Below are 71593 nucleotides of genomic sequence, written 5' to 3'. Positions count from 1 at the left end.
ATACAACAACCAAATGAACACACAACAAACATGGAACTCAGGAAAACATGAAACTATACTAAACAACCCAAACCAAAACAGACGATGACAGTACCACCACAAAGGAACGGATCCCAGACGTTCCCCAAACAAAAACCAAAAAGTCACCAACCCAGGGTGGGCGGAAGGGGGCCTGCAGGAGGGTACAGAGTCCACCCCTCAGGTCAGTCTGGTGGCCATCCAGGCCACCCGAGGTGAGGTGCTTGGCTGAGCCGTTCAGGAGGTCTTTACCAAGCACCAGGGTCTTTACAGGGCCATGCAGGCGGACGGACCCAATGGTAATGCAGGGGGCCAGGCAACAGGACCGGGAGGCGGCTGCTGGACGAGCGCTGCCGGAGCCGGGACGGGTGGCGGCCGCTGGACGAGCGCCGCTGGAGCCGGGATGGGTGGCGGCCGCTGGACGAGCGTCGCCGGAGCCGGGACGGGTGGCAGTACAGGAGTCTGGCGCGGCTACCGAGGAGCCGGAGCCGGAAGGGGAGCCTGGCGTGGCTGTCGAGGAGCCAGAGCCGGAAGGGGAGCCTGGCGCAGCTGCCGAGGAGCCGGAAGGGGAGCCTGGCGCAGCTGCCGAGGAGCCGGAACGGGATCCTGCCGCAGCTGCCGAGGAGCAGGAACGGGATCCTGCCGCAGCTGCCAAGGAGCAGGAATGGGATCCTGCCGCAGCTGTCGAGGAGCAGGAACGGGATCCTGCCGCAGCTGTCGAGGAGCAGGAACGGGAGCCTGCCGCAGCTCGCAGCTGCCTAGGAGCAGGAACAGGGCCTGCAGTCGCTTCCTCAGTCTGCCGCCATTGAGGTTTGGCAGTAGAGGGTACGGGAGGGGCAGAGTGCACAGGGACTGTGGAAGGTGAACTAGGAAAAATGGCTGGTACTGAACATGGTGGCAGGTTTGAATAGACGTGACTTAATTGGAGCCGTGGAACAACGTGTGGGAACGGGTGAAAAATCAAGTGACTTGGGAACAGGGGAAAAAAACTAGGGCAAAATTTGACCTTTACTTGGGCGCCTCCGTTGGCCACCACACGGCTGTCCCGGGTAGATGGCCAAACGGGTGTCCAAGAAAAGGTCTGAGGGAAAGGATTTGGACTCACTGGGGTTGGAAAAGGGAAGATGTGACGAAAACTGACGAGGACGGGATAAACTAGGGAAGGAACCATAAAAATCAGGGTCAGAATCAGACAGGAGGTCAACTAAATCAGGGCAATCTTCACAATCAGAAAAATCAGAATCTAAAAAAATGGGTGTAAAATAGTAGGGCATGGTGAATAACTCGGACAAGTGGGGGGCACAGATGAAAAGGACAGAAAAGACTGAACGATAGGGCTTACTGGAGGAGGGTAGGTATGGTTGGCAGGCTGAGGACTGTGGGAGGCAGTTTGGTGGTGTCCAGGATGACACCATGTTCTTCCCGCTGGGTCCTGTTCTGGTCAGTTCATTCTGTCACGTTAGGGGTTTGGTCGAAGGCGAGGAACGCAAGGCAAGAACATGGAGGACCCAAGTGCAGGGAAGCAGGGAGGCAAGGCAGGAGTGCGGGAGTCTCAAAAAAATATTTAATCTTCAAAAACGGCCAACAAGGAACGTGGATAAGGCAAAACTAAACAAAGTCCCACACCCAAACCAAAGTAACAAAGAAACACTTAAATACCAAAAACTGGAAACAAACTATCACTGGTGAGTAGGACGTAGAACAGATAGGGACAATGACACCTGACAATGACATACTGCAAAGACAACGACAACAACAATGAACCAACAAGAAGTGAAAGAAACCAGGGAACTAAATACAAACAGATTGATGAGACAACGAGGAACACCTGGACAAGACACGAGTGGCTGGAGAGACCTGATTGGTCGCCACAAGGTAGACGAGAATAGGTGGACACAACAACCAAATGAGCACACGACAAACATCGAACACAGGCAAACATGGAACTAAACCAAACAACCCAAACCAAAACACAGACCATGACAGTATGTTTAGAGAAAATGAGTGATTTGCTTTCTCAATATTAAAAAATTTATAAACAATGGATTAAAAACTTTGCTCCAGTCCTCTATGTGGAGTTTGCATGTTTTCCCGTGTTTGCGTGCTTTTTTTCCGGGTAGTCTGGTTTCCTCTCAGAGTTCACTGGACACTCTAAATGTGACTGTGAGTGTTATTGTTTCTTTGTCTTAATGCGTTCTGCGATAGGTTGGTGACCAGTCCAGGCGGCACCCCGCCTCTCACTTAATGTCAGTTGGGATAGTCGTCGGGATAGTCTCCAGCTCACGCGCCACCCTAACAACGACAAGCTCTCCAAAAAAATGGATAGCTGTATGGATGCCCAGATATAGAACACTACACATAATCTTACAGGATTCAGTACTGTAAAAAATACACCATTTTGGTTAAGTATTTATATCTCCATAATGAAGTGCATGAGATCATTCGAATGCAGTACTTGAACAGTAATAAAACTAGCATCCGAACTGAAGCAACACTACCTTGCTTCCCCATTTGCCTGACAAATCGTATGTGACTGTTCAGAGTAGAGAAAGACTATGAACCGTTTTGTGCTGCAGGGCTGCAGCATGCCTGCACAACTCACTGATAACAAAGACAAATACAAAGATTACCAGCTTGTTATTCAACTATTTCTACATTGTTTATTCAGTAAACATTCTCTATAGTTTTTTTAGTCAGAGGAGAGATTGCCAATATTTCGTTTGTTACAGCAACAGCCTTCTTGGTGATTGTGCGTGTTTGAAATACATATTGTACGCCTTTTGGATGGTGAATATTGTGCAGTTTGGCATGGAAGGTGGAGACGACCAAATGTAAAGCGTTCAAGTAATTAAAATGTACTTTGAATTTGACAAGACAGAACACGACACAATAGCATCAGCAGAGCACAGACCTTTGTCAAGGTGCAATTGTTACTCTCGGAGTATAACACAAAAGTTGTTTGTTTGTTTGTCCCTCCATATGTAGGCAGTTCACGTACCAGTTCACTGAAGTTGACGAAAGACAAGATACACTGGGACCTTATTATTTTTGCAGCTGTGTGGGAGGAAGGTACAGTTTGAGGTTACTCAAACGACAAAAAGAAACAATAAATTCTTCAAACAAAATTCAAATCGCGAGATATTTGAGTTCTGGGTAGCAGGCCGGTGAATGATGGAAGATCAGACAGACAAGATTCATTACGTTCTGGATTTGCTCCAAATTTAACAGGATCCTTAAATTGATGTACACGGGTACCAAGGTCGACCATAATTTCTTTCATGCAGCTGGTCACAATTCGATTTTGTCGTCTTTCAAAACAACATAACACATTTTTATGAATATGTGGAATAATTCATTCCACAATCCATGTACATTATAGGAAGCTACCATTTCAAGTTAACCTTAGCAATTGTCATTCAAGGACGAGCAGAAGCCAGTCAATAGCAATCTATATTATAGAACACTCTTTAAACACAACCTTTATTATAATGACAAATGAGAAGGATACTTCATGGCATACCTCAAGCATCAATTGTTTTAATATTAACTGTCACACAAGTTTTAATTTAACTTATCACAAGTGACAGGCATAGCCTATGGCAGTCAGTGCAGGCTATTACAATAAGCTAGTACAGTTGTCTACATCTTCCTGTCAAACAGCAAAAACAAATGAGCTAAAATATCCAACACCAGTCACAGAAGATTTAAATCCTTGTCCTTTGTTTACAACAAAAAAACTGCTTAATACTGGTTGAGACTCCTACCAAGCAATGTAAAAAAAAAAAGAAGTAGGAAAAATTAAAAATAAAACTAGTAATAGTGCTGAACAGAATCCACACACGACAAATGGCATCAAAGTCACACTTGGTTATATTGCACAAAAGTACTTAGTAGTCTTCCTTCTCTAGAACTTCCAGTAGATATTCTTCTTCTCTTCTCACGCTTCACCCTCACCGCCATTGTCCTTTTCAGATAAAGTGTGGCAAAAATACAAAGGAGAAGACAAAGCACACAGAGTTGATGTTGGCTGGAATGAGGTCTATTATGATGCACTAGTTAACAAACAAATCAACTAACAATTTAATAAAAACTGGCCCTTGTGCCTTTGCACTTCCTTGAGGTAAATACAGTGTTATGACACCACTACTTCAATAGAAGATGACTATATTACTCTTGGCAAATAGTTGCATATCAGTTAAGTCTATGATTCCTTGTGATGAATAAAAGACGACCTTTTTAACAATTAACTGCATCTACATTTGAAAATTCTTTCTTGCAGAAGTCTCACAATAGGGAAATCCCAACGGAGCTGTACGATTCTCAGCTGAGTCTCGAACCAAGTTTAATATTTGATGAAATTAGTTCTGCTCACTGCCTCGGCTCTCTTACTTCTGTCTCGCAAATGCAACCAGATTTTTTTTCTCCTTTTAGAAAATGATTTTGTCTTTCCTTTGTAATGAATCACAATTTAAAGCTATTTGCAATGGAAATAAAAATGTGACAAACATGTTCACAGTTGACACTGTGCAGTGTGATTTAGTATCATAATAAAAAGACTTATTTGGAGCAGTTTACAACAAGAATTGTCTTGCAAAAATTTCAGTACGAACTGAATATTAAACATCTTTTTATAAAGGTGAATTCTTGAAGCAGAACATTGCATTTCAATGGTTTGAACAAGAGATAAACGAAACACTGCAGAACGTAATCGTAAAGCTATGTTACTTCACTATCACAAGGACGAAACTGCTTCATGATCCAGGTAGATCGGCCTCTATGCTTCTCTCCAGATTCTAATCAATTACAAATGTGACACTCCAAACTCAAACTTCTGGATAATCGAGCGGAGTAAAAGCCCGATGTTTACGTGGCGCGGACTGATTTAGTGTCTCTGAATGGCGGACCTACATCCTGCTGCGATTAAGTGCCTTGTTATTGTTCACTGGATGAGAACCATGCCTTGGCTTGGTGCTGCTCAAGAGCGAACAGGAGAATGTGCGATTAACATGTTTAGTTTGGAGGCCTGTGATTGATGCTCCGTGGCATTTAAGAGATTTACCTTGCAAAGATTTACTGAGCTGCAAAGCTCGATGTTAGTCTGGACTCTGTCTGTCTGTCTGTCTGTCTGTCTGTCTGTCTGTCTGTCTGTCTATCTATCTATCTATCTATCTATCTATCTATCTATCTATCTATCTATCTATCTATCTATCTATCTATCTATCTATCTATCTATCTATCTATCTATCTATCTATCTATCCCCTCCAAAAGTATAGAAATAGTTTGGCCAATTACCGCACTATTTTTGCTTTAGACTGAAAATACTTGGATTTGACATCAAGACATTGACAGTTGGACCCTTCAGTCTCCTCTTTAGCGGGTAAAATAAATGGGGTTTAAGTCTGGAGATGGACCTGGGCAGGTTAAAACCCTCCGATTTTATCACCTGATGAACTCCTTAGTTATTTTTGGGCCACCATCATTTCGCAAACACAATGTTTCTTAGACTTCTGAGTTCATATCGTCGTTACCATCATGTGTTACATGAAAAAAGATGAATGAGCCCGGACCAGAAGAAGCCATGTAAGCCAAAGCCATGACATTACCTCCATTAAGTTTCTGAAGTGAGCTTTGTGGGCTCTATTGTCATGACCGGCGCAAATCTGGCGCAGCGGGCAGCGTAAATCTGTGCGGAGACATGTTAGACTGGGTTTTCGTAATTTCGCACATGTGCACAATCCGGCGTATTTAAAAAAAAAAGAAGGGTGGTCTGCACTTTTGTGAGGGTGATCACTGATTCGCAATCAAAGTGGCACCTCTCATTCCCTTGAAACGCAGCACAATGACATTCTCACATGGAGACATCTTTGTGTGGAAGAGGACGCAGAGATCCACATTTGACTGGATCATTGTCACTGCTCTTGGCGGGTGTGGTAACAGATAACATGAGCTGGTACCCTTATTAAAGAACAGAACGAGCTGGTGATAACCGCCAGCAATTTAAATATATTTGCAGATCTCATGTCTATCCCCAACCCTGATCATTCATGTGGCTAGGAGTGATAATTTTCCAAACAATGTTCCATAAATATGTGGAAAGCAGTGAGTGGCTTTATTTATTGCATTCCAATAGCTAGCCAGCAAGCTAATATCAAAATGCTAACTTTTGATTTGGAAGGACTGGAGTGGAGTGGAGTGGAACACCAACTAACACACACATCTCCTTGCCGGTCGACTTTTCACAATCCCCGACTCACTCCACATTATCCCTCCTAACGTTAATATGACCTATTAATTTGTCATACATTGTCTCTATTAACATGTAAAAGAGTTACTCAGTTTACATGGCTTTTTCGTCCAACGTTTGATCGGTCTGATTGTTCATGTGTGAGCCACGGCATTTGGTGCATTCAAGCGTCGCTCGCAAATGCGTTCCATAGCATGTTAAAAAGGATTTTAATAGTTTTAAATGGCTGTGAAATTGTATTTGTGTGTATGAGAGAGGGGTAGCCGGGGAAATATTCAGTGGTGCCTTGTTTTCTTGCTCTTTTACGGAGCCTCTGATTCTGGTGAAATTTGTGTAACTTTTATGTCGAATACACAATAATCTCACTCGTGGATGAGCAGCTCACTCTATTCAAATACATATAACGTTTTCCTTAATAAATTACAACTTTGTTTTTTCTTTTTAACACCGTTACATTAGATTTTATTGATAAAAGGATCCAGACAGGCTTACACACACTCGTGCACACGTTTAAAAAAAAAAAAAGAAATTAACAAAGGGGCACCATGGGCATCGAGGGCAAAAGGGCAGCCCCCCCCCCCCCTCCATGCCCCTGGTTCAATTAATTGCTTGCTACAATGATTGAAAGGGTTTGAACGCCCACTGTTCAGATATTTATGAATGAAATACGTCTTATATCAATCACAGAAGTTTGTTGAGCTCAGAATCTGTCTGCCTGTGCCCCAATCAAATTCACCAAAATTGCGTTAAACAAACAGTCTACCTACTGCGCCGGACTTAGACATGGTTTATACCAGCATTTTGCCACCACATTGTCAGATGCGCCGAGCACGTGTCAAAGGACACACCCTCATTGCGCCGGTACGCCCAGCTTGTCGCACAACGGTCTGCCAAATTGGCAAACACACAGCAAGCTCTGCGCTTGCACGAAAATCAAAATACACCAGTTTTTTTGCAGTACGCCACAGATAAACAGACGAATAAAATAGAGCCGTTAATCTTTGGTATCATGATCAGATCCTTCCTTTCTACAACCCCAATTCCAATGAAGTTTGGACGTTGTGTTAAACATAAATAAAAACAGAATACAATGATTTGCAAATCGTGTTCAACCTATATTTAATTGGATACACTATGAAGACAAGATATTTAATGTTCAAACTGATCAACTTCATTGTTTTTAGCAAATAATCATTAACTTGGAATTTTATGGCTGCAACACGTTCCAAAAAAGCTGGGACAGGGTCATGTTTACCACTGTTACATCACTTTTTCTTTTACAACATTCAATAAACATTTGGGAAATGAGGACACTAATTGTTGAAGCTTTGTAGGTGGAATTCTTTCCCATTCTTGCTTGATGTACAGCTTCAGCTGTTCAACAGTCCGGGGTCTCCGTTGTCGTATTTTACGCTTCATAATGCGCCACACATTTTCAATGGGAGACAGGTCTGGACTGCAGGCAGGCCAGTCTAGTACCTGCACTCTTTTACTAGGAAGCCACGCTGTTGTTTAATGCAGAATGTGGTTTGGCATTGTCTTGCTGACAAAAGCAGGAGCCTCCATGAAAAAGACGTTGCTTGGATGGCAGCATATGTTTCTCCAAAACCTGTAGACCCACAGAACCCTTTTCCACTTCACTTCAGTCCATCTTAAATGAGCTTGGGGCCAGAGAAGCCGGCAGCGTTTCTGGGTGTTGTTGATAAATGACTTTTGCTTTGCATAGTAGAGTTTCAAGTTGCACTTACAGATGTAGCACCGAACTATATTTACTGACATTGGTTTTCTGAAGTGTTCCTGAGCCCATGTGGTGATATCCTTTACACATTGATGTGGGGTTTTAATGCAGTGCTGCCTGAGGGATCGAAGGTCACGGGCATTCAAATTTGGTTTTCGGCCTTGTCGCTTATATGCAGTGATTTCTCCAGATTCTCTGAACCTTTTGATGATATTATGGACCGTAGATGATGAAATCCCTAAATTTCTTGCAATTGTACGTTGACGAACATTGTCCTTAAACTGTTAGACTATTTTCTCATGCACTTGTTCACAAAGAGGTGAACCTCGCCCCAGCTTTGCTTGTGAATGACTGAGCAATTCAGGGAAGCTCCTTTTCTACCCCATCATGGCACCCACCTGTTCCCAATTAGCCTGTTCACCTGTGGGATGTTCCAAACAGGTGTTTGATGAGCATTCATCAACTTTCTCAGTCTTTTTTGCCACCTGTCCCAGCTTTTTTGGAAAGTGTTGCAGCCATAAAATTCTTGTCTTTGTAGTGTATTCAATTAAATATAGGTTGAACGTGATTTATAAATCATTGTATTATGTTTTTATTTATGTTTAACACAACGTCCCAACTTCATTGGAATTGGGGTTGTACAACTATGGCCTTCGGTAAAGGCTAAACCACTGATTCTGTGACCTGTCGTATCAGCATGGCAGAACCCCCCCCAAAATATTCTTATAATCCAGAATTGTACAGACCTTAGGCATTCGACGTTTCACTTTTTACCTATAATTGTTGGGCCAAGAAGACCAGAGGTGCGCTACTGTAAGTGATGCTACAATGATCTCATGTTACTGTTTCAAACCACTTCCTCTGCCCCCATCGAGATTACACGGATGTCATTTGCTGTGCTACTTCAATTATAGTCAATTTTATTTCTTTGTCATATGTCTCTGTGAAAGCAGTAATAAACATTCAAACACAAATCCCAAAGGGAGTTGCAATTCCTATTCCACCAAGACACAAATTTGTGTTTAATATTGTGTTTGTAGTATACTGTGGCTTATATTTGCACTGCACTTGCAGTGGGGAAGAAAATGTAAATAATAACATTAAATTAATAATGATCTGTCAGGGTCAATCAGTTGTCTTTGCTGAGAAGAGATTTTGGTACTTCCAATGTGTATATGCATGTCTGTCATCTTCATATTATGCTAACACAACACAAGGCCCCAGTTTGTGTTGACAAAACCCAAGTGGGGTTAATTTAATAAATCCCTCTGGTAAAAAAAATTATAAAATCCAGCAGCAGAAGGATAATGATGCTATTTTTGATTCAGATCCAAGTCAATAAGACAAATTTGGCTTGTGATGATGTGGAATTTAACATCAGCTTTTGATGGTATTCATCTGATGTTGATTAGGCTACAGAGCTATTTCACAGTTGTTATGAAGCCCTGTGTTTACAAGTGGGTGGCGGTTGGTTTACATTCCAGAGCTTCTGACCAAACAACTGAACGTGTGCACATCTGTCCGCTGAGCCAAAAGTGTCCAAACACCAGTGAAATTTGCTGGAGTCTTACAGTATGTGCCTGCAGGCTCAGTCCAATGTCAGTGGCACTGCACTTCCTGTCTGTGAGATGTCTTGGTTGACATCGAACATCTCTGTACAAGAGCCCTCTTTGGATGCAAACACAATGGCATTAGTGCAAGTCTGAGTACATTATACAGCAAAAGAAATCAGATATTTGCTTCATTCTGTGGAGAGTGTAGTGTTATCTTGTTTAGTTACAGATCTGGATTCATTGATTAAGGAAACGTTTTTTACTTCACAGTGCAAGGGTTCTCCTTTTGGTTCATTTTTTAAAAATTCAGATAAAAGTAAGCAAAAATAATAATAATGAACCACAGCAAGTACTAAGTGATGTTGTTTTTAACTTAGTTAAGTTGGTGCAGATGGATGCCATTTTCCAAAACATTTCTAAGATCGTCATATAAAAAGCAATAGAAGAGAAATACTGTAGATTTTTTTTAACATGCTCATTCATCTTCTCGAAAACAGTACAGTACTAGTAATATAAGAAAAAGGAATGCCAGTGTTTATATCAGGTAACAAACAAATGATCTAAACATACAAAGACACGCGCACACACACACACACACACACACACGATGCACAAATAACTCCAAGTTGCAAATGTATCAGATACTGTACTGTGACATCTAATCTGGCCCACAGTTACATGACCATTTCCCTGGTTAATTATGCTCCTTTCCTCCTCCTCTGCATCATTATGTTGTTTTCTCTCATTTTGCCTTTTCCCACCCACTGAACGTCCCCCTGAGAAGCTTGCAGCAGTCTCACATCCCTCCAGTGTCTGCTTGCTGGGAATCTCCTGCCCTTTGGTTTAAACGGCACAACCCTCTGTGTCCTATATTACATAAATAAACAGGAAGTGGAGGCTGTTTTGCCACGGAAGGATGTAGTGAGTGGGTTTATTTTCACTAAGTTCACAATAACTTTATGAGACGAAGGGACAACACAGCTCACAAAAAAAGATGTTGTTTTGAGTCGCCTTAAAACAGGTGAGAATTATATGCACATACATATTTTTTCCCATGAATTTGATGGAAATCTCAGTGGATCTACAAGTTTCCAGTCATGAGAAAATAGTGTCTATTTAAATGGTCCCAGTGGATCTTTCCTGCAGCATTTCCTCTTAAATAACAGTGAGTAGTGGGAGTGTTTCTAAGCAAAGGAAATACTTGAAAGTTTATTATGTTCCACAAGATCAAGGACAAGATCATCTGTCAAGCTATTTTCTCCGAAACTCAGAAAATACATTTAAATTTGAAACACACAATCTCCTTGTGTTTGATCAACTTTTCATGTTTGGTTTTTGTTGCCTTGTAGAAAAACAAGTACTCTCATATGCTAACACACTGTAAACTCACTGTATGTCTGAGAGGTCTGACTAGTTATTGATAGATGGCATATATATTTGAGGTGAGTCTTTTCTTTACAATTCATGATTCATGCTTATGTTCTAAACGCAAACACAGCTTGCTCATATTTGCTGGTTTACACCATCAGTGATGTGCAACCTAACGTGCATTAATGCTGTTTAATATTCCTTTAACTCTTTTCTGTCAGTCAACAACTGACATCCTTGACTGCCATGACCATGTCAACTGTCAGGGTCAGTGGTGCATATGTGGGCCAGGAGGAAGTGGGATAGTCTGACTGGTGTCCAGAAGCTCTGCACCCTGGTTGTAATCATGTAGGGTAACTAAAGTTTTGCTTGTGTTTCCAGACAGAGATGAGATGGCGTATTAAGTATAATTCAAAGATAAATACTGGATTATACTTTATATAGCTTTGAAAAATCAAGAGTGTCATGGCTCTGATGTTGAACAAATGTATGTGAAACGTTGAAGAAAGTTGTTTTGATACAGTAAAGTGATAATTGTTCAGAAATATGTGCATACAAATCTAAACTATGTATGACCTATGTGGCAGTGGTAAAACTACTTTAGAGAGCAATTGTGACACCAAAAGTGAGCAGAGCATTAAATTGTTTCTAAATCATCTGCTGGAACAACATTCTCCACTCTTTACCAAAAGTGCTGCACTGAAAAGGAACTTATCTGACGATAGTTTTTTCTAGTTTGATGTGGCGTGCAACAATTTGTGTGTCCATTGTCAAAAGTTGTAAAGTTAAGTTAAACATAACGGCACCTTATCAATTTTTGTGAATTTTTGTGAATTTTTTATCCTATGCTACCCACATTAGAATTGGCGTCTCTTCACATTAACCTGCTACAATATACAAAAGACAGCTGATGTCATAGTGTACATTTCCTTCTTTTATTAATGATGACTTATTGTCGCTTTAGCCATACAGTACTTACTAAGTAGCCACGACAGAAATGTGGACAATACCACACTCCAACATCGCAATAAGTTCAATTTCCAGTCCGATAGTTTTCCTTGTATTCTTTTTTTATTTATTTATAATAGAACATTTAAAAATGCAAAATAATTACAAGGTACACGGTACAAGGTACTTTTATTGTCAATTCTTCAATATGCGTAACACATACAGGGGATTGAAATTACGGTACTCAAGAGCCCGTGGTGCTACAAAAGAATAACATCAATATAAAAGCTAAATCAACTATAGTATATTCAGTATAAAAAGTATTAATTGAATGTGCAAATATCAAAGGTCAGGTGACGTGTGCCACATAGTCAAGGTCAGAGAACCAAGACAAATAAGACATTTATAAATTAGATGACAACACCCCAATGCTGCTAAAGTGGCTATTGCGACGGTGAGTCTCGTGTGTGTGTGTTTGCATGTGTGAGTGTGTGTGCATCCACATGTTTGCGGGGCGTTAGAGTTCAGAGTTCTGGTGGGCATAGGACAGAAGAGGTATAGGGGGCAGAGCGGGCAGAGAGTTCAGATTCCTGACACCCTGATGAATAAAACTGTCTTTGAATCGGCTAGTCCTGGCCCGCAAACTCCACAGTTTCGTGCCTGATGGCAACAGACTGAAAAGGTTGTGTGACAGATGGGTGGCATCCTCCGCTATGCCGAGGGCTTTGCGGGTGAGGCGGGTGCTGTAAATGTCCTGCAAGGAGGGAAAAGAGGTTCCGATGATCTTCTAAGCTGCCTTCACTATGCGATGGAGAGTCTTGGGGCAGGATGCAGTGCAGACTCCGTACCACACTGTGATAAGGATGCTCCCTATGGTCCCTGTGTAGAACGAGCACATGATGGGGGTCGGGGCTCTGGTTCTTCTCAGCTTTGCGCAGAAAGTAGAGATGCTAGTGAGCTTTCTTGGCCAGTGATGAGGTGTTGCTGGTCCAGGAGAGGTCCTCGGTGATGTGCACTCCAAGGAACTTGGTGCTTTGCACCCTCTCCACTGCAGCACCGCTGATGTTCAGGGGAGCATGCTGGGAATGCACTCTCCTGAAGTCCACAACAATTTCCTTGTTTTTTTCCACATCCAGGGAGAGATTGTTGTCCATGCACCACCCAGCCAGGCGGCTCACCTCACTCCTGTAGTCTGTCTCGTCCCCGTTGCTGATGAGACCCACCACAGGTGTGTCGTCTGCAAACTTGATGAAGAGTTTGGAGCTGTATGTCGGTGTGCAGTCATAGGTCAGCAGGGTGAAGAGAAGGGGGCTCAGGAAACAACCTTGAGAGGCCCCCGTGTTCAGAGTTTGATCATTTGATAAAATCTTGCAAAATTTGTGATGTCACATGTATGACTTGGTTGAATGTTATCATTATTTCAGTCTACTTTGTATAGTGCTTGTCCTGATTGGTCAAGGGTGACCTGGAGCCTATCCCAGCTGACATTGGGTGAGAGGTGGGGTACACCCTGGACTGGTTGTTAGCCAATCTCAGTGTTATAATGACTTGTTATGTAGAACAGTTTGGCTGAACTTTGAAATTTTTAGTGCAGTCAACTTTGGCGATTTCACTGTCTCACATTGCATACGCACGACAAGCCACCTGCGGGAGGAATATTTTCTGCACATATCATCCGTAGAGTGTGAGGTCCATTGATTTAATTTCAAGCAGAAGTCGCCCTTCTTCTGTCCTCGGTGTTTTTCACAGGAAGTGTGACAGCGTCATAGAAGTGGTAGCCCAATGACCCCCTGATAAAACGTGGCAGCCAAATGGGTAGTAAGTTAAAAGCCTTTCTATGAATCAACAGTCAGATGAGCAAATAATATTGTGACGAGATCAGATGGTTCTGTCTCAGATCCTCTGATCAGCTTTAACGTATTCACAAGTAGAGAGACTTAACGTCACAGACATTGGTTGAACGTCACTAATGTGTCCCAGGCATCCCTCGATCCATGTTTGGGTGAAAAGCTTCAAAGTTTCTCAGGACCACCAAATGGATGTTTGGCCATACCACAGAGGACGCGGGGAACACAAGCTAAGTGCTTTAGCAGCGTGTGACGCTAACTCCGTGGGACAAGCTCAGTGTGCCGTGAAGAGGAAGAGTGCTGCGTGAGGTGACTTATGGGACAATGGGCCCGCTTCTCACAAATAAAACATGAGCCTTACCCAGAGCTTCTCAAACTGTACACTGCTGGCTTATGTCAGGTGTTTGGCTGGAAAGATGGTGTTAGGGGGCTATCTGATTTAATGCTCCTGCACCCATTTGATAAGATAGTGGATACAATGAAGGGCATATATGTTACATGGTTTTGCTTGGGGGGGGGAGGGGGTTGTACAGGCAATGTGCAAGCTATTAAGTCCAAAAAGTAATATAATGTTGCGATTTCTTTGGCAGAATTGAACCTTGATGCTTTTTTTTTAAACTAATACTGTTCATGAAAATTGTATACACTTTTCTCTTGAAGTCTGCCTACATGTACCACAAACGCCAATAAAATGGTATGAAGCAAGTTAATATGTTTGTAATATTAATCCAGAAATTTTGACAGATATTTCTTAAAAGGAGTTAAACCTATCACATACTAGAAAATAATAAACAATACTGCTAAATGAATACCTTGCCTTTGCAGATAACATTTTGATATAGTTCTTAAATTATAGATTGTTTCGGTGGACTTAATGTTGTCATATTATGATGAAAGAAGTATGCAGTACTGATAATTACAGTATCGACATGAGAGCATATCTAATATGTCTGTATGATTTTCTATTGTTGAAGTTGATTGTGCAAAGCTCCATTGCCAACAAACCATAAACGACTGACTTTTACTTTTAATTACGTCAAAACGCTCATCAAACTGAGAAGAGACACATAAGTAAGACATACAGTAAAGTGACAACAACGTTTAGTAATTGTTGCAGATAGAAAAGGTTCCAGCATTTCACTGATTCTTTTCAAACACTGCAAATACCGCTGATCCCCATTTTCCATGATTATCCCTTACAAGACGTTATTGTCATGTTAACAATGATGCAGAAGACAAGAAACAGAGACAAGCAAAAGATGGAAAATGTTATCCCTCACACAATTTAGAAAATGCGAGCTAAATATCTTTTGTTTAAAAAAAAAAAAAAAAAAGTTAAATATGTGAGTTTACATAGAGTGGTACCACACCTTACGAGTGACCTAATTTCAGAGTTTTTCAAGACACAAGCTGTCGCTTTGACGATTTGTTTTGTTTTGAGTAAAGCAAAAATTTTATTATAATTTATATTTGAGCACACGCTGTAGCAACACATACAGACAGAGCATACAACAATACTCACAGGCATATACTTGAGATACAAGTTGAATTAGCTCTGTGACCACACTCGTTACTCAAAACCCTTGCATCTCAAAACATGTTTCCCCATTGAAATACAGTAAATGGAAATTCCATAAGTCTGTTCCTTCCACCCAAAAAAAACACAACAACAAAATTTGGGGGGGAGGGCAGTGTCGGGCTCGGGAGGACACTCGGCCAGGTGTTCCGGCACTCCGGCCTGCTCTCTGGCCCGCCATGCTATTCCCCCGCAGATTTTTAATGCACCACATACATTCGCACATCCTTTCGGAAGCTGGTTGGCCTGGGTGGGGATGACGGTTGTGGGTCATCGTTGCCCCGTGACCGTCTCGCCTCACCCCCACCAGTCTCCCTAATTTTAATCCACGACACCCCACCACACATGATCACTGTATAGGGACAATATTTGCCAGTCGGGGACCTGGTAACCATAGTAATACGGTGGGTGGTGGGTATTCACATTACTCTTGGCTTGACTCCTGGTACTCATGCCCCTCCCTTTGGAACTCTTTGGGGCACTTCGGTTGGAGTAGCGGACCACCTCGGTCCTGTGGAGTGGGTGGCGTCCCCATGGGTCCCCCGCAGGATGGGCTTGCTGGCTTGGCCCACCCTTCCTCAATGCGCCGGCTCAGCAACTCTGTACACCAGTTGACTAACATGCATGTGATATGGTGTTTATTCACTAATAAGTTCCATAGACATGCTACCGGCTTAATTGCTTGTGCCACGAATAATAACACAGGTTATTTTAAGATATCAACTCACAGGTTCTTACAAGTATTTAGACACTATAAATAGAATTCCACCGCACCACTCATCAGTAGCACTGCCTTGCCCATTTTCCACATCCTGGCCTGTCCTGCCCTTTTTTGTCCTCTCTCATCTTGTTCTCTTGGTTAGTTGTTGCATGTCCTCATGTGTGTCTCTCCCCCCCCAAATAAGAACACGATTTGACTGTTGTAACGTTACTTGTGGTTAAATATCTACACCACAGGTGTCAAAACTCATTTTTGTCGCGGGCCACATCGCAGTTATGGTTCCACTCGGAGGGCTGTTCTGGCTGCAAACCCATATGATTGCCTCATATTATTACGTATACACAAATTAATGGATAATTACTTTTGAAATCAGAAGCCAGTAAAAATTGTTTGTTCAACTACATCCATCCATCCATTTTCTGAGCCGCTTCTCCTCACTAGGGTCGCGGGGGTGCTGGAGCCTATCCCAGCTGTCATCGGGCAGGAGGCGGGGTACACCCTGAACTGGTTGCCAGCCAATCGCAGGGCACATAGGAACAAACAACCATTCGCACTCACAGTCATGCCTACGGGCAATTTAGAGTTGTCAATTAGCCTAGCATGCATGTTTTTGGGATGTGGGAGGAAACCGGAGTGCCCGGAGAAAACCCACGCAGGCACGGGGAGAACATGCAAACTCCACACAGGCGGGGACGGGGATTGAACCCCGCACCTCAGAACTGTGAGGCTGACGCTCTAACCAGTCGGCCACCGTGCCGCCTGTTCAACTACAGTATGAATCAATTTTATTTTAAAAGCATTTAAAAAATGCTTGCAATCTCAACATTTTTAAAAGTGAAGCCGATTTGCAATTATGCTATTTTAGCAAGATGCACACTCTCGCGGGCCACTTAAAATGACATGGCGGGCTGGATCTGGCCCCAGGCCACTAGTTTGACACCTGTGATCTAGACTGTCTAACTATTGCTCTGCTGTGGTTCGCACCCCTTTTCCCCTTGTCTGTTTTGCCCCTCCTAAAACTCTTTTTCTGTCCAGCTGCATTTTCAATAAACATCAGAATAATTAAAACCATTTTTAAAAAGGAGAGGAAGTATTTTAAACTCCCCAACTGCACAGCAAACCTTTTCCAGCAGAAAAGTCAAACAGATTCACGATTCAGTATGGCCATACATCTGAACAGGAAAGGTTAAAAAAAATATATATAATAAAAAATAAAAGGTTATGAGGGCATTAAGCTAAAACAAACTTACTAAAACAAAGCTATGTGGTTGTTTCAAATACACATGCAATAAATAGTCTTTGTTTTATGTTTTTGGGGGGCGCTGGAACAGATTACTTTCATTTCCATTTATTGTATTTCAATGCAGATTATTTCAGATTTTGAATTACTGGCATGGTCACGTAACGAATTTTGCTCGTAAATCAAGGCATCACTGTAATTTGTGTAAATCTTTCAAGCAGATAGTAACCTTTTATTTGGCAACTGCTAGACTGTATCATATCTAGCTACCAATATTTTTAAAAAAAATTTGGTTTAATAAAGAGATCTGCAAAATGAAATCTTATATTTAATTACAGTAAAATAAAATGGACAAATCATATTCAGCTTCAACTTTTTATCAGTCCCACTTATGATGGCCTTCCTTCACATTAAAACTTCCGCTATGTACACTGTGCAAGTTGTACTTGCTGAATAAATTAATGATCGTGCCGCAGCAGAATGAATTTTTCATAAACGGCGAGTGTTGCTAAAATGACAAACAGGGCGTAATAGATGTTGTTCCCTCGCGTTCTGAAACAATACAGCTGCCAGCTGCAGAGCAACTCGCTGGGTTTTCTCATGTACACATACCTTACATTTGATTCCTCTTTAGAGACCGAAACAAAGAATATATCAGGTCTGAAAAACAATCCTAATTTGAAGAATAAAAATCAGGTTAGTGAACATACACTCTCAGTGACTGGAATATAAAGAATATGTATGGAACTGCATATGTATGTAAAATGTTCCCTTAAAGCATAGCTCGAAACAACAGTATACATTTATATATATATATATATATATATATATAGTCGTTTTATTTGAATTACAAAGGGCTCTAAAGTATAGTATTGCAAATAGTAAATATATGAAAATAAAGATTTCTATGCGGCACGGTGACCACATCTGCCTCACGGTTCTGTGGACCGGGGTTCAAATCCCGGCCTCGCCTGTGTGGAGTTTGTATGTTCTCCCCGTGCTTGCGTGGGTTTTCTCCGGGTACTCGGGTCTCCTCCCGCATCCCCAAAACATGCATGGGAGGTTAATTGAAGACTCTAAATTGCCCGTAGATGTGAACGTGAGTGCGAATGGTTGTTTGTTTCTATGTGTCCTGCGATTGTACCCCGCCTCTTGCCCAGAGTCAGCTGGGATAGGCTCCAGCACGCCCGCGACCCTAGTGAGGATAAGCAGTACGGAAAATGGATGGATGGAAAAAAAAAACCATTTCTAGGCCATAAAAACTGAAAGTACGGCGGTAACTGAACGTGTTTTCTTAATTTCTGTGCTGCTTGACGACGTATTCTAGCGCCGCAACCTGAAAATGGTTGGACCGTTGCAGTTAAATAAGTAATAACCAAAATATTACATACATCTCTCAGAACAGTGCACTTAAAACAAACAGTAAATCAAAAACGTATAACATTATTATCTTTGTAAAGGCAAGTTTAAAAAAAAAAATAAACATCTTGCAATGGATGAACACAAAAATATATTTGAAATACAAAATACAAATTGGATTTGGAGCCCCAAATTATTTCCACAGCATCTTCCAGTATCAACATTTGGTTAAAATGCGGCTTGGTACGTGTCTCTCCACGAGAGCGAGTGGATCTGTCTCAAGTGGAAATGCACTCGTCCACATCGACACCATGAAATACATGACTTGCCTATTTTTAGACCAGATGGTTGCAGAGGGCCAGCAACACGATGTGCGTCCCTCCTTCGGCCCCTCCTCGTCCTGCAGGTCTGATTGTTTCTACACAAAGTCAGGAAGCTGTGTGGCCTTTGAGAGCGGCTCGTTGGGAGGAAACACACGCTGCATGCCGGGCACACGTCCAGGTCCAGGTCCACGTCCACGGCAGCATCACATCACATTTCGGCCCCCCTTTTTTTTCATGTAAAACACAAAAATACACACACATCAGCACTATTGTACAAGAACTCAAATAATGACAACTAAAACCACGTGTTGCGTTTTTCATGCACAGTAGACATTCATGATATTTATCGTGTGAAACAAAAATTTATATAATAAATAAATATATATATATATATATAACATATATCAAGTCACTGTGCAGTAATATATTTATTAACAGACATGTTTTCATTTCGGAGTTTATACATCTACGTCCTGTACGCGTTCTATTTTGCAGGAGGTCAATTAATAAAAATGGAAGTCAAGTTCACAGCGCCTTGTATATATGATCTCCAACTATCCATTTTCTACATCGCCTATCTCTAAATATATTTTGTGTGTGTATCATATTATTATCTTCATATTAATTTTTGTTATGTTATCCTACCGTCATTATCGTATTTTTGTTGCCTCGCCAGAAAACGAAATATTATAATTATAATTATAGCCTTCGTCCTGAATTCATACAGTAGCAAACACGTTGCACATTAAGGATGGAACAATGAGGCAGGTAACTTATATAAATGTAAACTTTTATTATTTATATAAATATGCTATATTTTGGCGAGGGGTCGATGATGGAGAACAGAACATGCTAAAATACTAAACTGAAAAAATGTTTTTATTACATGCACCGCCTGCGATGTACTGCCACTAAAATGATCTCCTACTTTTTGTTTTTTTGTTTTAAGTCTGTCTACGAAGGCCGTTGTTCTCTTCTTCTGATCTTAGACTACTGAGAATAATAATAATAATAAAAAAGAAAACTGTGAAAGAAATCCCAAAGAGATTGGCAATTGTACAGGGTGTCCCTAATAAAGTGTCGGTGGCCTCGGTGCCTGCAGCCGATTGGCTGAGCGGCCCACGGTGAGGTCACGCCGACGCAGGGGGGCGGGGCGGGGGGGGGGGGCGGCGGGCTGGGGAGCCTCTTCTTGGCACAGCTGAGGCGGATCTGCACTGATTACGTCCACGCACACATATGCACATAATTGATGACCTAATTGAAGTGCGGGAGGAGGAGAAAAGTTGACTTGTTCCTCCTGCTCACATGCAGTCCCAACACAGCTAAGGGCATTGATGTGACCCGAGAGGCTTTCAGCTTTTTACTCGCACTTCTTTTCCCCCTTCACACACGGAGCACAAATCCACCTTCTCACCTTTAGTTTAGCGCGTTTCCTTTTCTGTCACTCCCTTTTTCTTTTTGGGAGGGCACCGTTAATTCCGCTTGAAACACGAATTAAAGCTGTTCAGAAGAAAGGAGAGAGAAAAAAAAAACCAAAAAACGTCTTCACCGCCTCACCGCGCCACGTCAAGTTGAACGACCTTCACCGGACTGTCACTGCAGCCGCAACCCTCCTTGGGCCACTCTCACCCGGCCAGCAAGCACTCGGCGCCGCGGCAGCATCCTCAACATGAGCCTCAAGACGGACACGGAGCCGAACAATAATGTCTCCATGGAGGAGGAGGTCAGGTTTACCCTTTTCTGTTTAACCATTCTAAAGGTTAACAGCGCTGTCGGAATGCATTTAAATTCGTGACTTTTCGCTGGTCTAGTTAATGACAAATTTTTTTTCGTGACCAAAATGGGACCGCTTCTCAAAATTGCATTCAGGGCACTGAGACTTAACAAAATTGGTAAATAAGTAGCTAATAGGAAGAAATCAGGAAAGTCAAAATTCAATGTGACAAAACCTGTTTTAAAAAAAAAATAAATAAATAAATAAAAAATTTACAAATGCATTTAGAGCAGCTTGTAAAATAAAATTGGTCTTAAACATGCTGCCTCTTCAGCTTAATTCAGTCCCTGTGCTGTTTTTAGAGAAACTTAAAATTCCTTTTGACTGAGTGCGAACAAGATGACTCTTCCAGCTGCCATAATTAGTCTTTGTGTCCAGCTAAGTTTCTGGACTGATGACTCTATAAGGAGAGGCGCAGAGGGGAGCGCTGGTCTCCTTTGTTGCTCCCCTTTTGTTCATGATCTCTATTGAAGCTTGTGTGCCTAATTTTGTCAAGGCTGAAGAGCAAGCATAATTCCTGAATTAATGCATGACCGAAGTTTGTTTTACAAATACTGAATGTGAATTTGTCTGTTTGTTACTCATAAATTGAGGATGCGCACCGGAGTTATTAAAATATCCTATAGTGATGTTTTACTGTCTTGTTCATCCTCCGTTGTAATACCAGCTGCTCAGGCATATTAGTTGCTGTATGTCTGAGTTGTAAAGGAGGAAATTGGTGCGGCGGCAGCTAAAAAATGGCCGCGTGGGGGCCATGGGTCAGAGGAAGGAAATGGTGTCAAGCTGTGAACTGTTGTCCAGTGCTGTTTCTCTGGCAGCCCCATTGTAGCCAAGGCCTCCCCACCAACTGAGAACTAATGGGCCCGGCGCACTGTTTCTACGGCCACACTGGGATTCATTCGGCATCGGCCCTCAATGAGCTGTGCACGCCCAGCAGGATGAGAGCCCTGTTTGGTTTTTGCTCATTTAGGGTGGTCACGAGTGTTCTTTCACTGTTTGAGTCACGGGTGACCCGTTTGCGAAACTAAAGCGTATTTAGTACTTCATGGGGAGTTTCCAACCTGGAGGTCAGGGGGTTGGGAATCAGTAACTTTCAATATTATCATGCTATTTTGGAAAGTCATTTATGAAACTAAAGGAAAACAACTTTAGAAAAAAGTGCAGCCAATTAAACAAAACATTTTCATTGGCCCTTTAGTTGTGCAATGTTTATGGAGGACAGCAATCTTATACTGTATCACTTAAGTGTGTAATTGCGTGTTTGGACAGCTTCAGTATTTATCAGATGTGGGTGTCTCGGGACTTTGTGAGAGAGAAACAGATTTGTTTTTGCCGCCGTGTAGGGATGACGTCTGTTCATCTTTCCAAATGTCCACAGCTATTAATTTCGCGCATTGTTGAGGGGATTAAACTGTCTGCAAAGTTTCAACTTGCTTTAGAACTTTGACTTCAAAATGTTTCATTTCAGGTACGAACACTGTTTGTCAGCGGCCTACCAGTCGATATCAAACCACGGGAACTGTACCTTCTTTTCAGGCCATTTAAGGTATGTTGCACTGTAATGGCTGTCAAATAAGGTTCTGGTTAATGTAACTTAACATGTGATTTGTCATTAAGAATGAAGCGTTAGTGGTTGTCGTGAAGTGGTCAGTGCTTATCCCGCAGAAATTTCTTTAATTTCGGCTTTGTCTAAAGTAGACCAGTGATTTCCCCAACCAGGTTGGAGAAGTCGGGTGCTGTGGAGAAATTATTCAATTTCCCTTAACCTGTCTGAAAATTATTATTCACAAATATAGCTTTCTTCATCTATGCCAGCCATGTATAGTGACAGGCAGAACAATTAAATGCGCTTCCATTAAATGGCAGAAAGTGCAAGCAGTAGTATATGTATGCACCTGTTGGCATTCATACCACAATCAGTCACTGCTTCCTGGGAGTTTATCAGCTTTGTGTCGAGTTGAACAGGCCCAGATTTCACACTGAGGGAGTACATTTGAGTATATTGAAACTATCATCTCAGTATTCATACTTTTTGTGACAAATGGGAGCCTCTGCTCCAAGGTTGGGAAACACTGGACGAGATGTCTAGTATAACAAAGATTTATTCAAGCCTGTTTGTACATTGTAGCTGAAATAAATTTCCCCGTTAATGAGTCCAAATATTTGCATATATGGAAATGAGGTCACATCATTGTTCATCCACAGCTGTGTTTTCAACTGGGCTCTATGGTTCATAACACCCCTCCTACTTGTGTCCTAACGAACCAAATTGGAAGGGGTATCCCTCGCACATGGATGATCCTGTGGAATGTGTAAATGAGTAGCCCTTGCCACTGACCAACCCTGTGGGACAAAACTCGTGCACTGAAGAGAAACATTTCTACCTCGAATAGTGCTCAAGCACTGTAAAATGGCTGAAATGTTTTGTTGCAGTAGTTGCTCTGACACTTCCTGTGCACCTGTTGACTGGTTGCTAGATTGTGCTGGTGTGCAGGGATCTTGTATCTAATCTCATTTGGAGGCATCTTTTGCTTTAAAAAAATAAAATAAAATAAAAATCTGGCAACCAAAGACAGTCTAAATCTGACTGTAGTTTGCCAAGTATTTACAGCAACAAAGCTTTCAACTATGGATGTCAGTCAAGGCTAGACCCCCCCCCCCCCCCCCCCCCCCAAAATATAAGAATATGCCTTAAAATCCTCTTGGTGCATGTTTGGTCAATCTGGTAGAGGATGTCAGTCTTGAAGTTGAAACTGCCCTACAAGTAGCGCACAGTTTGGGGGGGGCAAGTTTGACTTATTTAGCATAAGAAATGCAACAGGAGACATGCTGGCAGACTGATCTCCAGCGGCTGGCTCACAGAGGCAGGTCTCTCTTCCTCTGGAGAGTGTTCATGCCTGACTTCCTTGCATGTGACTCCACGGTGGGTAATTGGCTGTCTTTCTTCTCTGCAGGGTTATGAAGGGTCACTGATTAAGTTAACATCAAAACAGGTGAGATTCATAATCCATCAGTTGATGCTAAAACTTTTGCACAGACCCAGTCATCTTTTGGCAATGTCAGTGGAGGATCAATCATTTTCCCACTTGATTTTCTTCTGTTAAAAAAGAGCTGCGGATGTGTGGGTGACTTTTTTTCTTTGTCTTCCAGCCTGTCGGGTTTGTAACATTTGACAGCCGATCTGGAGCTGAAGCTGCAAAAAATGCTCTAAATGCAAGTATTCTGGTTAATTCACTGTGGCCCTTAATTCTTTCTGCTTTTGTTCTAACATAAATCTTAAAACAAAAGGGAGTGTTTTGAAAATCCTTTCCCATCAGTTTTCCACCAAGTCAACTGTTTCTCTTTCCATAATTCAATGGCAGGGACTTTTTTGGAAAGATGGGAGAATCCTGTAGCATTACGGTAGTTTACTTTGACCTTGATACACATCCATTGTTAGTCTGTAGCTTTTCTAATTTTGCATATCACTGCTTTACTATACTTGTTCTATAGCCACGTTTTAGTGTTATTTGAACACATCTTCAGTAGTGTAACCTTATTTTTTCACCAGTAGGCCACAATGGCAGTGTCTAACCCACACACTCATAGTCTAGCCTTCCTTATGAGCATCACTTCTTAGACACACCAGATGGCGCACACACAAACACACTCCAAAATACTTCACTTGCATGTGGGCACAGCGCTTAGGGCACAAAAACACAAGCAAGGTAAAACCACCCCAAAAATGCTACTTGGTCTTGTCATCGGCCCTTTCCACATCTCTCTCTCCTCCTGGCTTATTGTGGCTGATCTCCTCCAGTCACGTGAGCTCATGATTTGATTGTGAGGAAGAAGAGATGTAAGCATACTGAAATACGTTCAGGTTGTATCCTTCAGCTGCTCCTTTGTCCTGAAGTCCTCAACAGTTCTGCTCGGGTAGGTGCAGTCAGGAGGAAGTGGGTGTATTCTCCAGACAGAGCAGAACAGTTTTCAGCTCAGGAAACCTGAAGGATACAGCCAGAGTATTGAACCATGGCTGTAGGAAAGGAGACGGTGCCAGACTATAAACTAAAGCCCTCAATCTCAGCCCACTTCCCTTACGATCCAATGTGCCCTTCCCTCCGTCTCTCCTTCAGGGTATCCGTTTTGACCCTGAAAGCCCTCAGACCCTGCGCTTAGAGTTTGCTAAAGCCAACACCAAGATGGCAAAGAGTAAGCTGATGGCCACACCGAACCCCACAAATATCCACCCTGCTCTAGGAGCACACTTCATTGCACGGGACCCATGTAAGTTGTACGACTGCACCTCTCTAGGCTCGGATTCACTCTCACTCGGGCAGTGCCATAATACGTCTTTATGAAAATACTGACGTCAAATTGACAGCTTAAAGTATTTAACCAATCTAACACACCCTGCACATGCATGCTTCTCAATTCTTCAGCTGCTTTGCTGCTTTCCAGATGAAAATGAACTTCAACCAACATTCATCTTCATGGTTTTACACATGGAAATTGGTTATCAATGTTTCACTTGAGTGTAATGTGGTTATTTAATGGTAGCTTCTGTTATCAACTTTCCAGGATTGGTAAGTTAAACTTTGTTTCAATGTGACGTTATATCCCCAGATGATCTGACCGGGGCAGCGCTGATCCCAGCCTCCCCGGATGCGTGGACCCCTTATCCACTGTACACAACAGAGCTGACCCCTGGTCTCCCTCACGCAGCCTTCACTTATCCAGCGGCTGCCGCTGCTGCCGCAGCCCTCCACGCCCAGGTGAGGGACCAACCGGTGTGTCTCTTTCTTGCATGTTTCCTTTGAAAACATTCACACCTCAAAGATTTACATATAAACTGTCAAACACTACAATAAATGCTTCGACAATTCACTGTGCTGCTGTTCGAAACAAGCACCTCTTTAGTTTTATCTCAAAGCTGTACATGGTTGCAATTGTTAGACTAAGACTTGGTTACCTAATGCATTTCCCAGTATCAGTGAAGGCCTATCTGACACAATAAATTAAGTGCTATGAGGTTACACTAGTTTTGCATGTTTCTCTTCTGCCAAGGATAACCAAGTGGCTATTAAGTAGGGTCTGTTTCTGAAAATTAAGTTAAATGGAGCCTACATTTTACAGACTATCGGAGGATGGGTTTTCAGAAAAATCATACTTGAAGTTTATACTTCAGTTGGCATGTACACTGTAATCACTTGAGTTGTAGTGACGATGGCAAAGGAAAAGTTTTTTTTGCGTCATTTCAAGGTCGTGTGCTAATCTTTCGACTTTCATTGTCCGAGCGCAAGGGAGGGAATGCTTCTGTACATCACAATGACATAGGCCCTTTTGCTGGGCACTTGAGGCTGAGGAATGCTAGGTATTTATGAAATACTCCTGACCCAATGTAGCCAAAATTTGTCTGTGAGCAAAGGGGGGGGGGGGGGGGCTTTCTAATTGGAATCTGAGATATTCCTGAAGTTGCTCGAGTTCTCAGCAACTCCCAGCAGTGAGGGCTGTATCTAAACAAATTGCTGATAACCTCTTGACTATGTTGTCTGGCTGTGATGTCGTAGCTTCTGGAAATGAGTTTTGAAAGGTACCAGATGGAAATGTTTAAATAGATGGCTTAATCACTTTACATTCTATGCAGTCAAAATCTGGTACATAAAAGCCCATTACTTGGCTTTAAATGGGGGGGGGGGGGGGCAAAATCAAGTATAGTCAAACCCTTTGGAATTGTTGAAACACCTCATTTTGGTCATGACTGTTTGTGTTTCTTTAGATGCGCTGGTACCCTACTCCTTCTGAGACTTCCCAGCCTGGATGGAAGTCCCGGCAGTTTTGTTAGATATTTAGTGAGTAACTTTTGGTCCAATAGTGTTGAGATTTCACAATTCACTTTTCTGAGTGTTAACCTGGTCTTCTACAGCAGTATAATGAAGCAATTAAGTGCAAGCTGTCAATCCAAATTACAATGAGCCTGGTATTAAATTAACTTGAGCAAGTCTAAAAAGGATGCTGCAGATGTTTGGTCTTTAGGGTTTTCATGTACACAGTGATACCTTTTGAGCTAACATCGAAGTTTTTTTCCAAAATGCCTTGTGTTCAATGTTTTTGTTCTGAACAGATTCTCATGTGGAGTCTTTAAAAAAAAAAAAAAAAAAAAAAAAAAAAAATTACAAATTAATTGAACCAATAGCAGAGGCCACTGGGGACAAATTTAGCTGGGCTATGCTGTAGACAAAGGGAAGCTGGTTGTGCATTCCACCAATGTACAGTGTTTATTAGACTAACTTTTATTTTCTCTACAGGCGCCTGGAAACCACACCTTTGTCCGGTTGAAGTGAGGTTGGCCAAGCTCCTTAATTTAATCAGGTTAATTTAATGGACAAATGTGCATTAGAAACAGTATTTATATCTCTGCCAATTGTCTGTGGGGGAGTCAGGGTTAAAAACTATCTTGCTGTTCAGTCTCAATGTGCCCCATTTTGGGGCACATATAATCACTTGCTAGAACCTTAAGCAAGCTAGTCAGAGCTTCATGGATTATCATTGCTGAAGAAAATTAACACCTTGAAGTTGTAAAGATGATCCCTCTGTGGCAGACAGTTGGCTTCAGGCATTTTAGAAGTGTGAAGTCATTGCATGTTCAAGTTTTTTGGCATGAATTTAGAACATAGTTCTGTGTATTCTAATTTTCTTAGTTTGCGTCTTTACCTTGATCTGGATAGCAAAACGTTTTTCCAGTAGCTCCTCAGCCATACCCGTCAAAGCTCGACTGTTGTTCAATGGCTTAGCTCGCATAGATCTCGTGAAGGCATCCCCATGTTCTGACAATCCCTAGTTTCATATCAGTGTCATTATTTGAGAATAAAGTACAAGTATTTTTGTACTTTTTGTGTAATGTGTATATTTATGCATTTTTGTGCAACTAAATAATGAACATGTATAAGTTGAATGTTTAGTCGTCTGTGTTTTTGGTGTTTAATTTGTGTTCCTATAATCCTGCTAAAATAGTTTTAGAGGAAAAGTGCAATTTGTTTAAATGAAAAGTGGGTGTCTGTCAAAAATGTAGAATTCTGAATATGGTGTGCCATTCTGCTAAAATGAGAGTGCTGTGAAACGATCTTTCAGAATGTGAAACTGGACAACAGAATTTGTGGGAGACATTTTGAAATGGAAGCAGGATTGTAGGGGAGGAATTTAGTTTGGTTTAAGAAACAGTTGTCTCTGTATCTGCTGTGCATAAGATGTAAACAAATACTCTTATGAATAAAAGAAGTGAATGCATTTCTTTAGTGATCATTTCTGACAAAGCCAATTAGAAGTTTTCAAATGCTGTGTAAATCTAAGTGCACTAAAAAATTTACTACTGTATGGTGAGCAGATTAATTTGTAATGCACCGATGCGTTAGCATCTCTATGCGTCATGTGTGGAGTTGACCTAAGCTGGTAAGAGACTCTGCTCAACTGACAATGATGGCTCCTCCAGGGACTCAAAGGACTGTTCTCGGTATAGCAACTGCCTAATTGTACTGCTCAACTATAAACATTCCCTTACTATGCTAGTCCACCTGACTCTATACGGACGGGTATGCTGATAAAGCCTCAATTTGTACCCACATTAACCTGCCACCTAATTAGGTTCACATGCCCTTTGAATGTGTCCAAAATTGAGCTTTGTTGGAAGAAAAGGTAATGGTTTCAGAACTTTTTTTTTTTTTTTTTTTTTTTTTTTTTTCTCTCCCCCCCATGACAGAATATGGGCTATATATATATATATATATATATATATATATATATTTTTTTTTTTTTTTACTATATCCAAAGCTCATAAAATTGTTCAGTTTTTGTTCAAATTCAATTTCTTACCTCTTCCGGTTTGTCATTGGTTTTGGGTGAGAGATGGGGCACACCTTGATAGATCACCAAACTAAAATGAGCGACCCTGAAATTTACAATGAGATGCTGTAAAATTGTGACAAAAAAAAAACTAAACAGAAAAACTAAAATGGTAAATTTACAGTAGCTGTAAATAGTCATTCACAATTGCAAATTTTAAAGTAAAAATGTTAGAATATTTCTGTAGAATTTACAGATTAGTATAAAGTAGGGACTGACCAGTTTTTTTAAGGCAGATTTTATTTGATTTAAAATAATTTAGTTCCCTATATGTCCTGCTTTAGTGTTTTTGTCCAAATTTACATAAAACATATTCAGTGCCCATAAAATCCTTTTGAAGCCATGTGGTTCCCTGACCCCATTGTGCCATGCAATGTTGAATTGTTGCAGTAATAAGCATATTCCTGCTGTTCGTTTGTTACCAATAGTTCATTGACTGTGCCTTTTTTGACACATTTGATACATTTTGGGGATTTTTTTTGAGTTGTTATATAGTGACCTGCCAGTCATTTCTGATGTACAATTTGGAAAGTCCAACAGGGCACTGACTGTTAAAGTTAAGACTGGAATTCCTGAGTAACAATCTACATAATTCTGGCTGTGTTACTCAGTAACACTGATGCTTTTTTATTTTCTGTATTGTAGTTGGAATGTAATTGTTGTAATGGGTTAGTGTAATTAAATAATTGGTCTAACTGCCTGATTATTGGCAATTTGGAATGTTTAATTAGCATGTTAACTTGGTAAAAGGGCTGCTTCATTCACTTAAAACTTTTTGTACTGTAAAATATATAGGGTATTCTGTAAAGATGTTTGTTTAAGGGAAAATTCTGGCAACAGCTGACAGATTTTGCTGTTAAAAACCACAAATTTTTTTTACACTGAAGGCAATCGCAGGGTTGAGACATGCAGTCCAGCCATGCACACTTGCACCAATAGACCCAAGTCTTATGTGGGAGGAAACTGGATTACTTTGAGAGAACCCACAAACACTACGAACATGCAAAAGCCAAGAACTGCTGACTATATGAGGTCTATCCTCAATTTTTAATGAATAGGGTTGAAAACAAAACTGTAGCTAGGAAGCATATTTAACCAATAAATTATTTTCCTTCGATGTCCCTTGTGGAAATCTAAACAAATGTGGTTCATTTAACTTGCCTTTTGCACATATCTGGATTGACATGAAATCAATACTTACTGCAAAGATGTGTGCGACTGGAAAGAGGACCATTTTCTTGCTCTTTTCAGCGTCACAAATACAGCCTCACTGATTCAATGCAAAATCACAGTATAAGGAGTGTTAATACATGTAAGGAGAACAGTAAATCACATTACTGCATTGGAGCAGAATCTGCTGTTTTGTGGTTTGATATTTTGCACGAACAGACTGTATAGGGAGACAATTGGCACGAACTTGGCAACACAGTTTAATGCCCATTCTACTTTGTTTTGCAAACTTTGCCATGAAGGGGAATGAGGCAAGTATGGTTTATTGCTGGATACTGTTGCCACCTCCTGGTTGAACATGTGGATGACAACCAATGCAATCATTTTAGAAGGGATTTCTAAAGTCTCCTCCTCCCTTTTCCTACCAGAAGATTTAGCAAATTTCTCTCCTGCCGGTCTTCTGGAAGCTCCTCCTGTCCACCAAGAGACTGTCTCACCTCTTCTTGAAAAGCCGCACAACACTCTTCCTTTCTCAGCTTCCACCACATGGTTCTCTGTTCTGCCTTTGTCTTCTTAATCTTCCTCCCTACCACCAGAGTCATCTTACACACCACCATCCTATGTACTCTAGCCACACTCTCCCCTACCACTACCTTACAGCCAGTAACCTCCTTTAGATTATATTGTCTGCACAAAATGTAATCCACCTGTGTGCTTCTACCCCCGCTCTTGGAGGTCACCATATGTTCCTGCCGCTTCTGGAAGAAAGTGTTCACTAAAGCCATTTGCATCTTTTTTGCAAAGTCTCCCACCATCCATCCATCCATTTTCTGAGCCGCTTCCCCTCACTAGGGTCGCGGGCGTGCTGGAGCCTATCCCAGCTGTCATCGGGTAGGAGGCGGGGTACACCCTGAACTGGTTTAGTCTCTCACCAATTGTCCAAAATGCAGCCGGACAGAAAAGTGTTAGGGGACAGACAGGGGGATATAGTGGACTAGGGGGATATAGTGGACTAGGGGTGAGAACCAGGCACCCCCCCCCCCCCCCAAAAAAAAAACAACAACAACCATAACCCAGTGACCAGAACAGGGCCAGAAGGCGTGACTTACTGAGGCGGCAGGCGCTGACACCCACTATGAGCCCCAGTCAGCCGGGGACCCCACACAGCACAAGGGAGAGAAGGCCGATGACCACGGTGGCGCGCCCCGGCAAGAGGGAAGAGGACGGCAAAGGGCCAACGGGCACTACGTCGGCACCTGGGGACGAAGAGCAGCCCCAGGATCTGCATCCCCCAGGAGGGCAACATGGACACAACTATACCCAAGAGGGGGAGGGGGGAACAGGGCCAACATCTAAACTTCTATCCTTACTGCCTTTCCACCTGCTCTGTGGGACACACAATATATCACCCTTTGTCCTAATCATCATGTCAACCAACTCCTGAGCTTTTCCTGTCATATTCCCAACATTCAAAGTCCACACATTCAGTTCAAGGCTCTGTGCTTTCCCCTCTTTTTTCTGCCGAAGAACCCGCTTTACACCTCTCCTTTGTCTTTGACCCTCAGTAGCTGAATCTCCGCCGGTGCCCTGTAGGTTAACGGCGCTGGTGGCAGACAGTTAACCCAGGCCACGACCAATCCGGTCCCAGATAAGCTGTAGAAAATGGATGGGTGAATAAAATGAATGACAGAACCCTGAGTTCTGAGCATATAAAATTTTGAAAATACAACTCTTCTCTCGCTCTCTTTAAAAGTGATGTGCGTTGAGGTTCTGTGCGAGACACCTCGATGGCGCCCCAATCCCAAACATCATCCTCCTCGTCATCCTTGCTGATAGCACAGTGGGCCAGCACATCCACAGTCCTCCCCCTTTTTGACATAAATTAAAAACACATAACATGACAATTACACCACAGGATTATAAAGTAGGCCTATATTTAAGTAGGTTAGGCCCATGTTACTAAATCCAGAAAAACAGCTGCCATTTTCTTTCCATTTCACTGTGCCAGCTTGGATTTAGCAGAGGTTCACCAAAATCGTGTTTTCTCATTGTTTTGCACCAGGTAATCCTTATCCTTTTCCAATGATGTTGTTGGGAAATCCCTTTACCACCATTTAAATTTTAAATTCAGATGAGATTTTCTGTGTTCTGTCTGTTCTGTGCTCAGACAAAGATAACAATGTTCCTCAATTTTGGCGTCCAAAGTCACACGTTCATAGGATTCGGACATGATTGAAAACTATATGGATGTGATGAACTATTATGATTATGGTTTTCGGTGAAGTAATCCTGACGATGCTCTTCCTGGCTCGAGCGGACGCTGCCATTGAAAAATCTCAAAATGGCTTGTTCAAACAACACATTTTCGTCTCAACTAATAAGAAACATCCGGGAATTTTTCTACCAAAGAGTCAATGTTTCACACATTTCCTATTGATTTACATTGTTTTCTGGACAAGTACATTTGGGCCGATTTGCAACCTAAAAGTGTCATAAAATCCTTCGTCCTTATGCAATTCGTATAAACTAGGGCTCATTTTATTTGTGTTTTTGTCCTTTATACAATTATATGATATATCTATATATATATATATATATATATATATATATATATATACAGTAGAGGTGGTTTGAAAATGTTAGTAACATACCTACTATAGGAATGTTATAGTATATACAGAATGCAATATTTGAAAACGTATACATCCCAGTGTCTAAATAAATGTCTAATGCAGGTATGAACAGTATGTACAGGCTGTGTAGCAGCTGTGAACAGGCTCAGACTAAGCACATGCAATCCACTATATGCGGACGTCACGCGACCAACGTGGAAAACGGGTCAGCTGACTTCCTGATTATGCTACACTAACGAGCATGACTAGGTTTCATGACGTAATTATTTGAAAGCAAACTCATTTATTTATACAAATATGATATATCTAAACACTAATGTGAAGTTCCATCCAAACTTCCGCCGGATCGTTTTCTTTAATGTCTGTGATACTAACATTAACTACCAGGAGACTTTCTCACTTAAGGATGTTTAATTCCAGAAGAGTTGATATCACAGAGCTGGGAGACAGACTGCATGGCGGCTGGAGTGTCTGTCGCCTCCAAATCCCTTTCCATCCTTTTATCCTGTCTTGGTCTACACCCTCGCAGGGGTGTTACACAGCCTAACAATGTCTTAGCACTTTTCCTATGTGTAACTCAACGGTCTTAAATTATTATCATTTTTATTTTTTTTTTAGTTTGAGTAAGCTTAGGGTGCATAGATGGAGAGATTCAAGGCTGTAGCAGTGGCAAGTTTATAGCAGTAAACAACTAAGTCTCGGGCCTGAACCTACAGTGGGTACGGAAAGTTTTCAGACCCCCTTAAATTTTCACTCTTTTTTATATTGCAGCCATTTGCTGAAATCATTTAAGTTCATTTTTTTCCACATTAATGTACACACAGCACTCCATATTGACAGCGGGGGAAAACGGAATTGTTTAAATTTTTTCAGATTTATTAAAAAAGAAAAACTGAAATATCACACAGCCATAAGTATTCAGACCCTTTGCTCAGTATTTAGTAGAAGCACCCTTTTGAGTGAATACGGCCAAGAGTCTTTTTGGGAATAATGCAAGTTTTTCACACCTGGATTTGGGGATCGTCTGCCATTCCTCCTTGCAGATCCTCACCAGATGGTGAACGTTGGTGAACAGCCATTTACAGGTCTTTCCAGAGATGCTCAATTGGGTTTAAGTCAGGGCTCTGGCTGGGCCATTCAAAAACAGTCACAGAGTTGTTCTTAAGCCACTCCTTCGTTATTTTAGCTGTGTGCTTAGGGTCATTGTCTTGTTTGAAGGTGAACCTTCGGCCAAGTCTGAGGTTCTGAGCACTCTGGAGAAAGTTTTCGTCCAGGATATCCCTGTACTTGGCCGCATTCATCTTTCCTTCGATTGCAACAAGTCGTCCTGTACCTGCAGCTGAAAAACACCCTCACAGCAAGATGCTGCCACCACGATGCTTCACTGTTGGGACTGTATTGGACAGGTGATGACCAGTGCCTGGCTTTCTCCAGACATGCCACTTAAAATTAAGGCCAACAATTTCCATCTTGGTCTCATCAGACCAGAAAATCTTATTTCTCACCATCTTGGAGTTCTTCAGGTGTTTTTTTTAGCAAATTCCATGCGGGCTTTCATGTTTTGCACTGAGGAGAGACTTCCGTCGAGCTACTCTGCGATAAAGCCCCGACTGGTGGAGCGCTGTAGTGATGGTTGACTTTCTAGAACTTTTGCCCATCTCCCGACTGCATCTCTGGAGCTCAGCCACAGTGATCTTTGGGTTATTATTTACCTCTCTAACCAAGGCTCTTCTCCCCCAATTGCTGAGTTTGGCCGGACGGCCAGCTCTAGGAAGGGTTCTGGTCATCCCAAACGTCTTCCATTTCAGGATTATGGAGGGCACTGTGCTCGTAGGAACGTAAAGTGCAGCAGAATTTTTTCTGTAACCTTGGCCAGATCTGTGTCTTGCCACAATTATGTTTCTGAGCTCTTCAGGCAGTTCCTTTGACCTCATGATTCTCATTTGCTCTGACATGCACACTTTTTTAATAAATCAGCAAAAAATTCAACAATTCCGTTTTTTTTCTGTTAATATGGGGTGCTGTGTGTACGTTAATGAGGAAAATAATGAACGTAAAATATTTTAACAAATTGCTGCAATATAACATCCATCCATCCATTTTCCGAGCTGCTTCTCCTCACTCGGGTCGCGGGCGTGCTGGAGCCAATCCCAGCTATCGGGCAGGAGGCGGGTTACACCCTGAACTGGTTGCCAGCCAATGGCAGGGCACACATAAACTAACAACCATTCGCACTCACATTCACGCCTACCTAATTTAGAGTCGTCAATTAACCTACCATGCATGTTTTTGGGATGTGGGAGGAAACCGGAGTGCCCGGAGAAAACCCACGCAAGCACGGGGAGAACATGCAAACTCCACACAGGCGGGGCTGGGGATTGAACCTCGGTCCTCAGAACTGTGAGGCAGACGCTCTAACCAGTCGTCCACCGTGCCGCCTGCAATATAACAAAGAGTGAAACATTTAAGGGGGTCTGAAAACTTTCCGTACCCACTGTATATAAGATATGTGCCTGAAGGAGGCCTATCCTAACAATACCCCTGTTTGGTTGGCCTTATAGGTCACCCAACTTAGACTTGAGACACTTTTGTATCTCCCCTGTTGAACTGGCCGGAACTTCACACTAACAAAGCCTAAATATGGGATATTGTAATATTTGGTGGCTCTGACAACTCATGTTAAATAAAGACATTGCAGACATTTAAAGTTCCCACGGGTATGTTACAGTCCGTTTCACCATTCACCCGAGCGGGAAGGAAGTCCTTTTACTAGTTTTGCCGAATGCGGAAGTAGCAAATACCGGAAATAAATAATAATAATTATATTTAAAAATAAAAAAAAAACGTTAAAAGGTTATAAAACAAACAATCAAACAGGTTTACAATTTTTTTGTACAGAAAATGCATAAGTAACGAATAGGTTTAAGTCGACAAATGGACTAGTCTCTCAGTCAATAGAGCGTATGGTCGTCAGCATTTTTAATTGTGCAATTTAACTAATTTGGACAACACTTGCATCATCATTTAGTGTAACTATTCAAGCATATAATATGTGAGATTCGTCAATTCATCATGATTTTAGATTTTACAACCATAAATGTGGGTGTAAATCCGCCTACAGTTTTGTTTTTTAAATTACACTTTTCTTTTTAAAAAAACAAGGAAATGTGGCCTGCTCCACAACTCTGTTGATTGGTCAAATGGTACAATGACGCGCTCTGTGACTCTAGGTACGTTCAGAAATGTACCCCAAGCACGCTCTCTCTACCCTCCGGAACGTTCGGAAACTCAGACCGTTGTTTGGGTGTGCCGTTCGCCACACTGAACGCACTTCCACCGCTCTGATTGAGGAGATAGAGCGGTGGGAGCGTCAGGCAGGACGAGGTGTTTCCTGGAAGAAGTGACACATTCAATATGGCGGATGAACTGATGTATCCGGGCCAATGGCCAATACTCTCGTTTGTAAATTCATAGAAAATAGAGTGCGTCCTGTCTCTCTGAACAGTGCACTCTCAGAGCGCTGTGAAAGTGTCAGATTGAATTTCCAAACGCACTCTTTAACTCCTTTATCAAATGTATAGTGTTCAGCCAATTGTCAATCCTAAGTACTTGTATTTTCTGGCAGATAAAAGAGGTGTTGAATCGAAACAAAATTCAAACTGGGTTTGTGACAGCCCCTTCTTCCTGAAATGCATAATCTTAGTCATAATCTTATCTCTATTTATCCTTAATCTCCATTTATTGCACCACAAGTAAACACTATTTAACAAAATCTGGACATCATTTTCAGTCTCTGCAATAAGTACTATATCATCTGTATACAGCAGGGTGGCTACCTTTAACTCACCTATTTGAACACCAATTGCTGTTTGTTTGATTTCTGTTTCTGTCATTTATATATATTCCAAACAGTGTGGGACAGCGCACATCAACCTGTTTTACAACCCCAATTCCAATGAAGTTGGGACGTTGTGTTAAACAAATAAAAACAGAATTTGGAAATCATGTTTGCCCTTTATTTAATTGAATAAACTACAAAGACAAGATATTTAATGTTCAAACTGATAAACCTGATTGTTTTTAGCAAATAATCAATAACTTAGAATTTTATGGCTGCAACATGTTCCAAAAAAAGCTGTGACAGGGTCACATTCACCACTGTGTTACATCACCTTTTCTTTTAACAACATTCAATAAACGTTTGAGAACTGAGAACACTAATTGTTGAAGCTTTGTAAAAAAAAAAAAATCTGTTCTATATTCATTTACCACACAAGATACTGGATTTTGATAGATAGCTATTATACATTTTTCCATGAATACCTATGGTTAATAATTTGAACTATAGAAGCTCATGATCAATACAGTCAAAGGCTTTCTTAAAATCTCATCCATCCATCCATCCATTTTCTCCTCACTAGGGTCGCGGGTGTGCTGGAGCCTATCCCAGCTATCATCGGGCAGGAGGCGGGGTACACCCTGAACTGGTTGCCAGCCAATCGCAGGGCACATACAAACAAACAACCATTCGCACTCACATTCACACCTACGGGCAATTTAGAGTCTCCAATTCATGCATGTTTTTGGGATGTGGGAGGAAGAAAAACCCACGCTGGCACGGGGAGAACATGCAAACTCCACACAGGCGGGGCCGGGGATTGAATCCCGGTCCTCAGAACTGTGAGGCTGATGCTCTAAACAGTCGTCCACCCTGAAAATCTCAAAAAAGACCATATGTTGAGTTACCTTGTAATCTCGCCTGTATTGCGGAGAAGGAATATAGGTATTCAATACAAGCTCTTTTCTTTCAAAATCCATTTTGCTGTTCTGCCAAGAAATCAACATCTTCTAAATAAGTGTACAACCTTTCAGTAGGGATAGTAAAGTCTATCGACACAACTAAAGAGTCTAATCCCCCTATAATTCAATTGGACTCTCCGGTCGTTATTTTGAGACTTGGGGATAGGTTTGATTATTGATTTGAGCCAAATGGTGGGAACCAGGCTATACTCAAAACAAACAGTGAAACGAAATGAAATTGAAATGTGACAAGTTATCAAAACCTAACAATCATACATCCATGTTTTGTTGTTGTTAATAATCATCATAATAATAATAACTCTAGAGTTAAGCATTGTTCGTCTTTTTTTTTCTTCAAGTGTAAAAATGCTCCCATGCTTTTGACGTGAGAACGTGATTTGATTTGCGCGGTGGGGCCTTTGATGGCGATCATGTGACCAGACGGAGGCCCTTAAAGGTCAGTCATTAGCTCGTTGCGCACGTTCACCACATTGACTCTAATTAGCAGGTAGCCCTCTTCATAAATGAGCCTTTATGGGCAACTGTCGTTCTTTGTGATTCTTTTGGTGTAGCTCCGTCCACACAATGGCATTTTCTCTGGTGAGTGTCAAATTTCATGAAACTGGTCAATTCGACGTGTTCCCCCCAATGTCTTAATAACGTAATGGTGAGCCTTGCTGTCACCGAAACCTTTGTCATTTATGCGTCTGGTTTAAAGTGTCCGTGAGTGTTCTAATAATGTCCCAAAGCGGCGTCTGTGACTCTGCCGAGCGTGTGCTCGTATTGAACTTCGACATGTATGAAAGTACGACTTTTGTTGGGTACAGAGAAACGACCCCCGTAGGCCCGACAGCCCGGACTCTGACTCGCCGGCCTTGTCGACGTGTAGCAACGCTGACATCTTCCGCAGGATAAACACCATGCTGGGCAACGCTCTGGATCTGACCGGCGTGTGCACCACTCCCAACAACACCAAGGGCAAGGCGGACTTGCTGTGTGGTAAAGGCTTTTCTTACACGTACAACGACACAAGTCCTCTTCTTCAACTGCAATGGCTAATAGTGCGGCTATTTGATGGTCAATACCGCTCGAGGCTTTACTCTGTAGGCCTGAAACGTTTGCTAAATAAATATTTTACACTTGTGAATTGGTCCCACTCTGGAGATTTTTACCCACGTCTTATTCACTATGACTGATGCATGTAAATTAGTATCTTCCAAATCAAAAAGTACACGCACAGTTGCACACTTATTTGAAGGTTCAATGATTTTTATCATCAATGCTCTTGTCTTGAACATAAAAAAAAAATAAAAATTTCTCTCAAGTCACTATATAAGTGTATAGAAAATGGAACAAAATTATGTTGCTGTGTATACGGTGCAGTAGCTATTTTATTGCATAGCTAGCTCAGTGATAATAACCAGTGTGTGGTAAGAGAACAGGCGCTGTGGGAAATTACCCAATTTCGCTCATCTCAAATTTAATTAAAATTCCTTTGCTTGCTGCTAATGACGTTGTGAGTGACTGGCAGAACAATTAATTCCTCAATTGAATGGCAGAAGATACAATAAACCTGTGTATCAATCTGTTGCCATTTATACAACGGAATAAGTCATGGCTTCCTGTGAGTATATCAGCTTGTGCCCAATTAAACTGGCCCAAATTTCACTAAGTGCATATATGTGAGTGAGTTGAGATGACATTGTCAGTCTTAATACTTTTTTTTTTTTTCCTCTGTGACATTTATTTTGGTGTGCAGAGAGTTTATGTAAAATAGGTTCCTTGGCTCAAAGTGGGAAACTGCTATAGATTGTGTTGATGGCATGCATTAGAACTGATAGCTGTTAACGGCACAGGTTACTAGTGGAAATGTCTTTGGTAGTGGTGGGCAAGTGAAGCCTCATGAAGCACTGAGGCTTTCCCTAACAATTGTGCTGAAAAAGAGTCAAAGCTTCAGTGCTGGTGACATCTGGTGGACAACTGAAGCCATAGCAACCTCGAAAGAGCACGACTGAAGCACTGGCACTGTTTCCCATGACAGCAATAAAAGTTTAGAAAGGTCTGTATGGTCATTCAAGTGTTTTGTTCATTCATACCAATAAAATATGCAGATGCTCTCCCCGATACTCTAAAACGCATTCCAGATTAACCCAAAGAATAAATGCAAATTATTAAATGTTGGTTAAGGGTTTATTTAATGCTTTGAGCTTTATTTAAAAACTGTACTAAAAGTCCCTAACAGGATTAGAGATCCTTCCTACTTGGCAAATGATTGTGTGCGTGTGTGTAATAGTGTTTTTAAGGAAAACCTTTAAAGGTAATTGTTTGTCATTTGGAGACTTGTATGGTTGACTTGCCAAAAGACTCTCTCTCCAAATCCATCTCCTCACAACCCCGTTTTGAAGCATAATGATGCAGCTTATATAGCTAGTATGGCGCCAAACCACTAAAATCTGTCACACCTGTCAAGCTGTCATTGGCTCAGAATGCGTAGAAATGCCATAAGCCAATGAAAAGCTTTGAAACATTTTGAAGGAATGAAGCGAAACAGCGCATTGGTCACGTGACACTGGTGTTTTGATACAAGCTCCGACAGTGTTTCGAATCACTTCGCTTCAGGAAGAGTGACACAAGCTCCAAAGCCTCTATCATTTGCCTATCACTACTTTTTGGTGTAAGTCACAATTGCATGTCATGATAGAGCCATGTATTTTAAATTAAAGCTATTCACATCTGTTAACGGTTGCCATGTTATTACTTGGCATGATTGCCAGTAGCTGATTCATGCTGCATCACAGGTTTACAGCATTGCAGCACTTTTTGGGGTATCACCAAATGTGAGAGTTGCCAAGTTTTATTCAATTTCTGTCTCCTCCTGGTGTGTATAATTTTCAATGAACAATTTACATTCAAGACCAGTTTTAATAAGTTTGCTTTGTTTAATTTAAGCTTCATCAAACTAGTAGTTGTTAAAAAGTAAATGGTGACTCTGGTGCCAAAGCCCAGCTTGGCAGTTGCTGAATCAGGCCTGTAGCTGGTGTTTGGACTCTCTCCAGGGGGAGGCAGGGAGGGAGAGAGAGAGAGAAACTGACAGAGAAGGGAGTAGCTGGTGCACATTGCTCTGCTTTTTACAATCTGATCAGTCAGCTGCTTCCTTGCAGCGAGACTGTTGTTCTGTTTTTTTTTTTCTTTCTTTCCTGTGAAAAGACAAAATAGGAGTGTGCAAATAATTGTCTAACTTGGAACTTATGGTTTTTGAGCAGGCTTCAAGTCTGAATACTTTTAAAGCTTGCTGAGTCATGATGCCTGCGTGCTCTAGCTGCCTCCCCCTCCCTCGCTGCCTCGGTCAACTGGCTCAGAAAATGGGCTCGAGAGAGTAAGCGGCAGCTGCAGCAACGTCTGTGGTCTTCTGCTGCCTAATACCTCCCACACCATCAGAGAGGGGTACCAACTAGTCCATAGCTCAGACAGGCTTTTTTTTTTTTTAGGAAGCAGGGAGGTGAGGGAAGCTGATGTCATTATTAGGAGAGTGTGAGTGCATCAGCAGCTATGTCACATGCTGCTAGGTGGGTCAGCCATGCAGATGGAGATGCATGGCACACACACGGGGTGCAGAGGCAGCAGGTTAGCTCCCCCGTCATCCAGGGTAGGGCTGAAAATGGACTGTGCTCTCTGCTGTGGCTGTGAGGGGGTTCTCGTGGCTGTCTAACGCGCTCCTTCTCTTCCTCTGACCTGAAAAGAGTCGGACCGGGCTGCAGTGGGCAGCAGGAGGATGCTCTTCGCAAACTGTGGTGGCATGCCTGGCTCCCAGGAGATGCAGTCATCCCGGGTTCCACAGAATGTGGCAGACCTGGGTCTGGGCCTCCAGTCTCTCAGTTTGTCTGGCTGGGATAGACCTTGGAGCAGCCAGGAGACAGAGTCACTCTCTTCTCCCTCCCAGGGTCAGACTAGCTCACCCTCAAGTAAGTACTGTAAAAGTTTTGTTTACCGGTTACAGTTGAGAAATGGGCAGTCCCAGCAAATCCTGACATTGTAGATGCAGGAATAGGTGGATCAATTGTTGTCGCACTTAACATTTTCTGAAGCGTGATGGTAAGAGCAGCGTGTCGCCACAAGCCGTAGCATCATAGAGGATGATGTGGCACTTCTGCTTTGCTTAATCTGTCCACAACTGTTCAGTAAAGCCTCATTTCCTGCAAAATGTAATAGGCTACCTGTAATCTTTACAACTTAATTTGATTACCTATAGACTATGCACGTTCTGTATTTTCTGAATTGCATAAATCAGTGGTGTGAACCAGGGAACTGAACATGTCTCCAAATGACTTGCCAGTGCAATTGACCCATTTGTTCCAACCAGTTTGTAGTGCTGAAATGGCATCAGTGCTTGTCCCAACATAACTCATATAGAGGTTTAAACTGGGTTGACAACAAAGTGGGACAGAGCTTTGAATACGGCCTGCAGCGGAATATGTGCCCCACTGCTCTCAGAACCTCAATGTTGGCAACATGGCTGTGATATGAAGGTGTTACTAATTCTTTAAAATGTGGTGCCCATGCAGAATATTTAAGGTGATTCAGTTTTAAAACTAGTTGCTTTAAATGTAAACTTTAATTACTGGTAGCTTTAGTTTTCTTGATGGGGAAATTAATGAACCTTTTATTTAAAAACTGTTCTAAACGGTTTGCTTTGACAAATGTTGGTAGCACAAGGAATGGGTTGCTCATGTCCGTGCTCATAAATGATTGCAGCATGCCACACTTGAGTCAATGTGATGCCGTCGACATGATTTGTTTTTGCTGGTGTCTGTTAGAAATCTATTTCGATTGAGTTTGCCGCTCCTGTTTCCAGACATGTCTTCGAAAAGGATGCCTCCCATCACCAAACTTCAGACATCCCTGTTCCTGTGCAATTGTCAATTGTCTTCTGTATGCATTTCTCCAGTGCTGGGCATCCTGAACAGTCCCTTTAGTGGCATCCTTGGAAAGCCACCAGCCTACCTACCCAGAGAGTCCATGAGTATGACTGCTGACTTCCTGGAGAAGTTCCCTGCCATGGCTCGCATGGCTAACCGTTTGGACTCCAGCTCCTTTTTGGAGTCTCGTTCTAGCAGCCCTGAAGACTCTGAGCTGAGTGGCTTCAGCTCTGGTTCTGAACATCTCTGTGATATGTTGGTATGTGGAGCCACACTTATTCTGTTAACCGGTTAGGGCTGGTACATACATGGACTTTTCAAATTTTAGGATGTTTTTTTTTTCTCTGTGACAAACACCACATATAAAGAGAAAAAAATTCTGGCATTTAACAGTTTTGGTCATATACTGCATGGTGTGCTCTGATATAAACGCACAACACCATACACACAGGTTTTGTTCCACCGGCGATCTCGACCTTGCGTGAACTCACAAAACAGAAGAAACACTTATGGCTTTGCGCCAGTATTTCCCGAATGTTGCCGGAGCCCTGTAAAATGGCATTGTCCAAAAAATTACTTTCTTTGGAAAATACTTTTTGCCATCTGGGGTACCCACTTTTATATAAAAAAAAATAATAAAATAACATTGGTTAAGATATTCTTGTTTTTATTTGCAGTCATTTCCTGTTGAGTTGGGATGCTTATCTGTTGCAAGTGTTAATTCTCAGCATCATGACTTGGGAGAAGTTGGCTCTCCCCACACAGACTTTTTTGGTTGTAAATATTAAGACATTAAGCTTGTTGACCCCAACCTGTTTTAGACTGTAAAATCGGGATCAATCCACGCTTAACACACACCAGACCTAATCTAAGACGTTTGACATGCTTGCTTGGGAAGGGGCAAAATCGGCACAAAAACAGGCCGATTGTCTTTACGTGTACTGGGCCTTAGAGGCACTTGGGTCACACCCATTTCATAATGAAGCAGCGCTTCCATTAAGCTTTGTAATGTAGAAAAGCTTTCACTGATTGAAACAAAATGCAGCAAGATGTATTTGGTATACCGTAATTTCTCATGTATAATACGCACCCCCAGTGTTGACCAAAATTTTGGAAAACCCTTATTCCCATTTATGAATTTTTACAATGCATGATTTTGCTTCTACCCACATGATCAAAACATGAAGTATTATCTGTATTTTGTTTGGGTTTTTTCAAAGAATTATCCTGAACTTAACCCCTTTATTTTAACACGTAATGCTTTATTTACTTGCTCTTATTTTGAAATTCACAGCCCTACTTTTATTTAGTAAATGAGAAAACAGTCGTGCTCATGTTTGATTATCCAGGCAGAATTTGTAAGATGGATACAATTTTAAAGAAAAGATGAAGGGCCAGGCGATTAATTTTATTAATGGGTTTCAAATTAAACTGTCAAGCATTTCAGAAAATGATTATCATTAAACAAACCCATAAAGAAATTAATGGTTGTATATAAAAAAAATAAAAATAAATCACAAATTCTGCCGGGGTGTGTAAAACGTGAGCACAATTGTACATATTTAGTCACATGTACCCCTGTCATATTGGAATGAAAGTGTAGGCTACACCTTTTTCATAACATCTAGGTGGTGGTGGCATTTTAGAAAAGTGTACACCTTTCTCATAACCTAGGTGGCGGTGGCATATTGGACTGGAAGTGTACAGCTTTTTCATAACCCCGAGACGGTGGCATAAATTTTATTTTTTCCCCTTCCCCCCTATACCGATGTATAATGCGCACTTTTTGACAATTTTTTTTGGGGGGGGGTGCATTATACATGAGAAATTACAGTACTACTTTTGAAAGAATTACTTAACTGATCCCTCTTTTTCCAGTCCACTCTGCGGATTTCACCTCCCCTGCCTTACCTTGCATCAAACATGCAAAAGGACCTGCTGCGACTGGGGTCCCGTCTGGACCCCCAAGACACCAGCTCTCCTCTCACCCCGCCATCTAGCGCCAGCCCGGCCTCCTCTGTGCTTCCTCGCCGCTGGCGCACTGGCTCCCTGTGGCCTGCTGCAGACATGCTGGACCAGTCGGATGAAGCATTTAGCATTGAGAGGGAGGCACGTCTGCATAGACAGGCTGCAGGTAAGTGCACCAAAAACAGATGCTGGAAACTATAACCTGCAACAAACCTTCGGTGTCTTTGCTCTTAAGCTGTGAATGAAGCAACCTTCACTTGGAGCGGTCAGCTGCCCCCCAGAAACAACAAGGATCCGCTTTACTCCTGCAAGGTCTTTCTTGGTGGTGTACCCTGGGATATCACTGAAGGTAAGGCTCTTGTTTGGATGCATGAACTGTAGTTAAATTCTGTTAAAGATTACAAGGGCTATTAAGACTGTTCCAGAGTTTCACTCTGCATACAGACACACCAACCTTTTTGGGTAGTGTGAAGTCTCCATAACCTCAATTTATACGAGCTCTCTTATGAAATGCAAGTTAATTAGTAATCATTTGTTAAATGGAATCACTTGAGTGAATTTTAGCAACTTCGACTGGATGAACAGATTATTGATGTTCGAGAAATCATCCTCGTGAATGATAGGCACAACTTGTTTCCATCACGGCCGGTCCTAGGAATAAATACTCGAGGGCAGGCAGAAACATTAAGGGGTCATCATGTGACAGCATTTTTATTATAATTTGTTCGGGCGCTAATTTAGCAGCGATGCTGCACGGCATCTTTCACTACTTAACGTTGTGCAAACACTCAACACACTACTGTTGTACTGGCTATTGTCACCAGGGCGCTTGTACATGTGTACTTTTGTCACTACTCACTTGTCATTAAAACACACCGCCGAACAAATTTATTTAAATCTTGTACACACAATCTTCCAACTGCATCAAAAGCTTTGCTCCTCCAGCAACTTTTACTATCCATGCAGAAATCACATGAACCGGACTGCTCGCCTAACAATAATGCATGAACTAAAAAAAATGAAGGTACCCAAATTTAAGAGAATTAACTTTATGGGGCACTCAGGAAACAGATGCTATTTTTTTTTTCTTTCTAACCTGTCAATAGGGTTTTGTATCAAGTACGAGCTTTAAGATGGTGCTGTATTAAAGCAGTACTGTATCTTGTCTTAAAATATGCGTAATTTTTGTTGTGGTTAGTTTTAGTGAACTTCAACTGGAGTGTCAATAAGCAGTTCAAGTAGGCAAAGGTGGATGCTTGAGGAACACAATGAATAGGTATGTTATGAAAATTTTCAAAATACCTTTATGAAAATGAACGATATCATTGGATAGTGATCCATGAATAAAATGAGCCCTAGTTTAGGAATCTGGTAAGGATTTAGGATTGTCAAAATTTGCCAAAATGTTCTGCCCAGAAGTAAATTTAAATTAGAAAAATGTCTGTAGCTTTAATGAGATATCTTGATGAAATTTGAAGTGTTGGGAAGCTCTATCAATATCTATGAAATAAAGACAAAAATTACATTTTAAGACATAATGGCTGAAAAGTAGGTTTACAGATCATTTTGCCTGAATAGGATGTTCGATACCACTTTTTTCAGACTAATAAGAGTATTCAAACTTGAGTACCGATACCACTAGTACATTTAATACATAAAATTTAAATTAACACATTGACAGATAATGTTGGACTTTTTTTTTTTTCTTCTCTCCCCTCTTTCTGACACACAATTCACTGTAGTACGGTGCCAACTACTGGCGAGGAGGACTTCGTCAGATTTGTTTAAACCTTAAGTGGCTGGTATTGGCAGCGTCAGTTTGGGTTCACTTTAAAGCGCCCATAGTTTGGCTATTGAGATGTCCACCGGCGCAGTCAACCTGCAGGGCGCCGTTGGAAATTCAGCTACTGTGGGTTGAAGAAGAGGTGGAAAGCGGGTTCTTCGGCAGAAAGAGAAGAGGAAAGCACAGCCTAGAACTGAATGTGGGGACTTTGAATGTTGGGACTATCACAGGAAAATCTCGGGAGTTGGTTGACATGATTAGGAGTAAGGTTGATATATTGTGTGATCAGGAGATCAGGTGGAAAGCCAGTAAGGCTAGAAGTTTAGGGGCAAGGTTTAAATTATTTTACCATGATGTAGATGGGAAGAGAAATGGAGTCGGGGTTATTTTAAAAGAAGTTGGCGAAGAATGTCTTGGAGGTGAAAAGAGTATTAGATCGCGTGATGAGGCTGAAACTTCAAATTGAGCATGGTTTGTGTAATGTGATTAGTGGCTAAGCCCCACAGGTAGGATGTGACAGAGGTGAAAGAGAAATTCTGGAAGGAGCTAGACTAAGTAGTTCTTAGCTTCCCAGACAGAGAGAGTCGCAATTGGTGCAGATTGTAATGGACATGTTGGTGAAGGAAATAGGGGTGATGAAGAAGTGATGGGTAAGTACGGCATCCAGGAAAGGAACTTGGAGGGACAGATGGTGGTAGACTGCAACAAGGATGCAAATGGCTGTAGTGAACACTTTTTTCCAGAAGAGGCATGAACATAGGGTGACCTACAAGAGCGGAAGTAGATGCACGCAGGTGGATTACATTTTGTGCAGACGATGTAATCTGAAGGAGGTTACCGACTGTAAGATAGTGATAGGGGTGAGTGTGGCTAGACAGCATAGGATGGTGGTGTGTAAGATGACTCTGGTGGTGGGGAGGAAAATTAGGAAGACAAAGGCAGAGCAGAGAACCATGTGGTGGAAGCTGAGACAGGATGAGTGTTGTGCAGCTTTTCGGGAAGAGGTGAGACAGGCTCTCGGTGGACAGGAGGAGCTTCCAGAAGACTGGACCACTGCAGCCAGGGTGATCAGAGAGGCAGGCAGGAGAGTACTTGATGTATCTTCTGGCAGGAAAGGAGAGAAGGAGACTTGGTGGTGGAACCCCACAGTACAGGAAATATACAAGGAAAAATGTTAGCTAAGAAGTGGGACACTGAGAAGACCAAGGCGTGGTGAAAGGAATACATTGAGATGTGACACAGGGCAAAGGTAGAGGTGGTAAAGGTAAAGGCCAAACAAGAGGCATATGATGACATGTATGGCAGGTTGGACACTAAAGAAGGAGAAAAGGATCTATACAGGCTGGCCAGACAGAGGGCTAGAGGGTGGGAAGGATGTGCAGCAGGTTAGGGTGATTAAGGATAGAGATGGAAATATGTTGACTGGTGCCAGCAGTGTGCTAGCTAGATGGAAAGAATACTTCGAAGAGTTGATGAATGAGGAAAATGAGAGAGAAGGGAGAGTAGAAGAGGCAAGTGTGGTGGACCAGGAAGTGGCAATGATTAGTAAGGGGCAAGTTAAAAAGGCATTAAAGAGGATGAAAAATGGAAAGGCAGTTGGTCCTGATGACATTCCTGTGGAGGTATGGAAGCATCTAGGAGAGGTGGCTGTGGAGTTTTTGACCAGCTTGTTCAATAGAATTCTAGCGTGTGAGAAGATGCCTGAGCAATGGAGGAAAACTGTGCTGGTGCCCATTTTTAAGAACAAGGGTGATGTGCAGAACTGTGGGAACTATAGAGGAATAAAGTTGATGAGCCACACAATGAAGTTATGGGAAAGAGTAGTGGACGCTAGACTCAGGACAGGAGTATTTGCGAGCAACAGTATGGTTTCATGCCTAGAAAGAGTACCACAGATGCATTATTTGCCTTTAGGATGTTGATGGAAAAGTACAGAGAAGGTCAGAAGGAGCGACAGTCTTTGTTGATCTAGATAAAGCCTATGACAGAGTACTGAGAGAGAAACTGTGGTACTGCATGCGGAGGTCTGGAGTGGCAGAGAAGTATGTTAGAATAATACAGGACATGTACAAGGGCAGCAGAACAGCGGTGAGGTGTGCTGTAGGTGTGACAGACAAATTTAAGGTGGAGGTGGGACTGCATCAGGGATCAGCCCTGAGGCCCTTCCTGTTTGCAGTGGTGATGGATAGGCTGACAGATGAGGTTAGACTGGAATCCCCGTGGACCATGATGTTTGCAAATGACATTGTGATCTGAAGTGAAAGCAGAGAGCATGTGGAGGAACTGTTAGAAAGATGGAGGCATGCACTGGAAAGCAGAGGAATGAAGATTAGCCGAAGTAAGACAGGATATATGTGCATGAATGAGAGGGGAGTTGGGGGAAGAGTGAGGCTACAGGGAGACGAGATGGCAAGGGTGGAGGACTTTAAATACTTGGTCAACCGTCCAGAGCAATGGTGAGTGTGGTCAGGAAGTGAAGTGAAGTCCAAGCAGGTTGGAACAGGTGGAGGAAGGAGTCAGGTATGTTATGTGACAGTCTTTCTCCTAGGATAAAGGGCAAAGTTTATACAACAGTGGTGATGCCACCCTTGATGTACGGATTAGAGACAGTGGCACTGAAGAGACAATAGGAAGCAGAGCTGGAGGTGGCGGAAATGAAGATGTTGAGGTTCACTCTCGGAGTGACCAGGTTGGATAAAATTAGAAATGAGCTCATCAGAGGGACAGCTGAGGTTCGATGTTTTGGAGACAAAGTTAGAGAACAGACTTCGATGGTTTGGACACATCCAGAGGAGAAATAGTGAGTATATTGGTAAAGGATGATGAGGATGGAGCTGCCAGGCAAGAGGTAGAGGAAGATCAAAGAGGTTGATGGATGTCGTGAGGGAAGACATGAGGGCAGTTGGTGTTCGAGAGGAGGATGCAGGAGATAGGCTTACATGGAAAAGGATGACTCGATGTGGTGACCCCTAAAGGGACAAGCCGAAAGGAAAAGATGTCCATAGAGTGCCTCTTGAACATTGACTCAAAAAACACCTTGATTTTTGTCATGTCCAGAAAAGTGCCCCTGTGACCGATACTTTTGTTTGACCCAGTTTTGTATCTGCTTTGTCTATATTTGGCTATGACTACCCCCTTTCCTCTGATTGGTTGCCTCAGTGTAGAACACCCACTTGTGAGGACATGTTATGTTGACAGTGCTGGCTCGAGAATAGAGAGGTAGGCGGAGATCTTCGCTAGTGATGTAGATGAGCTTGAAATTCATTACCTGATTTCAGGCCTTTGGGCAAAAATACATCTGGAACTCAGGAATGCGTGGACTATTTTAATTCATATTTCATGTTCACTGAGGCACCAGCAAGCCATTAAAACATCCCAAATATTAGAAAAAAAAGTATGTTTGGTAAAATATTGGGACCTTTAATGACAACTGATCTTAATTTGCAGTTATTAGGGCCATAACTTACCAGTTTGTGCTGTCCCTGGGTGCTCTGGTGTATGAATCTGTCAGTGGGTGAATGTGAGGCTTTGTAAAGTGCTTTGGGCATCTACATCTACACTGTGGGCACAGTGTAGATGAAGCACTGTATGAGTGCAGTCCAGTTACCATTTTAATCCTAGTTTAATTCAGAAATTTGTCCAGAGCGTACTGAATAACAGTAATTAATTTCTGTTTTCCAGAAGCAAATAGTGTTTGACTCTGAGCAGACATGAGTCCAAGAGGTCTCTTTCCCCAGTTTTAATTGCACAACTTGACATTTTAGGGGTTTGCGAAGCCAAAACAAGAGGTACTTGAATTAGCTGAAAAATGTATGAAAATAGGTTGTATGGAATAGTGATAAATCTCCTGAGTAGATAAAACAATTTGTTTTAATAAACTCGAATTTTTATATTTTTATTTTTTTTAACTGTCTTGTTAGTCTTTTAGCCTGTTGCCGCTATGCTTGTTTGCTTCAGATTTTTTAAAAATCTGGTTGGCTGGGGGGCGGCAAAGGAGAATCTTTCAGAGGGCATTTGCGTTAGAAAGTAGCCTTAGAATTATCTGCAATCATCTGCTGACACTTTAGCTACTCATCAAACCATTTTGTAATGTATACACTATTGTAGTGCTGTTTATTTCGTCTCTGTGGCGGCATCCGCTCCAGCCATCTCATTTAGCATGCCAATTTGAGAGCAAGTGCAGTCAGATTTGCGTCTAACTTCACAGAAAGCAAGAATAGTGAGTCACCACATGTAGTTTTCTGTCACTGTAGTTTTTTCTTCTCTCCCCCAACACTGAAATCAAAGAACATTTTCATCTTTGTTAGAACCACAGAAAATCTCAACCAAATTGAAAAGGGATTTCCCGACAACATAATCTGAAAATAAGTAAATGAGGAGAAACAATGAGGAAAATATTTTTGGTTGACCAACTAAATTCACAAGCCTGAAATCCGGCATGAGAAAATGGTGGCAGTTTTTCTGGATTTGGTAACATACCAGTGGCGTGCGGTGCATATCTGACGTGGGCCTTCACTCAGCAGCCAAATCATGACCTCTTATCAGCCTGACACGGTCTCAGTTCCTACCGATCCATTTTTAAACTGATTACTAAAGTCAAATGTGCTGTTTTAGCAGGCAAAAGTGCTACTTGGGTTCTGACACCAAATCTCTACACTACAGCATTTCGTAATCTGTGACAAAAACCGAATGTTCAATTCATCGTACTTACCAGAGATGCGTATTATTTGTAGACAAATGCCATCCTCTTTTGCTTGCTGTGTGTTAGGTCCGGTTGAGCCAGCTATACATGGTTGTTGAAGTGGCGACTAAATCCTTTACTTGGTTGAAACATGCCCACCAGCTACAAGCATTGTCTGACTTATTGTCACAATGTGCAGTTTGTCTTGAAAAGTTCCGGTCGAGTAGCTTTAAACCAGTCAGAATGCAAAAATTCCGATATCACTGGGGGCCCACTAGATACTGCTCTTTATTCAAATTTAAATCTGATTGCTTCACATTAGACATTTCTATTGTGCATTTGTCATCTACCAGCAATCTTGAGTCTGAAGGCCCATAGATTGCGTTCATTTGGCAACACACAGAATTTAATTTCTGATTAGACCACAAAAAAATAACCCTTGAATGACTGGAGGCTGCTCAACCGAGCCGCGCTATGAAAGGAATACACGACTGTTGGAAATTTCATCTATCTTCCGTTCCGGTTATGCTCACTAGGGTTATGGGCCTTGAACTGGTTGCCAGCCAATCACAGGGCACATGGAAACAAACCATTCACACTCCCATTCACACCTAAGGGCAATATAGTCTTCAATCAACCTACGATGCATGTTTTTTGGGATGTGGGAGGAAACCGCAGTGCCCGGAGAAAACCCACGCAGGCACAGGGAGGACATGCAAACTCCAATTTGAAATGTCCTTTTTGAATAAAGGATGGAAATAAAAATTATTTTTGATTAATTGAAAAAAATCTATTAAAGTAATTGTTAGTTGCACCCCTACTTCATTACTCATAGTATTTACCAACTCATTATCATTACTGTAGCATATATTTATCTGCAAAGAGTCAGTTTTAGAGATTGAGTGTTCCCTCGCAAGATCGCAGTTGTAGTTTTACTGTATAACTGACCCTGAAATAAGTATGTCCTCTCACATTTTTCTGCCTGCATTGCGCCACCAAACAACGGCCAATTCTGGAACTAACAGACTTCAGTGGCAGTTAAAGTGGCAAATGGCAACTGTTTTGGACACATTGTTCAGCAGTCCCAATGGTCTATCCGTTAAATCAGGGTCAGTTTTACCGAGGTTCCAGTGTACTGCTCTACCACTCTAGACTTCCGCATGCAGTACCACAGTTCCTCTCTGGGTACTATATTTTAGGCTTTTTCTAGATCTACAAAGACACAATGTAGCCCCTTCTGACCTCTACTTTCCCAGCAACAACCTCAAGGAAAATAATCTGTGGTACTCTTTCTAGGACTAAAACCATACTGGTGCTCACAAATACTCACTTCTGTCCCGTGTCTAGCCTCCACTACTCTTTCCCCTAATTTCATTGTGTGGCTCAACTTTATTCCTCTATAGTTCTGCACCTCACTCCTGGTCTTAAAAATTAGCACCAGCCCACTTTTTGTCAATTCCTAAGCCATTGTGTCACCTGCTAGAATTCAGTTGAACAAGCTGGTCAAAAACTCTACAGCCACCTCTCCTAGATTCTGCCATACCTCCATAGGTATAGCATCAGGACCAACTGCTTTTCTGTTTTTCAGCCTCTTTAGTGCCTTTCTAACTACCCCCTTACTAATCATTGCTACTTTCTGGTCTACCACACTTTTCTATTCTTTTCTCTTGTTCCTCATTGATCAACTCAAAAGTATTTCCATCTATCAGCACACTACTGGCACCAATCAACACCTTTCCATGTCTATCCTTAATTACCCTAACCTGCTGCACATCTGTCCCATCTCTAGCCCTGTGTCTGGCCAACCTTTGTAGATTTTTCTTCTTCTTTAGGTGTCCATCATGTTGCCATATGGCTGTTTGGCCTTTGCCACCTTCACCCTATATTGCATCTCCATGTATTCTTGTCTCCAGTCCTGTCTCACTTCTTGGCTAACATCTTTCCATGTATGATTTCCTGTACATTGAAGTTCCAGTCCTTCTCTGCTTTCCTACCAGAAGATGCACAAAATACTCTCCTGCCTCTCTCTCTGATCACTTTGGCTGTAGTGGTCCAGTCTTCTGGAAGCTTCTCCTGTCCACAGTCTCTCACCTTCTCAAAAAACTCTTCCTTTCTCAGTTGCTACCACATGGTTCTCTCCTCTGCCTTTTTATTCTTATTCCTGCCCACCACCATCCTATGCTGTTGAGCCACACTCTCCCCTACCACTACCTTTATAGTCACTAACCTCCTTCAAATTACATCTACACAAGATGTAATCCACCTGTGCTTCTACCTCTGCTCCTGTAGGTCACCGTTCCTCCTGCTTATGGAAGAAAGTGTTCACTGCAGCTATTTCCATTGTTTTTGCAGTCTCCCAACTATCCCTCAAGGTTCTGTTCCTTGAGGCCGAACTTGCCCATCACTTCATCACCGCTGTTTCCTTCAAGAAGTCAATTACAATCTGCACCAGTCACAGCTGTCTCTGTGGGATGTTCAGAACTACTTCGTCTTGCTCCTTCCAGAATTTCTTTCACCTCGAGGTCACATCCAATCTGTGGGGCATAGCCAGTTTACATTATACATTGCACCCTCAATTTCAATTTTCAGCCTCAACACTTATCTGACACTCTTGTCACTTGCAGGATATTCTTGGGTAAGAACTTCCTTTAAAATAAACCCTACTCAATTTCTCTTCCCATCTACACCATGGTAAAATTTTAACCCTGCCCCTAAACTTCTAGGCTTACTGCCTTTTCACCTGCTCTCCTAGCCACACAATATATAAATCTTTCTCCTAATAATAATGTCAACAAACTCCTGAGCTTTTCCCGTCATAGTACCAACATTCAGTCTTCAGTTTCTGTTCTAGGCTCTGTGCTTCACTTTCTGCCTAAGAACCCACTTTACACCAGTCTTCAACCCACAGTAGCTGAATTTCCACAGGAACCCTGTAGGTTATTTAATCGTGGCGGAAATTAACCCAGGCCACGACGAGTCCAGTGTGGAATACTTTGGATTTTGAGAATAAGTCTGCGTAGGTTAAATTTCAAACGGCTACTGCAGATTTCACCTGGTGTGGTCCGGAACCTGGCCCCATGATAAAAAAGGCATTACTGTACATCAAATATAATTTATATACACACTGAACAGTGGTGGCCCCAGCACAGACCCCTATGTGGACACCACAAGCAATGCAGTTTATCTGTTGCCCTAGTTTTATATACTGTACCCTTCCTGTTGGGCAACCTTTTAACCAGTCCGCTGCTATACCCCCAAATTCTTTGTTCCAGTTTGAGTAGGATTGGATGATATTGTTGAAGGCTTTATCAACTAGACGACACCTGCATATTTTTTCTGGTCTAGTGAGTTAATGAATTCTTCAATTCACTTTCCTCGTTTCAGCTGGACTCGTCAACACCTTCAGTGGCTATGGCCCTCTGACTGTGGAATGGCCTGGTAAGGATGGCAAGCACCCTCGCTGTCCTCCCAAAGGTAATGTGGCCAAAGGTAATGACAAGCGGGTAGGCTTTTTTTTTTTTTTAATCCTAAATGGTTTTGGGGTGGCACGTTGGTGGACACTGGCATGCTGGTGGGTTGCTGAGTAAGTGGAGCAGTCCTCGATGCCAAGTGATTGCTGCAAGACAAAAGCAATCTCCTGACTAGTTAATTTAGGGTTTATATATTACACTGGTGTTCTAGCTAATCTGTTTGTTGAACAGTTTGGATGATGTCACTCAATGAAATTAATTAAATGATCGACAGTGACTTGGCCCTATTCAATAAAAAAACTGAGAGGGGTGGGGGGAGAAACGGTTGTTAATACAAATACGGATCTGTCCCACATAGGGCTGGGGGATTATGAAAGACCGACAGAGTACAGTGTTGCCAGCCTGAGAGCTTGCATCAACAGTCAATATAAATATACCCAGTGTAATAATAAAAACTGTTTACCTTCCCTTAGAAAGTTATGGGATTAGAATGACTTCGTAGTCTAGCACTCTGGCGTTACAAGCAAATTGTTTTGGTAAAACCATTTTGACTACAAAACAAGCTTTTTACTGAAGAGTCTGGCAATTAGGGTCTGGTGAAAAAAATATGGAATTTTGAAATCTCAAATGTGTAGGAACCCCTTTTATACATGCGTTCAAGCGCTGATTTTGGCGCCTGCCCTAATGCTGGAATTCAACAATACAGCAAAGAAGTCAATCGCTTCGATATGCCATAAGCTGTGCTGAGTCCACCTGTCCCCGTCTCCCCCTCTCAACTCCTCGCGGGTGAATATACACCAACATAGTGTAATAGAGCTGTTGAAACCCGCAAGGCAACTAAAACCGGCGAGAGAAACTTTCATTAGTCCAATGTCCAGCGTACATATGTTCTCTGCGGTGTTGCAACCTAGGCTGCTGTTAATGTAGACACACATTTCTGGGTTCCGCCTAAACCATTCAAATGTAAACTGTTTTTCACCATACTTTTTTTTATAATGTACCTATGGTTAAAGTGAAGCCTGTGGCCAAAATGTACGCAAGTGGTATACGTACAGACGTTTGTGCCTCTCATCGGTCGTTCAGATAGCATCTTTTAAAACGGTCGCTCCTGTGTCCTGATCCTGTAAGCAACCCGCTTCCAACTATTAATTTCTTTTTAGGGTTTAATAAATGTGATAAAGTACAACATACTGTTTGTGCAGCATCAAAAGCGTTTCTACATATCCAATGGCTCAATGTGCAGTGGGGGCAGGGGTATCGCTTTGGGGACGCGAAGACATTTTTTTGCATGTATTCCTGCTAGTCTTCCTCTTTTCCAATCTCGATCATGCTTTTCGTGTTGTCTCTAGACCGCAGCTGTATGTCACCGCCGATTAATGTTGTAGGGAGATTAAGTTGCAGCACGGCGGACAGAACCTCTCCACGTTATGGCGGGCGGTGAAGCGGCAGCAGTGTTACGACTTGTTATAATAAAGTGGATGAGTTCTTGCGAACCACATGGCTGGGTCACTAGCAAGTTACACACTCTAAAGAAATAAGGATCAACAAAAGCAATAAAAACAGATCAGTGACGCCAGGAGTGCTGGGTCGTGACCACCCACACGGCTGCTGGCAGCCAACAGCTCCTCAGAGGTACATTTTGTTTGTGGCAAATTTTTTTGCTTCCACAGCAATTTACTATTATGCCACAGAAATGCAAAAATATTTTTACTAAGAGTTTTACACCCACGCTCCGCCCATTGCTCTGCAAAATGCCCAATTTCCATCCAGTACAATGCTTTTAAGTGCAGTTTTAACTAAGTAAAATACATTTGCATTTAATTATTTGGAAATGTTTGTTTTCAAACATTTAGGTAAAATACATTTTGGATTTAATTGAAGCACTAAGTGTGGTTTTGATTTTCTTGAAGTGTAGTGTTGTCAACAGTGGCTAACAAAAATGTTAAATACATTTTGAATAAAACCTGTGCCTGGTTTTTGATTGACACTTGGGCATACTATGAAACTCTATTTTAATGTTCATTATGGTGGTACTTGGATTCTAAGTATTTCTTGAGGTAGCATTGGGATAGGTAAAAAGTTCGAGAAGCGCTGGCCTAGATGCTCTTAAATACAAAGAGCTCATAGCGAGATACAGTATTTCAGACATTTCAGTGTCTGTTCATGGACTCGCTGCTTAGAACTCCAAATTGGCATTTCTTCAGCTTCCCCCTTGCAGACGCTCCCTAGCTGTCACTGCCTGTTCCTACTCGTTGCTGCCATTCCACCTGTTTTTCTAGTCACAGCTGACTCTGGACTGGGGAACCTTAAGAGGAGCTGGCAGCTGCGTTACGAACATTTCAGGGATTAGGAGGCGGTACGGCGCTCAAACATGGTTTCTCTCCTTCCTCCAGACTGATTACACAGTACATTGAACGCTTGGTGGGGCAAATTGATTTGATGTCAGCGTGTTAAAGCTTCTATGCACCAGCCTAGTTTCATTTACATTATAGACCAATGCACTGCTGTTATGGGTGGAGTTTTCCACGTGGCGTTAGTGCTTGTCGGTCTCCATAATCTATAGTGTTGCATTGTTTTTGGACAGTTAAAAAAACTGCAGGGGACAAACAGTCCTCTGAAAAGGCGCAGGAGACATCTCTCTCCCCCCCATAAATTAAACCTGTATGTTACAATAGCATTTGCATGATTTTTTTATTTGAAGCAGTCCTAATCTGATCGGCTATGTGTGTGGGCATCATGTTACCACCTTATATTGTACCAGTATGTGCCTTATGATTGTATTCAGTCAGGTTATTCCTACACTTGTTAATTACCTACTGTGGTAACCCAATATGGAATTTTATATTTAATATATGCTTTTATACAGTTTTCATGTGCTGTGCTTTGTTTGAGTAAACTGACCCATCAGAGCCAACATGGAAGTATGTCCTGTAAGAGCCAATTTTTAACTTTTAAAACAATTGAATGTCAGCAATATTTGACAGCGACTAGCTTCTACCTACCATAAAAAAACAATTAGCCTTACATTTTGAAAATGTTTTCCTTTTAGTTTTAAGAAAATGTAGTCTTGCTGGGGTTTCTCAGGAAATCGTGCATTTGTACGCTGCTTCGGGGATGAGTGGAAAAGCCTTCAGCCACACAACAAACATTTGGACACAAATCCACTTACAAACTGGCAAAGCCAACCACATGCCTATTGGGAAATGGAGGTGCGTTAACATGGTGCAAGTTTAACCAATGACTGAGCAGTGCGTTGTGTCCAGACTTTCTTTGACTTTGATTTGAAGGTGAATGCTTCTGCTCATTTTTGCTAGCACATATAAGGGTTTTCCATTGAGTTGGCACTAAGCTGTTTCTAAAATAGTGTTTTCTATTTAAATGTATAATGTGTGAGTATTTTTGTTGTTGTTGGGCATTTAGTTTTACAGTAAACTCCAACTGGGGTGTCAAACGGCATAAAGCACACTCAGGGAGACCAGAATAACATGCTACTCTACAACATTGGTGCATTCAGGGTGCTTTTACAACGCAGGAACTTGCATAGACACACTGCGCCGTTTGGCACTATCGTTTTCAATTTTTATGATTGTGAGAAGAAAAAATCTACTTGTAATTTTTTGAAGTCCAACTTTTGATTTTCTTGAATCTGTTGCCCTTGTGATGTGCACTTTACAAGTTCCAAATAGTCTTTTTGCATTGACTCACTAAAGGTTTATTGTCCTTGTAGGCTACGTCTACCTGGTTTTTGAGAATGAGAAATCTGTGCGGGCCTTGCTCCATGCCTGCTCTCAGGACCCATTTCACCCAGAGGATGGCAGGGAGTACTACTTCAAATTGTCCAGTCGCCGAATGCGTTGCAAGGATGTGAGTACAAACTTGAGTTTATTTTTAGTCGGAGAGGAATTGGGTCACCTAAATATCAAATTACCAGTTTGGTGCAGTACAACAAACATTGCTAAATGAATACTGTGACGTCAGAATTTTTATCATGTACAGTGTTCCCTTGCTCTGTTGCGGGTTCAATGCATTGCAGACTTTTTTCATATTGAGCATAATTTGCCATATTGCAGGATTTTATATGCTGTAATTTTTTTGTCAAAACTCTTCCTAGCCTAAAACAGTCAAATGAAAAAAATCAAGGCCTTAAATGTACAGTACTACTGTGCATTACTGTAAGAGTATTGTAGAGGCTAATAAGAGTGTGGGGAAGATTGTCTGGGTAGTTTCATACAGCTTTAATGTATATTAAAAAAAATGTGGGTGGTACTTGTCGAATGTCACCAATTGCGCATGTGGTGTGGAATTTAACACCTGTGATAAGGGATTACTCTTTTGCGTTGAATCTGATTGTGTAAGTGTACCTAATGTTGTGACTGGTGTGTGTTGCATTTAACAGGGTTGGTACTGGGTCATTAAACCTCTTAACCAATGTGGCTAAACAGTATAGAAAATCTCTTAGCCACACTTGTGTAGTTAGCCACATGTGTTTGTGGCTAAACCTATAGCCACACTTAGCCAGTCCTCCTCACTGGGAGGGAAGCTAAGCTTTACTGAAGTGGGCCCAGTTAAAACTACCTAGTCATCAATCAGGAGTAGGGCTGAATATGGGGGGGAAAAAAAAAAAAGTCCTTGGTTGAGAGTTTTTATTTTAAACAAATATTGCATTTGCGATGTTTCGGGAGAGAGTTTATCTTCAGTATTTGCTAAATGCAAGAAATAACATGACCAATGCAACATTGGATACAGCCAACAAATAACTCTTTCTTGTAGGCAAGTGCTGAATTGATGAACGACAAACCTCTATTTCACTATTGAATTGTAAAAAAAAGAAAAAACCTAATTCACAGAATATTGACTTATTGATTCAAACTTAATGCCTTTTAAATGTAATACTGTATAATGAAGGTCTTGTCAGCAGTACTGCTGTCAGTGTCAGCAGAGTATAGAAAGTGGTGATGTGAGTGACGCTTCATCACGCAGTATAAAAATGGTTGAAATTGTAAACTGTTGAATTGATTCACTTGCTATTCCTCAAGAAGGATCTTCAGGACTAGATGGAACTCTCAAATTAATTTTTTTTTAATTGAAGAAACAATATTCTAAATCTTTGGTAACTAATAGGCTAACTTTACCTGCCAAATAATTGAAACCGTTTTCAAACCCAGGACAAAGTGATCTTAATTACATAAGGGTCCCCAAATGACTAGCTACGGGCCTGCTTCGAACCATCGCTGCCGTCCCCACTCGGCATGACAACTAAAGTGGGATTAGTGGCTCGTGCATTGACGGAAGCTAGCTGGCTGCGAGAACTGAGAGTTGCAGGACACATTGACCATCGACACATCAACATAAGTCGCAGTAATAAATATGCATGCTTCAATTGGGCGCCAAGCGGCATTGGGTCTTGTCTTCCCTGATGTGCTGCTCCCCGTAGCCGGGAAAGCCCATGAGCCTGACTGCTTTATAGCCAGCAGTGGCTGGACGGCGGATGGAAGCATTTTATGAAGCGGTGGGAAAAAACAAAACCACTAGCCCTGTTCACACTGCAGAATGAGGGCCCTCACTTCCTTATCAGGAAGGGCTTTTCAGTTTTGACGCATGTAATTTTGCTTCACCAGTGTGGCAATGTGGGCAATATTCACTTTGCTACATCCGGTTTCAGTTAGCCATTGGAGAGGTGGCGAACGGCCAGCGAGAGCTCTGATTTTAATGTTGCCATTTGTGCCCCTTTTTGAAAACTGGGAAATCGTAGTTTCCTGTAAAAGGGTTTGTAGCCTTCAAAAATCCAAATGATTGCCAAGTGTTCTCGTGTGGCTCCAGGTACAGGTTATTCCCTGGGTCATTTCGGACAGCAACTATGTGCGCTGCCCTGCTCAGCGTTTGGACCCCAGCAAGACTGTGTTTGTGGGCGCACTGCATGGCATGCTCAATGCCGAAGCACTGGCCAGCGTTATGAATGACCTGTTTGGAGGAGTCATGTATGCAGGCATTGACACAGACAAACACAAATATCCCATAGGTAAGACTCTACAGGCCAGATTTTCTTCCTTGCTCCTACTTCCTGTCAGCTTTTCTTAGTATAGATTCTCTATCCCACAACCTTCAAGGGTGTCTGTGTTCCCTCATGTACCTAAAGGTAACAATGGTTTCTGACGACCTTTTACTGGGTCTCAAAACATGCATGTCTGTGGAGGTGAATGTACTGTCAAATCTAAGCCGCACCCAACAAACATTTTGTACTTGAATCACACAAGCTGCAGCGGTTTATCAGGCTCACATATTAAACGTACACATGAGAAAATGAAGTACTGAAAGTGCCATGACAAAGTACTTGATACTGCTTCCTCTGTATCTATTAATTTATTCCACATTTGTGTATATAAGCTTGCCTTTCGAAGGCCTTGTCCAGATGTCAAACTCATTTTTGTCACGGGCCACATTGTGTAGTCACCGTTTACCTCAGAGGGCCGTTGACTGTGAAACCATATAAATATTTAGTCACCTCATATTACTACATACATATAACAAATTGGATATCTAGTTTTGAAATCGGAAGTCAAGGGTAAGTTTGTTCAACTATTGTTCAAGTTACTGTAAACAGAAAATGCTTGCAATGTCACAACGATGCCATTTATTTTATGAACATTTGAGTAAGAATCATGGAAGTTGACACAGATGATTTGCTTTTACAGGCCACATGAAATGACTTGGCGGGCCAGATTTGGCCTCCGGGCCTTGAGTTTGACACCTGTGGCCTAGTCTATTGCCTTGAACTTGGAAGCTGCATGTCTGTTAGAGAAGAGCAGAGCTCAATACCCATTCAAATCAATGTCTGGATTTGACTTAACATGAACTGCTAACTCTGCAACATGGAGATAAAGTGTAAATATTTTCGTGAGTTGGAGAATAAACTAGATTGTAACTTTTTTTCTCAAATGTGTAAATTATTTTTTTTTTTTCTTCACAATGTCAAACAGCTCAGCAGTTACACTGTAAAGAAATGTTCATCCTTAAGGATGCACTGCTTGACTCATAAGCCAGTCCAAGCATGCATCAGTTGCATCTGTTCATGGGCATTTAACAGGAATTGCAATTGGCAAAAGTGTTGCAGCCTGTAAAGCGCAAACCAGCAGCTCATATCTGTACCTCACGTGCTTCTGTAGCCTCCTCTTCATGCTGCTCTGTTGTAGACATTTTCACAACTCATGTCTGCACTTCTCACTCCCAGTATGGCTATTATGGGATTTAAAAAAAAATAAAATAATGTTTTTATTCGGCCCTAATGCAGTTTGATGGTGAATGTAATCAAACTTCCTTGGAGTCAACTTTTGTTGATTTAATGCAAAGTGACAAATTGTATTTTAAGTCAAAATGTTGACGTTGTGTACTGCGTAGGCTCTGGTCGTGTGACTTTCAACAATCAGCGAAGTTACCTGAAGGCGGTGTGCGCGGCCTTTGTGGAGATCAAAAGCCCCAAGTTTACAAAGAAGGTATCCCAAATGGGTCTGCAGTTGTCAAAATGTAGCAGAAGTAAAATCCAAACCTTTTTGCCTCATTCTCGTCAGGTCCAGATTGACCCTTACCTGGAAGACTCAATGTGTCAAGTTTGCCTTCGCCAAGCTGGGCCTTTCTTCTGCAGAGACCAGGTCAGCACTCAGGCAAAATAAAAACGTTGTTGCTTTTGTGCTGTTATGAAGCTTAGTACCTGTATTTAAATGTCTTCTGCGTAACCCAGGCATGCTTCAAGTACTACTGCCGCTCGTGCTGGCACTGGCAACATTCCATGGACGTACTGAGCAACCACCGACCCCTCATGCGCAACCAGAAGAACAGGGACTCTAGCTAAGAGTCCTCCAGCAAGCCTCCCGCTTGGGGCCCGCTGCAGAGTGGAGGAGGGCACGTCGGATGTCAGTCAGCATGAGGGGCGGGGCACTCCACGAGGCACTGGGGTTAGATCACTGTAGGAAATGTTCACTTTTTGCACTTGCTGTTTTTGCTGTTCACAGTTGGCACTATGCACCGTGACCTTGTTGGGAGAGACAAGGGACTGTTCACTTTTCCAGTGTTTTCTCAGATACTTGAGTCAGCTGAAGGTTAGGAAGCTAGGAAAATGCCTTTTTTTTTTTTTTTTTTTTTTTGGTCCCGTCCCCTGTCCCCCCCCTTTTTTTTTTCTTGGTTTACATGTTGCATAGTGGAAGAGCAGTCATGCAAGTCTCATTGCCATTCATTGGCAAATGCCATACAGTGCCTTTAAATTTTTAGTTTTTCCCCACCTCCCTCCCCCTTCCCCCAGTTGGTATTTTTTCCAGTGTGTGCCAACTGGTGTTTCTTACTTTGGGAGTTGAATGTTGGGCTTCATTTAACCAGTCGCATTTCAGACTTTTACGCAGTTTTTTACTAATTTGTAGACACAACGGTTTTAAGTAATGACATTAAAAATTTGAACAGAATTCTACCTGGTGGCCGTTTTGGAGAAAACCTTTTTATTTCCCCCCCTCCCTGATCCTTGTCCATTTTTTTTTTTTCTGACAGTTTTAATTTGCCCTGCCAGATTTCAACATGATGGGCAAAGTTTGGAAGTCCCACCTAACCTGCTTTTTTGCAGTTGTTAAATGTCTTCCAGTAGTGCTGGATACTGCTTCGACTGGTCGTCCATTGTTTCAAACTGGATTTTGACTGAATGTTTTTGTTTGCACTTTTTTAATTTGCACTTGTGGAGCGGTGGCAGTCAGTTATCACATTAGTACATTGCTGGGAGGATGCAGCCATGTTAAGAAGAGTTGCTTGCTTCCTGATGAATGTAAGAACTTCCACTTTGCTGATCAAACAGTCCACCCAGACCTTGAGTAGACTCTCCAAACGCATGCACACACACACTTTGTAAACCTAGTTTGCCTTCCTGTTGCGATTGGACATGATTGCATAATCTATGTGCCAAAGACTGTTCCTTGCTATTCAGTTCTTTTGCCCAGCTGCTTTTTACAGTTTGCAAAGTCTACCTCATTGTGATCTGCCAAGTTTGCTGCCTACAGTTGTGGAGTTTGTTCAGAATGGGCACAATAAAGGTGTTTAAGCATTAAACTGCTTTGTCTGGACTATTTAAGGCTACAAATGGCTAATCTCACAACACACCTTAGTTGACTGCGGCTATCGTAGACATGAAACCGCTTAATTTTAAATCTGCCGCTTGCTTTAAATTAGAGATTGGGATGAAAAAGATATTAGTTATCACTAAAACTGTAGTGTTCCTTAAAAATGGCTTCAATGGAGGAGTTAAAGATTTTATTGCAGAACTCTCACTTGATTAAAATAAGATTTTGGTGGGGTGTTTTGAAAAGGCAGATGGTGGCCGAATCAATGTCAATTTGCTGTCTAAGTAAATGAGAAGTCAAACGGAAATTTGTACTAGTGTGGAAAAACAAAATTGGGTGGGATTAACTGGATTGATATTGGAGTGAATCATTAATACATGGTATGCAACGTTCTCATACAATACTTGAGTAACTGTGACTTGGCTGCCATTACTTTTTTTTTTTTTTTTTTTTTATTTGCAATTGGGTTTTAGTCAATTTATCTCAGTGCTGCTGTTTAGTGTTTATGCATTTTATTTTGAACAGCTTGCTGGTAATGAACAGGACTGTTAATCTGACAATGGCTTCATCTGCCCCCTCCCCAGACATTCTCACAAATAAAAAAAAAACCATGCCCATGACCCTAGTGAGGATAAGCGGTCCAGAAAATGGATGGATGGTTTTTCTGCCTTAAAAGGGGTAGTTTGCGGTTTTTAAACTGTGACTTGACAGAATATTAAAACGATTTGAATAATCACTCTTCTCTAGCTAAAGGGTGACACTGGAGTGGATTTTGAATCCTGCTCCCTCCCACTCTGAGATTGATTGAGCCAAAATTTTAGTCCACTTGAGAAGTTTGCAATTTAGCAATAAGGGAAGGAAAACATGCAAATAATTTGTAAGTTTTAAAAAGGCCATACTGTAACTCATGAATGGTTTTACTGTACGTTGTGATGCATCTAATCAAACCTTAGACTTATGGGGAGAAAGAAGTCTCTATTTGTACGTCCATCCATCCATTTTCTTCCACTTATCAGTGGTCGGGTCGCGGGGGGAGTAGCTTTAGCAGGGAAGTCCAGACTTCCCGTTCCCCAGCTACTTCATCCAGCTCTTTCAGGGGGATCCCGAGGTGTTCCCAGGTCAGCCGGGAGACATAGTCTCTCCAACGTGTCCTGGGTCGTCTCCGGGCTCTCCTCCCGCTGGGACGTGCCCGGAACACTTCACCAGGGAGGTGTCCAGGAGGCATCCTAATCAGATGCCCCAGCTACCTCATCTGGCTCCTCTCAGTGTGGAGGAGCAGAAGCTGTACTCTGAGCCCCTCCTGGATGACAGAGCTTCTCAAGCTATCTCTTAAGGGAGAGCCCGGACACCCTGCGGAGGAAACTCTTTTCGGCCGCTTGTATCCGGGATCTTAGTCTTTGTCATGACCCACAGCTTGTGACCATAGGTAAAGGTAGGAATGTAGATTTGACCGGTAAATTGAGTTTCTGCTTAGCTTTTTCACCACAACGGACCGATACAAAGTCCGCATCACTGCAGACACTGCACTGATCTGCCTGTCGATCTCCCGTTCCATTCTTCCCTCACTTGTAAACAAGACTCCCAGATACTTGAACTGCTGCACTTGGGGCAGGATCTCATCCCTGACCCGCAGAGGGAACTCTACCCTTTTCTGACTGAGGACCATGGCCTCAGATTTGGAGGTGCTGATTCTCATCCCAGCCGCTTCACACACTGCTTCGAACCACTCCAGTGAGAGTTGGCGATCACTGCTTGATAAAGCTAACAGAACCACATCATCTGGAAAAAGCAGAGATGCAATACTGAGGCCAGCAAACCGGACCCCCTCTACGCTCGGCTGCGCCTAGAAATTCTGTCCATAAAAGTTATGAACAAAATTGGTGACAAAGTGCAGCCTTGGCGGCGGAGTACAACCCTCACCGGAAACTAATCTAACTTACTGCCGGCAAAGTGAACCAAACTCTGACACTGCTCGTACAGGGATCGAACAGCGGGTTCGGTACCCCATACTCCCGAATCACCCACCACAGGACTCCCCGAGGGACACGGTTGAATGCCTTCTCCGAGTCCACAAAACACATGTAGACTGGTTGGGTGAACTCCACCCCAGTCTGCCAATCCAGAGGCACTGTCCTCGATGTCCACGCGATGTTGCTGAGGCGTGCGTGTCAACCAGGACAGCCCCACAACATCCAGAGCCTTTAGGAACTCCGGGCGGATGTCATCCACCCCTGGGGGCTTGCCACCGAGGAGTTTATTTTTTTTAACCACCTCGGTGACCGCAACCCGAGTGATAGGAGAGGCCGCCTCAGAGATCCTAGATTCTGCTTCTGCATGGTAAGGCGTGTCGGTGAAATTGAGGTCTTCGAAGTAATCTTCCCACCGACTCACAACGTCCCTAGTTGAGGTCCGCAGCGCCCAATCCTCACTATACACAGTGTTGGTGGTGCACTGCTTCCCCCTCCTGAGATGCCGGTAGGTAGACAAGAAATTCCTTGAAGCCGTCAGGAACTCTTTCTTCATGGCCTCACCAAACTCCTCCCATGCCTGAGTTTTTGCCTCAGCAACCACCAATTGCTTGTGAATTGTTGGTGCGTTTGTGGATCAGCGGGCACGTGCGTTTATTTTTGAGACAAACATAATGCAGATTAGAATCACACGTGTAGGCAGCAGTGACGCTGTCTCCGTTGACTTGACTGCAAGTCATTTTTATAGGAGTCCAGTCTATCGTCCGACCCTGTGGAATCCCCAATAAATTGACCATGGCTGAACAAGGTGGACAACCAGCAGCTCCGTCGTTAGTATGAAAAATATAAAATATTCTTCCTCATCTGTCACCAAGATACAAAAAACAGCTTGTTATTAGTCTTTAAATAATAAGTCTCTCTCTCTCGCTCTCTCTCCCCCCCTCCCTCTCCACAGAGAGACACAGTGGGGCAAAAACGTATTGTCAGCCACCAATTGTGCAAGTTCTCCAACTTAAAAAGATGAGGCCTCTAATTTTCATCATAGGTATACCTCACATATGTGAGACAAAATGGGGGAAAAAAATCCAGAAAATCAGCGGTCTGATTTTTAAAGAATTTATTAGCAAATTATGGTGGAAAATAAGTATTTGGTCACCTACAAGCAAGATGTCTGGCTCTCACAGACCTGTAACTTCTTTAAGAGGTTCCTCTGTCCTCCACTCGTTACATGTATAAAGTATAAAAGATGCCTGTCCACAACCTCAAACAGTCACACTCCCAACTCCACTATGGCCAAGACCAAAGAGCTCTCAAAGGACACCAGAAACAAAATTGTGGACCTGCACCAGGCTGGGAAGACTGAATCTGCAATAGGTAAGCAGCTTAACTGAGGCAAGGTACAACAATAAGAGACTGGGCAAAAATTGCATCTATGGCAGAGTTCAAGGTGAAAACCACTGCTGACCAAAAAGAACATAAGGCTTGTTAAACTTTTTTTTCCTTACTAAATGAAATCACCATTTTAAGTTCACTTATGTTATATTTGTTTGTCTACATTTTATTGATGATCTTAAGTGGGGAAACTGCAAAAATAAGAATTTGAGAAGGGGGCCAATACCTTTCCACGTCACTGTACGCACTTTTTGCGAGGAGTTTATGATGTGCTGTACTACGTTATTTTTGACTTCTTTCAATGAACATACAGTACTTGCGGGTTTTATAACGTCATACATTTTAGGATGTGTCTGTTATTGTGGGATGCACAGCACAGGCTACAAATGCAACTCAATCAGCATCAAACTACATTTAAGGTTATAGTAATGTCTGCTTCATTCATATTTTTCAAACATTCCTGTTAATAGCATGCAAGTTTGAATAAGTTTGGGGAAAGGCTATTTTGAAGACCTTACGATTCTTTTTTTATGTTATGGACCACTATCATTGTGTTGCATGGAGCAAAAGAAAAGGCTGGAAAAGAACCAAAGGTGATTGTCAATCATCAATGACATGTCTTTATTAGGAAAAGAATCAAGGCTCTACAATCCTCGTGGGGTTTTGAAGTTCATGCCAATAATGGGCTGAGTCACTTGAAGCTTGGAAACGTTACCAAAGTCCTGCAGGGGAAAAGACAACATATGAACATCACAAAGTCCTTTCCGATTCAACACTTTGGACTGTAGGGGTGCGCGCTTACAAGCAGCTTGAGCATGTCTTTAGTGTCTGGGTCCACCTCGATGATCTCCTGGTCCAGAGCAGAGATCTGGAGGAGGACACACACAAGTCAACGACTATGTTGCTCAACAAAGTTGACAGTGCTTTTCATTTGTGTTTGAAGCTATGAATGGAGGTAAGAGTGGGACCTCTGGCACATAGTTGTCCCTCCTCTCCCGCTCCTCCTCCTGCAGCTTGATGGAGATGCCTCGCACTGGACTGCGCTGGATGCGCTTCATCAAGTGCGTCACGTAACTGCAACACAAAACCAACCAAACAAGTTGGACAAAATTGTTCACACATATATATATATATATATATAAAATCCTTTAATCCATCCATCCATTTTCAGTACTGCTTGTCCTCACTAGGGTTGCGGGCATGATGGAGCCTATCCCAGCTGACTCTGGGCGAGAGGCGGGGTACTACACCCTGAATTGGTCACCGGACAATCGCAGGGCACATATAGACAAACAACCATTCGCACTCACATTCACAATTTAGATTCTTCAATTAACCTACCATGCATGTTTTTGGGATGTGGGAGGAAACCAGAGTGCCTGGAGAAAACCCACGCAGGCACAGGGAGAACATGCAAACTTCACACAGCCGAGGCCAGATTTGAACCCGGGTCCTCAGAACTGTGAGGCAGATGTGCTAACCAGTCACTCACCGTGCCGCCCAATCTCATTTAATGGCATACAAAATGGAGTCAGACCTGCCACAACGTTAAGTACAACAGGGCTAGAGACTGCGACCTTCCCCCCCCCCCCAGCTTGAGCAATTAAAGATTTCATCTTGTCCCAAGCGCATGTCTTAATGGTTGAAAGTCGCTTTTTCTGTATGTAAATAAATGCAGGACAAATTAATTGGAACCGGGACTAACATTCCGGTTCTCCCGGAATGGTTCAAATTAAAAAATTTGGCAAAAGGATCCCACGTGGTTTGTGTTCCCATCCCACTAATTAGTTCAGGATAGCTTCAGCAAATGAGGTTGATGTTGCTCATTATTGACACCTACTGGATCTAAAAGTGCTGCTATTTCCAGCTTTCAATGTCTTATTTAATATCTTAATCTAAATGTCAAATATTTCTGATACCTTTAAAACCTAACCCTTATCCAGGTGAAGTAATTGAGAACTGCTTCTCATCTGCAATGCCAACCTGGCTGCAGACAGTCTTTGAGGTAGGGAGTTTTATTCTATCCAGCTACATTTCAATACATTTGAACATATTTGCTCTACTTTGTTGAGATGACATACCTAATAGATTGTGCAACAGAAGCTTGCAGATTACTATAGATGCAAATTCAACAGGGACATGATCCGGAATCCTTACACAGTTCCACTACAAATTTTAGAACAATAAATCACATCTGTAGTCACCTGAAGGCTTCTACATTTATTGAAATATTTATTCAAAAAAGAAAAGTTTTCCTAATGTCTTGGCATTCAGGCGATTACATTTTTCTTCGTTCATGCAAGTTCTCCAGCTTTATCCGCTCATGTGCCTTTTATTCACCATGTTCTATTAACTTGTTTCAATACCACATTGTAGTTTGCTTCTATTTTTGCTTCTTTTTTTTTTTTTTTAACTCTGCTGCCTGCAGCCAGGTTGGCATTGCAAATACCTGGCTATGGTTCAATAAAAAAAAAAAGAGGCTTCAATGTCAAATAAAATACGCATCGACAATGTCGCTGAAAGAGAAAAGCATACATCTAACTCACTTCATGGACAGCTCTTAGTTTTTAAATACAACAGTGTGAAGTATTTGATTTCTGTAAATGTGTTTGCATGAAAGAAAAAGGCAGTATATTGCAAATATTTGTGAAAGTAAGGTTTGTTACACTGTTGTGCAAGTTTTTTTTTTTTGTTTTTTTTTTAACTACCGGTACTTAAAAACCGCTATCGTGCGATATATACAACCCCAATTCCGATGAAGTTGCGAGAATACAAGGGAACTCAACATTTGGTTGTTTTAGAGATTTTCAGAAAGCCTTTGACTGTATTGATCATGAGCTTCCATATTTCAAATTATTAACCATAGGTATTCATGGGAAAATGTATAATAGCTATCTATCAAAATCCAGTATCTTGTGTGGTAAATGAATATAGAAAAGGTTGATTTTTGATGTACAACCCCAAAGTGACATCATTTCGTTTGGCTGCTGCTCACTTGGTGTGTTTGGTGTGCTTAGCTTCCATAACAAGGCCCATTTACCACTCCAGCGTGCAGTTAGCAAGCTAATGATGGGTAGACCCCGAAAATGCATCTTCGCTGGATGCCTCAATTTACAGAACAGCTCAGTGATGTTTTTTTAAGCTCCCAAAAATTGAGGAAATAAAAAAAGTAATTGATTTACTTTTTATAGAATTTTATATATATATATATGAGAAAATAGAACACTTTAAGGACAATGTTCCTCAACGTACAATTGCAAGGAATTTAGCAACGTCTTTTTCACGGACGCCCCTGCTCATTTCAGCAAGACAATGCCAAACCACATTCTGCACGTGTTACAACAGCGTGGCTTCGTAGTAAAAGAGTGCGGGTACGAGACTGTCTCCCAACGGTTAAGATCGTCGCCTGCCACCGTGGGGGACCAAGGTTCAAGACCCCGACCGGATCATCCGCCAACATCTCCCGGACTCACGGCTGTGGTGTCCTTGAGCAAGACACCGATACACCGAAATGCTCCCCGGGCGCGTCAGCTGCCCCCTGCTCCAGTGTGTTCCACTAACATGTGTATGTGTTCAAGGTGATGGGTTAAATGCAGAGAACAAATTTCGTGTGCATGCATGCATGTTCATGACAATAAAAGGTGATTCTTCTTCATTGGAATTGTATATTTTTTACATCATAATACCTCATTATGGAACTTGTATTTGGTGCAACACTAAACCATAGTTCACTGTTAGCCATGTGCGCATTTTTTTCACCCATTGCTAAAAAAAAAACAACCCAATTAAGTGCTGTTTTTTGATCAGGCCTAAACAGTGAAAGTACCACATTGGCATCATCTTAGTGCCAAGGAACTATGTTGAAGTGAATTGAGGGACCTTATTTCAAGAAAAACAGTGCTTCGCTGCCATCTTGGGCGCAAAGAACTATGGAGATGAGTTACATTTAGACAAAAGTAGTGCTTTGCTAGCATCTTGTGGCATCTATAGGGAATGATAAACGATTTTGAGATGGGTCAAACTGTACACCAAATACTAGAAGAAGTAATTTCATTTTATTCCTCATGATGTGTGTGTGGGGGGGGGGCTTTTAAATATCACTATATGTATTCCGCTTGAAGTAAGACTACTAGCACGTTTTGTATTCAAACGTTGTGTCAGAGGTTGGAGGCTTCAATGTCAAATAAAATACGCATCGACAACGTCGCTGACAGAGAAAAGCATACATCTAACTCACCCTGCGATTTTGTTGCGAAGAGGCTTGCTGGGGATGATGGCGATCTCCTCGCACAACCTCTTGTTGGTGTGGAAGTCATTGCCCAGACGGGTGTAGTACTTCTCGATGATGACCCTGGCGGCCTTCTTGACGGTCTTGGTCCTGACTCGTCCCTGATGACACCCAAAAACACAAACAATGACGGGGAAGCGTAGCCATTATGACCAACTCCTTTACCGAATGCTAAATATAAGCTGAACGCCTACTGCACCAAACACGGAGTTTGAGCTAAACCAGTGATGACGTTGGGTCTGAGAGGAATTTCATCTTAGCGCCAAGTAGCGACTCAAATGTTTGGCTAACTGCGAGTATGAGTCTATTCAACGTGTAATTTAATCCTCCATCGGTGTCTGCAGTACACTAAAACTATAATATCGGGTCAGGTTCCTGGTGTCACTTGTGTGCTAAACGATGCTTTTCACCGCTGAGTGAGCTCTCAGAAGGTGAAGATTGAGAGAGATCGTTACAAGGTGGAAGTTCCCAGTGTAGAAGATACCCACCATGTTGATTCGGGCCGGTTAAAGAGGCCGTGCGGAACGTTGAACCGGAAGTTTATGATGTGCAACTAACACCAACACGCAAAAAGCAAACCAAAAAAAAACAGTGCTCTCTAGCGGTCAGAGGGGCTCATAGCAGCTAACTTCTCCATGGATATCTCAAAATACTGTCATAACTGTTGAGACGAAATTTGGACACATTGAAAATGTATAGAAAATATAATACTATTTACACACCAATTGTATAGGCTGTCAAAAGTCTCTTTACAATAATACTTAAAAAAAAAAAAGCAACCGTTAGATAAATTTGCTCTATATACTCTGGTTAAATCCTCTCTCGTCTAAAGACATAAAACCGTG

The 71593-nt window shown here is 42.0% G+C and overlaps 3 protein-coding genes across 6 annotated transcripts; 2 read left to right on the top strand and 1 right to left on the bottom strand.

The window, feature by feature from the left end:
- Nucleotides 1-20170: 20170 nt before the first annotated feature.
- On the top strand, nt 20171-27976 carry LOC133471613 (RNA-binding protein, mRNA-processing factor 2a). Of its 2 annotated transcripts, none has more exons than XM_061761301.1 (8): nt 20171-20659; nt 22179-22256; nt 23665-23703; nt 23861-23923; nt 24826-24976; nt 25316-25479; nt 26469-26541; nt 26998-27976. In XM_061761301.1, the coding sequence occupies exons 1-7, from the start codon at nt 20606-20608 to the stop codon at nt 26532-26534; spliced, it is 615 nt and encodes a 204-aa protein (XP_061617285.1). In that variant the 5' UTR covers nt 20171-20605; the 3' UTR covers nt 26535-26541; nt 26998-27976. The 2 variants fall into 2 exon arrangements, with proteins under 2 accessions (XP_061617285.1, XP_061617293.1); XM_061761309.1 differs by having other exon boundaries at nt 20178-20659; nt 25316-25464.
- Nucleotides 27977-37640: 9664 nt separating this feature from the next.
- LOC133471601 (cytoplasmic polyadenylation element-binding protein 1-like) lies at nt 37641-63090 on the top strand. Of its 3 annotated transcripts, none has more exons than XM_061761275.1 (12): nt 37641-37791; nt 38019-38190; nt 40932-41153; nt 42137-42366; nt 43986-44241; nt 44311-44424; nt 53924-54013; nt 57737-57873; nt 59830-60028; nt 61405-61499; nt 61575-61655; nt 61745-63090. In XM_061761275.1, exons 1-12 carry the CDS (start codon nt 37777-37779, stop codon nt 61853-61855), a joined length of 1722 nt encoding a protein of 573 aa, XP_061617259.1. In that variant the 5' UTR covers nt 37641-37776; the 3' UTR covers nt 61856-63090. The 3 variants fall into 3 exon arrangements, with proteins under 3 accessions (XP_061617259.1, XP_061617250.1, XP_061617268.1); XM_061761266.1 differs by having other exon boundaries at nt 53924-54028; XM_061761284.1 differs by lacking the exon at nt 40932-41153 and having other exon boundaries at nt 53924-54028.
- Nucleotides 63091-67054: 3964 nt separating this feature from the next.
- On the bottom strand, nt 67055-71379 carry LOC133471595 (small ribosomal subunit protein eS17-like). The gene is made up of 5 exons (XM_061761255.1): nt 71237-71379; nt 70698-70849; nt 67429-67534; nt 67263-67328; nt 67055-67182 (listed from the first exon to the last, which is right to left on the bottom strand). The coding sequence occupies exons 1-5, from the start codon at nt 71237-71239 to the stop codon at nt 67105-67107; spliced, it is 405 nt and encodes a 134-aa protein (XP_061617239.1). The 5' UTR covers nt 71240-71379; the 3' UTR covers nt 67055-67104.
- Nucleotides 71380-71593: the final 214 nt, after the last annotated feature.

This window comes from Phyllopteryx taeniolatus, chromosome 2, assembly GCF_024500385.1.
Source record: "Phyllopteryx taeniolatus isolate TA_2022b chromosome 2, UOR_Ptae_1.2, whole genome shotgun sequence".
NCBI classification, from domain to species: Eukaryota; Metazoa; Chordata; class Actinopteri; order Syngnathiformes; family Syngnathidae; genus Phyllopteryx; species Phyllopteryx taeniolatus.
The sequence above is the reverse complement of the archived record's forward strand: the minus strand, read 5'-3'. Positions and strand labels throughout refer to the sequence as shown.

Excerpts from the sequence above, each read along its gene's own strand:
- LOC133471595 (XM_061761255.1), bottom strand. Across the intron at positions 67,535-70,697 it reads CTTCGCAACAAAATCGCAGG|TTACGTGACGCACTTGATGA; the intron begins GTGAGTTAGATG and ends TTTGTGTTGCAG. Across the intron at positions 67,329-67,428 it reads GGGACAACTATGTGCCAGAG|ATCTCTGCTCTGGACCAGGA; the intron begins GTCCCACTCTTA and ends GTCCTCCTCCAG.
- LOC133471613 (XM_061761301.1), top strand. The coding sequence starts at position 20,606 with ATGAGCCTCAAGACGGACACGGAGCCGAACAATAATGTCTCCATGGAG. Across the intron at positions 23,704-23,860 it reads TTAAGTTAACATCAAAACAG|CCTGTCGGGTTTGTAACATT; the intron begins GTGAGATTCATA and ends TTTGTCTTCCAG. Across the intron at positions 24,977-25,315 it reads CTTCATTGCACGGGACCCAT|ATGATCTGACCGGGGCAGCG; the intron begins GTAAGTTGTACG and ends TTATATCCCCAG.
- LOC133471601 (XM_061761266.1), top strand. Across the intron at positions 44,425-53,923 it reads ACCCTGGGATATCACTGAAG|CTGGACTCGTCAACACCTTC; the intron begins GTAAGGCTCTTG and ends TCCTCGTTTCAG. Across the intron at positions 61,500-61,574 it reads GCCCCAAGTTTACAAAGAAG|GTCCAGATTGACCCTTACCT; the intron begins GTATCCCAAATG and ends CATTCTCGTCAG.